The following is a 68,043-nucleotide window of genomic DNA, read 5'->3' on the forward strand; positions in this document are numbered from 1 at the left end:
AGTAGTAAGTGACAACACATCAACAGATCATCTTTTTTCATACACAAGGAAAAATATATTTACTCTAAATAGCAATGACTATATCACAGCGTAACCTATTTAGAAACATTAAATATGTGATCAAGTGTTCATAAGAAATTAAAAATATAAAGACTTCAAGGTTAAATATTCCAGCGGTGAAGTCGAACATATTTAGACTTTCCATTCCATTATAATATAGTGAGCTGATAAAAGAGGAATAACCAAATTATTCTCTCTTGAATTATAAATTATGTAATTTACATATTCATCACTACATTATAGACAGAAACATATTAAGGACTTGAATAGTTGTGTGCAGGGTCAATTTAGTTTTTTTTATTGTTGCAACAATTAAGTACAAATTTGCTTAACCATACATAAAAATCAAATCAAAATGTTTTGTCACATTATCACACAGTTAAAAAGAGTGGGTGAACTTCTTTGTGAGGGCTATATCAACATTGCAGGGAAGAGAAAATAGAGGAGAAAATAGAGGAGAAACATATAATAACACAGTGTCATCATGTCACATGACTTGTACATGGTTAAAGGTTATGGATACAGAGAGCCGTTACCTGTTACCTATCCTTGTGGCACATACAGTAAGGCCTTCACAGAGTGCTTCCACTTTTCACGGTCAGCTGCTGCAATCCTCACTTCAGTTCAGACCATGATTTCCATCCTGCTTCTTGTCTTTCTTTCTCAACGGTACGCCTCCAGGTGGTCTTTGGTCTTCCTTTTTTTCGTTTCCCTTCTGATGCCTGCCATGTCAATGCCATGTTGCAGTCATTGTTGTGGTCCTGTCGTAGCATGTGTCCAATCATCTTCCATCTATGCAGCTTCACTCAGCTCTTTCTAGCAGCTCTTTAGTGCTGACGTGATCTTGCCAGTGTATACGGAGTATTCTTCGTATAGGCATCTGTTGTGAAACACGTCAACTGCCTTGTTGTCTCCTTTGTTCATTTTCCATGTTTCACATCCGTATAGTAGTACTGGCATCACTAGTGTCCTGTACAGTGCTAGCATCACTAGTGTCCTGTACAGTTTACAGTACTGGTTACAGTACTGGCATCACTAGTGTCCTGTACAGTACTGGCATCACTAGTGTCCTGTACAGTTTACAGTACTGGTTACAGTACTGGCATCACTAGTGTCCTGTACAGTTTACATCACTAGTGTCCTGTACAGTTTACAGTACTGGTTACAGTACTGGCATCACTAGTGTCCTGTACAGTTTACAGTACTGGTTACAGTACTGGCATCACTAGTGTCCTGTACAGTTTACAGTACTGGTTACAGTACTGGCATCACTAGTGTCCTGTACTAACTTCGCCTCACCAGGCTTTCCACCACCTCGGAGGAAAGCCTGGTCTCTGTTTCAAAAGTCCGTATGATCCGGGCTTGAGCGGATGATATGGTTACGTCATGTTGTAGTATTGTAGTCGCCAGACAGGAACAACAGGCGGCGACAACTTCCTTTTCCCTCTCAATAAAAGCTCTCGTAGCCTGTAGCTTTTATTGAGAGATTTGAGAGAGTTCCAATACTTTCACTTCTACTTCACTCCATTTTTGATCAAAATATTGTACTTTTACTCCACTAACTTTAGTTACTAGTTACTTTTAATTAGTAATTAATTAATTTTTATTAGAAAACATCCATTAACCACTCCAGCCCTATATACATTTTGGCCATTTGAAAATAGCCGATCTACAAGCTCACAATGCGTCCAATTTTGAACTTGTGAAATGGGACATTCTGCTTACTTGAGTACTTTAAGTACATATTTATGCCAATACTTTTGGACTTTTACTTTAGTACATTTTGAATACAGGACTTTTACTTGTAACGGAGTACATCTACATTGCAGTATTTGTACTTTTACTTAAGTAAAACATTTGAGTACTTTTTCCACCACTGATAAAATCACAGTCTTCCTCTCTAGGTCGTCCTACATCGTTGCCTCCCCCCACCCCCCCTCTCCATACATCTGGCTAGCTCGTCTGTACTTAGCGCATCTTTCTTCCATGCATGTTAATGTGGGACGCCCTCGTGACCGGTGCCCATGTGTTGGTTCCCACAGCAACAACTTGCTGGTCGGCCAGCTCTTGGTGCCTTTGGCAGTGTCCTGCTAGTCTCATTCTCCTGGCTGCTATTTTCTCGCTCACCCTTACTGTTCCCTCATACAGATTCCTGTTGGTAACATAACATGTATACTCTTTTAAGTACCGCACACAACATTCTGGTGTAGCAGCACCCGCCTAGAGACTTTCAGGCTACTCAGGCCTTCATCAGCAAAATGCCTGTGCTCTCTCGTCAACCTCCTAAAGTCCTCGACCGGCATCTTGGTCTTGTTGCCACTGAGAGCGAGGTTGTTCTCCTGGCACCAGTGTCAGTGATTTCATTGACCTCTTCCCTTGTAGGCTGTCTCGTTGTCGTTGGACGTAATATTGTGATCAACATTATTCATGATGACTTGTGGTGCAAAACACGTTTTGTATCATACTCTGTCTTTATTGCTCATATCTTCATGCAATATGAAATGGCCTTCTGTGATCTTCAAGCTCTCAAGAGAGCTTGTAGATCAGCTATTTTTGTCCAAAAGTGCCCTCTTTATTTGGGGTTTCAGCCCCTGCCCCTCTAACACTCTCTGCACGCCCCTGATGCATGGCAATAAATACATACCCTTCTCTTCTTCTCAGTCTCCGTTTCAGTCTCCGTTTTCTTCCTGTCACTCGGATGGCTCCAGCTGCAGCTATACAGACCCCTGTATAGACCCCCGCAGCAGTCCATGCGACAGCTGCTGTCCGTTGACATCGCCTCCTCTCTCCTCGTTCACTGTTAAGAAAGAGCAGGTCCTGCACAGTGGATCCTCAGTGTTAATTCAACTCTGATAGTGGACACAAAAAAAGCCTCCGTTTGTACACACTCAGAGCAGGATTTCCACAGTGTGTGTCTTGTGTAGCCTGGAGATACCTGAGAGGCTCAGGTTGCCGCCAGTGGATGAGGTGAAAATACCTATGTGAGAGTTGAGAAAGCACTGTCTCTGAATACTTTGTGCGAGGAAAGAGGTCCCTGCTCTCCTGTGCTCTGATGTTCAATTAGAGGTCATTCTATATGTCTCTCTCTCTCTCTCTCTCTCTCTCTCTCTCTCTCTCAAACATTTCATAGTCTCGAGACAGACTGTTGACAAAAGCTGTTTTTCCTTTGTTTTGCAGACGGGTACCCAGATTGAAGATTTATCAATATAGTAACAGTACCCTAAAAGACATCTGATTTTCTTATCTACATGTATGTTTCATTCTAGGCAGTTATACCCTGCCATTTGTGTGTATGGGGGGGGGGGGGGGATTTGTTTGTTTGAATATTTTTTGTCAAATAATAAAATTAATTTAAAAAAAGTGTATTAGCATGTTGAATTGTGTATGAACTGTGCTATACAAATAACCTTGTCTTGCCTTGCCTGAGCGGATACCGGAGAACTCGCCAGTTTACCAAGTCGCTGTGGCGAAAATGTCTTCATCGTTATGCTAACATGCTGTCTTCATTGCGAACGCAATGAGCCACTTACTATGACAGCAAGGGCTGAATGTCTGTGTGTCCCGCTGTTACACCACCCGCCCGCCACCAGAGGGCGCAGCTGTAGCACACACACACACACACACACACACACACACACACACAGGGCGCAGCTGTAGCACACACACACACACACACACACACACACACACACACACACACACACACACACACACACACACACAACCACACACACACGAGCTGCGTTCGCTTCCCGCGTTTGCGCGTCTTACTTGTCAGTATAGTATGTCAAACTCACAGATGTTATAGTTCATTTCCAAAGTGATCAAATTATTTTGTGCAATTAAATGGTCAGCTAGATGATGATAAAAAGGTGAGTATGTGAATACCAATGATAAGTAGGCCTACCATTTCAGGATATTGTTTTCTAATGAATTATATTGTTTCTTCAGTGTTAACTCTAAAAAACTATCCATTCTCTCATTTCAATGCAATTTAAATGAAGGTGAAGTAAAACTAAAATGCACTAAATTTGTTGGTTAAACTGGCGAGTTCTCCGGATTCCGCCTGAGCAGGGCAGTCCGTGCTCAATACAAGTCCATCTGTAGTCTCTGTGCTGGGGTGACGTTTAGCCACTGGCACACGTTACAATGGCTGTCACTGACCAAAGGGTCTTTGAGAGGAAAGTGTTGACAGGCCAGAGTGTTAAGTCACACCACTGGTGTAAAGTAACTACAAACATTTACTTAAGTACTGTATTTAAGTAAAAATGTTGAGGTCTTATTTTGTAGTTTACTTGAGTATTTTCAATTTTCAATACTTTTACTTCTAGACTACTCCACTGCATCTTGGATCCAAATATTGTACTTTTACTCCACTACATTTATTTGAAAACTTTAGTTACTAGTTACTTTGTAGATTTTGATTATTATTACATAACATACATTAACCACTTCAGCCCGATGCTTGTATATCTGCTATTTTCTAAAGATGAAAACTTGAACATTTTGCATAATGAGTACTTTCTACTTTTGGCACTTTAAGTACATTTTAATGCCAAACCTTTTGTACTTTTACTCAAGTACATTTTGGATTCCGGAATTTTACTTGTAACAGAGCATTTCTACATTGCAGTAATGCCGGCGAGTACTTTTTCTACAACACGACGAAAGCAAGAGGTTTTGTTTCCGTATTGTATGATTATTTATTAGAATCTAGTTATGGGACCTTGCCTGTCGATACTGTATGGAGGAATGACATACCAAATCTAGATCCAGATTGGAGCTGGGATACAGTGTGGTCTAATGTTGTCCTGTCTTCTAGGAATCCTGATCATCAACAAATTCATCTAAATTTTGTTCATTGGACATACTTAACCCCCCGCAGATTGTGTGCTTTGCGGATTTTAAATAATCACAACTGCACTTTCTGCACTTCGAACACCATAGGTACATTCTTTCATATGGTGTGGGAGTGTCCGAGTGTCCTCACATTTTGGAATCTGGTTGCTGCTAATCTTTCGATTATTCTACAAATTAAAATCACACCATCCCCATCTCTATTCTTATTAAATTATGTATCCCAGTTACCATTAAATAATACCCGTATTCGTGTCTTCTTTGCTGGCGTAACGGCCGCAAAGAAGATGGTTGCTTCGCACTGGAAACCACCTCATACATTGTCATTTCGCCAATGGGCTTTGACCTTTCTAGATATCATTTATTTAGAAATGTCTACAGCAAGATTGCATGGTGCAAAAGAGGAAAACATTGAGATTTGGTCTGGTATTGCAGATTTGGTTAAGGGCATGATTTAGTCATTATTATTATTATCATTATTTATTTTTTGTTCCCATTGCACAGTAGTAGGAGTACTGACATTGTGTGGCATCTTTGGTCTCGGGTGGAGGGGTGGGTGGGATTGTTTGTTTTTGTGTTCCTTGCTTTTGCTGTTATGTGTTGTTTTTATATGTGTTTTGTTTTCTTTAGTCATTCATGATGTTAAGTTGTTAACGTGTGATTTTTTGTCTTTAATAAAAAACATTTGATAAAAACAACACGACGAAAGCAAGGGCTTGCTACTCATTTTGTAATGCTCCAGGATGAATTGTATTCACGAACACAGCAGGCAGGAACATTAACATACAACGTTTCGACCAAGTTTTTCTACTTTTTTTTCCTACTTTTCCTACCACACCAACAGAGCCTTGTCATCACAGCAGGATGGTCACAGACAGTGACAGGCACGAGAAGCGAGTGGGGGTAATGGGGAGGGGTACCTCGTCGGGGGGTGTGGGTATGGGGCGTGTTGTCATTACACATACACAATAACATCTCTCAGTGGAACTACATTGATGCACAGGGTCCAATTTTGGTTCCATTTGTACACTCTCAGAGTTACAAAGGGACAGTTATCGTGTTACTATAGCTGCAGAAAGATAATGACAAATAATCTATTGACAGTGAAACGCAGTGATAGGCTAGCATGAAGGCTTGACAATGAGGCTGAGGCTTACAATTTTCCAGTAGCATAGTTTATATTACTCAATTTACAGGAACTACATTTATGTTGCAATGATGAACACACCAAGAAAGTACAATATACTAGTGTCTCATTGAATATCTTCAATGAGACACTCTAACGTCTTGAAGAAGAAAGCAAAAGCAAGCGGTTGAGTAATTCCATGTCATAATGTAACAGTTGCACAGTTCTGGAAGATACAGACTGTAGAAATGAATACTCACGTTGTACAGTATATCCTATAGGACTCTTGTTTTATTTTGTTCCCCCCCAGCAGCAAACAACAACAGTGTGGACGTTTGGGCCCAAGGGCCTTCACACTCTACACTCCAACGTCTAACATATTTTGTTAGAGTGTAAACACCCTCATTAAAGACTGATGTTGAAACTGCAACTCCTTGTTTAACTTGTGGCCTTCAGCCAACATTATATTTCGACACACCTAAGCCTAAGGATAAGTGAGTTTGTTTAAGACTCAACCAAGCCTGCAGGTATACAAAGTTATCTTCAAAGCCATGAGTAGTTGTAGTTGTTTGATTAGATTGAGAAAGTAACTTATATGTCAAATAGTTTTGTCTAGCATTACTGAATGTGTTCTATTGTCATGATTTATGACCTTTATCCGATTGACTTTTTGAGTGATTGGTGAATCACAAATCTACATATATAGGCATATTTATATCCGCGTTACGATGACCCTTAACTATCAGAGACTGATGTCTGTGCACAATGATATGAGATGCATGTTCTAGGCTATTCCTATCCATTCTGTTCTTGCCCTTGTTTCATTTTCATTTATTCTGTCCAATACTGTATATTTCTCTAGTTAGATGGAGAGACTCTTAAGGGACCACTCGGGTGGTTAACCGAGATCATAACATCATCATCATCTACCCTGTAGGCCTACAGCAATTTGGACAATCTTGTTAAACAAAGTTTAATTTGATTTGATCTGTACAAGTGTATGTCTGTCTGAGTGTGCGTGTGATGGTGTGTGTAATAATCTATGGGGATTCTGAAAATAATTACATTAAGATTAGGTGACTATAGCGACTAGTGACCAAAATCAGTGCATTTTTGAACAGGACTTAACATGTCATGTAGTCTGTAGGAGTGGAAGAACGTGGATATTACTGATTGACGCTTGGCTCACTGCAGGAGTTTAGTTGCCAGCAGGACATTTTAAATCCAAGAACACATTGACTCATCATTACTGTATTACATGTCATTACAAACATTAAGCCTGAATCTGTGTGAAAATGTCCCCATCTCTTGGAAATGGTTTTTGCACAGATACAGTAGCTTCACTAAAAATCTCCCATGTAAGCTTAAGGATGTAACTTATAGGATTCAACGTAGGGCTAGAAACCTATTTCCTTTTAACCTTGCACTGATTTTGTACTTGTTTTGCCTTTTTTTCTTTTCTTGAATGTTTTTATGTGAAGCGCTTTGGGTACTTAAAAAGGCGCTATATAAATTTGAGCTATTGTAAATATTATTATTTGGAAAGGCTTTGCGGCTTTGCGGTGGACAACAAAAAAAACAGTGGGTATAAGTGACCAGTGACCACAATATAATTTTCTGCACCCGTAAAACCCATAAATCTGTAGTCCAAGGCCATACCACAGTCAAAAACAGATCAATGAAACAGTATTCCAATGAAGCCCTCACAACACCACTTGATAAAACGGACTGGTCCAACATTTTAAATAGCACCTCTGTCGAAGAAAACTGGACTCGGTTGAACCTGTGTTCCACGTCAAAGATCATTGAGAGACTAATCTACGAACAGATCAGCAATTACCTAGACAAACACAATCTACTGTTCGACTTCCAATCTGGTTTCAGAACATCCCATTCCACAATTTCCACTGACACAGCTGTACCTGAACGACTACATCAAACGTGAGGTAGACTCGGGCAAATACTGCGGCAGGGTCATGCTGGACCTTCAAAAAGCGTTTGATACCGTAAATCATTCAATACTACTAGACAAACTGGAGGTGATAGGTTTCGGTAAGTTGGATGAAATCCTATACCTGGAGGAAAGAGAACAAATAGTAGACTGTGGGGTTCCCCAAGGAAGCATACTCGAGCCATTACTATTCTTACGATGTTTTGCTTACTGATAACAAATCTTTTGCTTACTGATAACAAACTCTCATTGCATCTTGGTAAAACAGAATCCATTCTTTTTGGGTCTAAACACTCCCTTAGTAGAGTAAATTATTTCAATGTCAGAATTGACGACATTGTAATCGCTAGCAAAGTAGAGATTACATATCTGGGCTGTATCCTGGACAACAAGCTGACAGGTGAAGGCATGGCAACAAGGGCGATCAAAAAAGTAAATCAAAGGACAAGATTCTTGGGGAGAATCTCCTCCTTTGTTAACAAGAGGGCTCTCGGCCCAGGCCGTAGCGTAACGGTCTGGGCACCGGACTGGTAATCCAGTCGCAGTGTGCCGCGGGTTCGACTCCCGGACCCGACACGGCCTTTACTGCATGTCATCCCCCCATCTCTCTCCCGTTTCCTGTCAGCCTACTGTCTGTCCCTTCAAAAATCAATAAAAAAGGCGTAAGCCGCAAAAAAAATATCTTAAAAAAAAAAAAAAAAACAAGAGGGCTCTCAGGACATTAGCTGGAGCTCTTATTCAGCCCATATTTGACTACGCCTGTACCTCCTGGTTCTCTAACATCTCAATGTCACAAAAAACTAAGCTTCAAACCTCCCAGAACAAACTAATCCGAATCCTTCTAGTCCTAGACCCACCTTTATGCAACTCATTTTGATGGCATAGGATGGCTCCGGGTAGAAGACAGAGTCAAGCAGTTGAAAATGGGGCTGTCATTCAAAATTGTAAATTCAGCCCTGCCCTCTGTGCCCTCAGTCCCCATTACCTCACAAAGGTGAGCAATTCTCACAGCCACAACAGAGGGAGTATAAATAATGATCTGGTGCCACCCACATATAGAACAAATTCACTTTCCACAGCACTGCCACTCAGGTGTGGAATGCCCTGTGCCCCCCCCCCCCCCCCCCCCAGTACACAGACTAAGATGTACTGTACATGGACTAATTATAACAGTAAGTAACAATGATATTCAGGGGTGCCAGGATATTTATGACAGCTTTAGTTGCTGCTAGTTACTTTGAAGATATAGAGTTATTAATACAAATTATAAATCAACTGATAAAGTAGACCTAAAATATTTGTATAGGTTATAGGCTATTCATTAAATTGAGTTCCAACTACAGCTTCAACATTAAAGTCATGAACAACATAATGATATTAATATCAATAATATATTCTGAAATGCATAATTAATACTTTACCATAAGTATATTTTGATTTTCACATTGACTTAATAAGACTTCTCAAGCCAAATTGACTTCCAGGAAAACACAAGTATAAGTCTAAATCTTCCACCACTGCACAACAGAAAGAAATGCAGACATTCTGCATTCTGAATCATTGGCAAATGTAGCCGTTTGACTTAAGGCACAATGACATGTAGAAACAGGCGGTTATAATAGCCATTTTACTCCCAAAATCCATATTTTGGTCAAAATGTTTCCTACATTATGAATGTCCAAGGCTGCAAGCAGATAGGCTTGCAAATATTTCACAAATGAATATTTTGTTGCTGCCTAGAGGAAGTTCGTTGCAAAGTGGTCTGTATACAATGTTTGACAGCCATGTCCAAAGCTTTAAGAAATTATCATTGTTCCTTTGAATGAATGTGTATCTTTTACTTTGACCCAGGATTTGTGTGTTATCCATTCCTTGTAGCCTATGTCTTACTGCATCACGTGCTGTTTACATTTATTCTGACTAAATAAAGTAGTCAATCAATCAATCAATCAATCAATCAATCAATCAAAGGTGTTCTTTCATTTTATGACAGCATTGTGATCCTATGCAGCACTGCTCTGAGTGCTCTCATCCATGATGACTTTTCCCTCAATGGCAAAAATAATAAAAAACAACAATCATATTTTTTCCCCTGAATGGAAAGCAACATGCATGCTTTTTTATTTTAAATTAAATTACAGTGCAACAGTCAGATTATCTTCAGTTGAATTGCTTTGCTCCCCCCCCCCCCACCCCCCTCTGTCTGTCTGTCTGGTGACTCTCCATCTGACAATATGTTAATATAATGCCTGGTAGAAACGGCTTATCAATTTACCTGAAAACGCCGCGTCGCTTTGGTGGTCTTCAGCTGCAGCTCTATCCAACCACAGATATGTCTTCTCTTCGCCTTGAGTCTGATCTGGTGTGTAAGTGGAATGGGTCCGGAACGGTCTTTTGCCTTCACTCTCTATTCATTCCACTCTTAGTAGCCTAAGTAATTAAGTAAAGTAAGTAAAACCGTGCATGGCATGTGAATGGCTCTAATGAATGGGTGTGTGCGTTCGCGAGGTGCATGCAGTCCACGGGGGAGGGGCGGAGGCAAAAATCTGCTTTAGCAAGAAAGGGGAAGTGATTTAATCAAACGGATTAAATTGCTGAAATGTTGCGATTGAATCTTGATCGATTGCTTGCTTGATTGAACACTTTGTTAACAAGTCAACAAGATCAAGATTGCTATAACAGCCTATATACTTAAACTAAACACACAGGACAGGACAATTCTGTTGTTCTGACTTTCTTTTATTCAATTGAACTGTCACATCTTTGTCAGCAGTGTGCAACGAACTGTGCCAGTCTGTGTAATAATCCACTGTTTGGATTGGAACTAAATAGCTTAAAAAGCCCCATGGGCCTGAATTCCGTTGTGTCCAGTGGTCCACAAATCATCTGACCTTATGACATACAAATAGCCCCTAGGGAGAAGTTAGAACGGGGTAAAATGAGCCACTTTTCAACTAACAACATCTATCAAAAATCACACCTGTGTGAACTGAGCGGTGCAACTATACATGTATTGGTATAGTTAACTGTATACTGTACTGTACTGTACTGTACTGTACTGTACTGTACTGTACTGTACTGTACTGTACTGTACTGTACTGTACTGTACTGTACTGTACTGTACTGTACTGTACTGTACTGTATTGTAGTGTACAAGGTTCAAGGTCAAGGTTAGCTTTATTGTCCCTTGCGGGAAATTTGTTTGCAGCCAGATAGTAGAAAAGAATACACACAACAAACATTCAATACAAGACAAGATCTAAGAACAGGGCACTATAGAGACAGAGAATTCATGACATTCAATAGTAGCAAAGTCAGCAAAAGTGCATTAGTGGGCAGTATGTGCAAAGAGGCAAGAATACTCTGCTCTGTACTGTACTTTGATTATTATTATTTTTTTAATCTTCGAGAAATTACAGTTACCGTGTGAGGGGGTCCTCGGAACATCCAGACCCTGCGTAATGGAGCGGAGGCGCCGCTCAAAAATGTGTTTCTAATAATGATATGAAACCGTTCTCATTAAGAAATGGGTCATTTGGGGTAGCACTAGTAGGGAGGGATAGCCTATACTGAACTAGAAAAAGTGCTCTTCTGGGCACAGGTCTCCACCATAGGAGTGTGTGTGATGTTTGTTATAAACATGTTTTCGTGTGTGTGTGTGAGTGATATTTCTTCCTCGGCCTAGTGGGAATGTGCGTGCAACATTTAATGGAAATCACACGACATGTGTTCATGATTTGCTGCATTTTGTTTGAAACTGAGCACTCTTGGAAGCCAATATTAGCCAATCAGGATGGAGTCTGAAAAATCTGAAAGAGCCGTTTCGTTGAATGGCTCTAGAGAGACTGTGTTCCAATTTGCGTGATGTTTGGACAAAATCTGTAGGTGTACTGTCCAAAATCTTTTTTGCACAAAGCGGCCTCCTGGTGGCGCTATAAGAGGCCAATGTGAAAACCTTGGGACAGAGATTCAGTTGTGGCATTCAGGGAGTGTGTGTGCAGAGTATGTCTGCGATCAAGCCAACGGTGCCAGAGATTAGCTGTCCACAGACGGACGGACGGACGGACAGACAGACGGACACATGGACACACGGACACACGGACAGAAACACATACACACACACACACACACACACACACACACACACACACACACACACACACACACACACACACACACACACACACACACACACACACACACACACACGGACGTACGGACAGAGTGCAAAACATACTCTTTCCCCATGCCTTCGGCCTGATGGAGACAATAACATGACATGCAAATATGGCTTATAGTTATGAAGTTTGTTGAATCAGTTAAATCAGATTTATAAGCCATCATCTCAGTGGTGGAAATGGTACTTAATGGATAAAATTACTAATTAAGGTAATTAATAATGCTAATAAGAAAGGACTGTATAATACTTCGATATCAGAGCAAGAAACTCCTGAAAAGTACAAATAAATACTCAGTACCAAAAACCTAGGCAGAGAGCCGGTAACAAAAATTGTTATAAACCTTTATATTATTAAGTTAAGAATTAGCTTTAACAGGAATATTTTAGTGAGAATGATCAATAATACTTTAAGTAAAATACTTTTAGAAAAATACCTTTAAATACCAAAAGAATAGATGAGTCCACTCCACATGAAAGAAAGGATTGTCCAGTCAGGACTCAGGAGCATATGTTTCAACCAGTTCACTTTAGTTCGGAGAGCACAAAGAATGAATCCACATTCAGCCAATTACAAAATGTCTCTCCCTTTGTCACCAAATGGACAAGGTTAAAATAGCAATTTAATCAAGATGGGGAAAGCCATGAAGTCTGCCTTGCTACAGGGTCAAACAACGGTTTTCACAGATATACATGTAATCTGTGGCAAATGGGAGAAAAACAATTTTATCTACACGCTGGCTAAAATCAGTGGGACAGCGTGACATGAAGATACAAAGGCACCTGATTAAGTCATAGGGCATATGATTACGACATCCACAAACAATTAATGTCTTAATAATTCAAAATGATCCATCAGTACTCAAATGCTTTACTTAAGTAAAAGTAAAGTATCAATACTGCAATGTAGAAATACTCTGTTACAAGTAAAAGTACAGAATTAAACATTCATTTTTGAGAGTGAATTAAAAAGAAAATTAAAAAAATAAAAGCCTGCAGGGGTACCGAGGCTATTGAGTATACAAAAGTATTGGTATCAAAATGTACTTAAAGTACCAAAAGTAGCAAGTATGCACATTGTGCAGAATGTCCTGTTTCACAAAGTTTTCAAATGTATAATAATTATTTTTTGAAAATAGCAGATCTACAAGCTCGCACTGCGGCGCATTGTGAGCTTGTGGTTCGGCTATTTTCAAATGGCCGATATGGCTGAACTGGGTAATGTATATGCTTTGTAATAATATCAAAATAACTAACAAAAGTTGTGAAATAATTTTAGTGGAGTAGAAGCAAAAAGTACTGACATTTGGAAATACTCCAGTACTTGCATGAGTAAATGCAGTACTGTACTGCATTTACTGCTGTGTCTTCAATAGAACTACAATTGATTGATTTAGGGCCCACACGTCGTGCAGGAACTCAAGACTCAGACAAACGCAGGAAACAAAGTAGGACATTAAACAATCGTTTAACGTCCTACCTTTTGATGTAGGTGGGTTCATGAAAGTCGCTATACAAATTCATGCTATTATTATTATTATTATTATTAGGCTACTTGGTTTCCATTCTTGTGTTGAAAGTCTTTAAAGACTTGAAACACATGACAAAACACAACAAACACAACAAAGGACTGTGGGGATACATAAACCCAAACATCACTCTGAATTTACGCAAGAAATCCGGCAAACATGACAGGCAACAAATGACAATGAACCGGGCCTGGCTAGGAATCACGAATCAGTGTTGATTTTGACAGCAAATTTTGATTTAGTTTCAGTCATAGTCTTTTGACTAAAATGGAATTTTAGTCATCTGAAATGTTTTAGTGTTAGTCTAGTTTTAGTAGAGTACAGTTTCAGTCGACTGAATCTACAGTTGATTTGCCTGATTTTACACTTGGTTGCATGCTGAAAATAGCACAACGTGTCGCAGTGTGAGATTGTAGATCTGAAATTCTCTGATCGCAACACTCGAGCGCAACTAAAATGACTATGTTGGTGTACAGCATTTAAGCTGCCATGAGAGCAGCATTCAAAAGCTGCCTCAGAGCAGAAATGTATGTGGAGCATTTAAGCTGGTGTATCGTATGTTAGGGGTGCCCAAAAGGTAGATGCATGATCTACCTGTAGCCTAGATCACATGTCCCTAGAAATATGTATCATTTAAATATAAAACTATTTTTGGGCATCTGCCACTTGAATTAAGGTGACTTGATTGATTGACAAAAAAAGTCATCTCAAACCCACAGTGTAATACTTTGTTTTCAAGAGTGTGAGTGTAGTATTACAAAGTTATATAGAAAAACAAAAAAATAACTATCTATTTCCCCAATACTTGCTTAGTTATGTAACGCCAGTGCCGCTATACCAAAACCCCTCAGGTACATTTTTAAACTGTTGTCAGCAATGGGATATTCATTCTTTCGGTGGGTAGATCTTGTTTAGCTGGTCATTTAGAAAGCTCTCAAGTCAAAAAAGTGTGGGCACCCCTGTAGTTGGCTAATTGCAACATGAAGAAACCACTTGAGTAGTATGGCAAACCATGAGTAGCCTATTTCAGCACCATGGCCAGCAGCCTTAAGGATGGGGGGGGGGGGGGTGGTTGGCCGTTTGAGAAAGGTCCTCTCAGATGTTTCTGCTGCTAGGCTTATGGGCATACTGCGGCAGTATGCAGAGGAGTCAGGAAATGTGACAGGGAAGTGTAAAAAAAAAACAGAGAGAGAGAGAGGAGTGAACCAACCCATTCCCTGCCCATTATGAGATGCCACTAAAAGGGACAAGACATATGTGGTATAATTTTGTTCGTCTGACATCCAAGAGTGATAAAATGTGTGATAGCAGTTTCAGAAGGGCAGCTGAATACGATTTTAGGGGTATAATCTTGATTATGAAAAACCATATAATTGTTGTCTAAACTCCAAAATTGCAGGTGAAAACATGATCAAAATAAGTCCAAGACGGTTTAGTGTAGTATTATAGGACATTTTGGATCGAAAATGACCTTGAGATTGACCTTTGACACATGACACTGCACTTGAATTGCTTCATTCAGCTCATAAATCAACTCAACAGAAAACCTATACTTTGATGGCAGAATCATCCAAACAGCCCATTATTTGCTTAGTTATTATGTCATTCACTACAATTTTATATCAGATAAAAGGGCCATTTTGACATTGCTATCACATCATTTTATAAACTACAGACATGTAGCAATACAAAAATCACATTGTCCCTTTGTCCCTTTTTACGGCAACAATATCCGATAATGAGGCATCTGGCCTATATGGACTATTACTGAGGATCAGCACAGTGTCCGAAAAGAAAGAGGGAAGAACGTGTGAATCGGGTTAGAGTAGAAAACGGTATACCTACTACGTGGAGGCAGTAAAGAGAATGGCTGAAAAATGTGAAATTGAGGAAAAAAACGAGAGAGAAAACGAAGAGAGAGGACTCGAGAGCAAACCATTTGCATGGACAAGAGCCAGTTTGGCGTTTATCGCCATGGTGGTAAACTGTGCTGTCGAGATGAAGGGGAAATCAGAAAGGATAATGGTGATTTTGGATGCAGCCAGGAGATTCCTGAAGATAGAGGACATTGATAAACTCTTGAGGGAAGGATTTGCGCCAACTCGAACTCTGGCTGCTGGGCCTGGCTGGGTCATCATAGAGAGAGGGACTGTACTGAATTGAGAACGGGTCAGGATCACTGGGTGGGCATAGCCCAAATTTTTATTCATCGATTCTGACATAAATGGATAAATACTAAGAGAGTTAAAGATTTGGACTAGGGTGGGCACTTTAAATTGCACCAAACTGAGAAACTGAGACTGAGTTATACTCCAAACCTGTGGAGGGCAGCAATGTGCCGATAAGGCATCGAGTCTGCTGGAAATTTACAAGAAGAAGAAGACGTTGTCATTGGTCCTTATTTACGCATGCGCAGGTCGTGGCGTATTTTGCGCTATGAGCGTACCATAGAGTAGGGGAGCGTACGTCTGAGCTGAAGCATTTCATAACATTGGTGAAGTTGTTGTTCTATCCTTTGGCTTTACATCACTATATGATCGCAGTGGAGAAATGATCAAATCCGCTGTTCTGTTGCCAAAAATAAAAAATAGGCTTCAAGCTGATAATAGCGACCGGCATATACTAGAAATAACATTCTAGTATATCCTACTACTACGGCATCCATCCACTGCTACAGCAGAGCTAGCAAGCTAACAGCACCTAGCTCGCAGCCAGCTTTCTTCCAGGTGTTTCTGTAGTGAGACATAACCAACGACGTAGAGTTGGTTATTAACATTTGAATGAATTGTCTGTGCATGATTTGTTCTTTGTATGGAGTTGTCACTGGTTTATTTTAGCTAGCAATCGAGAGAGAGAGACCATCTCGCAGTCATAAGGCAACTTTTGGCGTTGTTGTAAATGTCACTGTGCTAAATGCCATTGTGTTTGTTTTGTTGAATAATTTAGAGAGCCTGGCCTCGGCATGGACCAGAAGATTCCATATGATGATTACCAGCTCCCGGTGGTGTTCCTGCCTTCGTACGAGAGCCCACCAGCATGGATATCCCCGCAGGAGGTCTGCATTTCAATCTTATTTAATTTGTCACTACTGCAATTCAGTGGTGAAAAAGCACTTGCATGTTTTACTAAATGTACATGAAAGTATCAATACTGAAATGTACTACAAATTTAATAAGCGGTACGTCTTTCTTTATAACCAACCTTGTGTTGAAATCATATGTTGTCTCCAATCATATCACAGCACATAATGATCCAAAGTAATCACACAAATTGACATAATTAATTTAAAGTGCACAATGCATGTAATTAAGACTAAAGTACAATTGTCTAAAAATGATGATTGGGCAAACCTTAAAAACAATTAGTTTAAAATAAGGCAAAATAATGCATCTCAACTGAAAAAACAAAGCAAACACTGAACTGGACTCTCATTGATATCTTCAAGTTTTTATTCCTGTGATCATTCATATACTATCGTAAATTCTGACATAGATCAGTTGCACCCGCTCCTGGTTGCAATGAAACATGCGTGGCATTAATGTGATCGGCACTCCGTTTGTACTCGCCCAATAAATAATTTCAAAGAATTAAGAGGACACGTGAGATAGTGTTCTAGTTTCACATCCATGTAAAAGTTCTGGCAGAAAACGTTTGTTTAGTCAAATATCTCCACTTTTTAACGAGCTGCACACTTCCTCCGATCATCACAAACGTCATCAGGGAAACACAAATGTTTGGGGCACACAATTGGCAGGTGTGTGGCAGGTGCACACAATTGATGTTGGGTAATTAATCACACCACCTGCCAATTGTGGGCCCCAAACCTTTGTGTTTCCCTGATGAAGTTTGTGATGATCAGAGGAAGTGTTTATAAATTCAGTCCAGCTGCCATTCCGGGCCCCTTTGACCGGAGAGAAAGCTGTCCAGGTGCAGCTCGTGAAAAAGTGGAGATATTTGACTAAACGGCGAGTACACAGTGCCGACCACATTTATGCCGCCGTTCTGCCGCCGTAACCGTAAGTCTATGGAAGTGTTCTATGGCTCTGGTATGTGAAATACTTGCAATGTATGTAACAACGGAGACATTCTAGGGCTAGTTTAGTATGAGCTAGATTCAAGATTCATCCAATCTAGTGCCTGTAAAGGTATAACCAAGCTATTCACCTGACAAGAACGAGATTTGATTTATATTCTTTTTTTTAAACTATACAGAAAAATAAAAAATAAATCATGACAATTCCAAGCCATTTAATTTGTCATTCAACTTATCAGCAATGTTTTCTGTGTGCAGCGAGTGCAGCACCCTGACTACAACAATGAGCTCACCCAGTTCCTGCCACGTACCGTCGTACTGAAGAAACCTCCGGGGGCTCAGCTAGGCTTCAACATCCGTGGAGGCAAGGCCTCCCAGCTGGGAATCTTCATATCTAAGGTGTGTATGTAGGACTGTCAACGATCATGACATTTTAGGATGAGGGGGCACGGTAAAGCAGTCTGTAGCACTGTTGCCTCACAGCTTGAAGGTCCTGGATTTGATTCCCGCTGGACACTGGGCGCTGGGGGAGTGTTCTCTCCTCCACGTCATCAGTGCCCATATAGGCAAAAGAGTTTGCGTGTTCTCCCCGTGTCCCCTAGGGTAGGTACTGACACAAAAAACATGAAGTAATCATGGTCTGTATACTGCCTCCCCCTGGCCAGTCGGGGTGCCTGATGGAGGGGAAAGGAACTGGTTGGTTCCTTTCCCTGTCAGGTGAAAAGAAGCAGCTTGGACTCCTCATGCAGTGAAAGAAGCATGAGGTCAGTCCGTTGCTCTCCTCAGGTTGGCATTACATTAGATAATTGACACTGGGTGAAAAACTGGGTTACAAAAATCGTGTGATAAAATAAATGAACAAACAATCTATTAATTGTGACAGGCTAGGTCAGGTGTCTGTTAACGTGGAATCAACGTTTGGTTTGAACTTTGTAGATTGAGTAAGTATTCTGTTGTCTTGTTTTGTTTTGAGTGTGTTGGTATAGTAGGTAGATTCAGTATGTGTTGTTTTGTGTGTGTTGGTAGGTGGTTCCAGACTCGGACGCTCACAGGGCAGGGCTGCAAGAGGGAGACCAGGTGCTTTCTGTCAATGAGGTGGACTTCCAGGACATAGAACACTCGAGGGTAAGGAAAAAGTGTTATTACCGGTACATATAATAGGAATAGGATGTGTTAAGATGCCACTTGGTGAATTTAAAACTGACACAGAACTCTTTGACAGAACAGTGTTGTTTTCTGCAGATTGGGTCCCCATTGAAATTGATGTCTTGCCTTCCTCAAGCATGTTATCGCAAGCATGCAAACATGTCACATTTCATCAAAGTGATCCATTATGAATCATAATGTTTTTCTTTCGTTTGGTTGGACTCAAACAAAAGACTTGTGTGCCAACTCAAAGCAAAAGATTTCTGCATTAGACCTACTCTAACTGAAAGAATGATGCGTGTCTGTCTGATGTATGCCTAGGAGGATATGGGCCATATATCCTCTGGGTAGAGCATTTACCATTCATTTTCCCAAAGACGTTTCAGAAAGTATTTAAAGACCTTTAAGCCTCGGACAAAGCCAACTCGAATGATGACAAATCATGACAATAAACCCTTTTTTTTGGGCGGAACAAATAATTAGAAGGGAAAAAAGGGCAGTGTACACTTTTTTTTGGTTTGTCATGATTTCTCATCATCCGAGTTTGGCTTTGTCCGAGGGTTTAAGGTCTTTAAATTAATACTTTTTGAAAAGTCTATGGAAGAATTGATGGGATATTCTCTTCTGGTGGTCAGCCATTATAAAATACAAGGTAAATTATGACCCCTAGTGGCTTATTGCTTTATTAGGGCTGGCCAATCCCATAAATATTACCATTCAGCAGGTGGGTGTTCAAATTTCAATATGCTTACATTTTATATACATATACATTCATATCTTTTTATGCCTTGGCACGGAATTTTTATTCCATGGCACGCCATTTGTGAGTTAAGTCGAGATGAAAGATGAGGTGTATATGCTTTCATTATCTACCAATGTCAATCTGTTGCTGGCCACTTGGTCAGGTGTTACTGTTTAGGCTAGTGTTGTGTGGAGGAGTGTCTTATCTGGGGTTATTGTATTGGTAACTGGAATGCTCGCCCCCATTCCACCCAGGGATGGGTGTGACCGAGACCTAGATATGGCCGTGTCTGGTCGGGGATAATGCCGAGGAGATGGAGACAGAAATCTCTCTCCTTGAGCGCAAGTGTAGAACCGGCGGTCGGTAGCAGATCTTGATATAGTATCCGAGGTCTGCTACGTGATCTGGGTCCGTCTTAGCTTAAACCGTCGTAACTTGCGTAGGCATTGATATTTATGGTGTTGGGATGTCAGGGGTGATGTCGCTCTGACGCCCCGGTTATGATGTCAGAGAGGCACTCCGTTCCTTCGTAACAATGGGTATCGTTAGGATTTTTTCGAGTCCGGTACCGGTTCCGTTTCTGCTTATCGATTCCGGTTCTTAACGGTTCCCTATTTCGGTTCCAAAATGATATAAAAGAGGTCAAATGTTTAACAAAAAAGCTCAATGTCAATTTAAGACATGTAATGAATAAATAGTGTAACATCCTCTTCCTCCTCATTCAGTTGAGCCATTTGTGGATAATATAGTAAAAAAATAAATGGTATAAACTTAAAGGGACACTTCACCCTTTTTGCTAAAAAATATATGTTAATAACATTTAGGAGCGTTAGAACATTTTCCTGGGGGTCTTTATGTGTGTAATATGTGGTTTTAGGCAGTGAATGGAGCCGGCTGGACCAGCTCATAACAAACATTATACATGAACAACTGCGAGCTTTGTCATATAATTGGTTCAGGAATATGAAAGAAGACATAAGTGATATCACACGTTTTTTCCGAGTGGTTGTTTTTCGACTTAATAACTATTTATTTTTATTGAGGTATTTATAGAAGAGCACATAGTAAGTTTTCTGCCTGGGCTGCTCTCTGCTCTTTGAAAAAATAAATCACATTAAGTAGTATGCACATCAAAAAATAAGACAGCCTAAAATAACGTGTTATATATATTATTTTATTTTCCAGAAGCTATCACTTTACAAAAGGTCTCAGTCATTCATAAATAATGTTTCTTCATGAGCTGGTCACTGAGCTCTCATTGACTCCAATGCATTCTGCCGAACTTCCGGGTGTAGTTTGGAAGTGTCCATGAAAGTGTCATGGTGCAGCCCAGTCACGTGACCACTTCACTTCCTTCTAAGAGCTTCCTTGGACTACATCAAGGAAACTCTGAGAAGGAAGTGAAGTGGTCACGTGACTGGGCTGCGCCATGACACTTTCATGGACACTTTCATGGGAGCCAAAATCACACAGGAAGTGCAATGAATACATGGCAGTGAATGGAGCCGGCTGGACCAGCTCATAACAAACATTATTCATGAACAATTGTGACCTTTTGAAAAGTAATCACTTCTGGAAAATAACAGAAGACATATCACAGGTTGTTTTCTAATCACTTACTTTTCGATGTGCACAGAGTGCAGAGTATATAATTTTATCTGAGGATCTAAACAGCAGCAGGTATCGTTTCTGGCTCCGAAGTATCGCGATATTTGGCTGCCAGACAGGAAACGGTGGGAAGTCTCACGATACTTGGTGCGTTCAGAAGTGTACTTTGTACTTTATGGTATCTCTATTTTTATAGAGATACCATACCTCATTAAAAATTACACAGTGTACACATCGAATAACAACACAGCAGACAATAATGTGTTACATGTCTTCTGTTATTTTCCAGAAGTGATTTACTTTACAAAAGGTTTCAATTGTTCATAAATACTGTTTGTTCATGAGCTGGTCACTGAGCTCTCATTGACTCCAATGCATTCTGCCAAACTTCTGGGAAGTTTGGCTCCCATGAAAGTGTCCATGAAAGTGTCATGGCGCAGCCCAGTCACGTGACCACTTCACTTCCTTCTCAGAGTTTCCTTGGACTACATGTGGTCTCAGTAAGACGGACCTCCCCTATCCACAAGGAGGAGCAGTGCACCAAAGTATTTTGGGAATTGTAGTCCAGGAAGGAAGTGAGACCAGTGTCCATGACATCAGAGACACTGGGCTCACTGCTACAATCTAAAATATCTAAAACCACATATTACACACATAAAGACCCCTGGGAAAGTGTTCTAAAGCTTCTAAACGTCATTAACATATATATTTTTGCAAAAAGGGTGAAGTGTCCCTTTAAGGTCAATTGTTTTTCACAAAGCTTTTATTTTTAAGACTTTGATTTAAGACAGATTAATAGAGTATAGACCAACATCCTTTCCTTTAACAGTTGAGCCATTTGTGGATACTACAGTTACCTCTTACTACTACTGACAATGACAACAAATATGTGAAATTCTAGAGTCTTCTTCTGCTATTGGAAATAAGAAGCCATGTTCCTTTGTTGTGATGACCAGTGCCCCTAGCTAAAACATTAGCATGAATTAGCTTTAGGAGGACCGAAAATAAACACACTTTTTACAAAATACGACTGTTAATACTTCTTTCTTTCTCTGTTAGCCAGTTAGTAAAAGACTAGTATTATCTTCAAAAGCGATTGTGTACAAAAGGCGATTTTTTGCGGAATTTGCATACTCTATTATGCTCTATTTTCTGGTTAGCATTTGTTAGCATTGGTTAATCCAATCGTTAAAACATTACACATAGTGACATGTTTAAGCAATTACAACGACTTAATGACACTAAAACGACTTTCTGATGGAATAAAAACATTCTTTAACATTCCAACTGTGTTGCTGGCTCTCCGAGTAGCATGATCTGATTATAATCAGCTGTTTTATGTGCGTGCGTGCGTGCGTGCAGGGTGTCACCGAAATTGAATTATTTTAATGGGTACCCGGTACTCGAGCATGTTCGGTTCGGTACCGGATTGGTCCCGAGGTTCGGGACCCACCCCTAAAATTTCCACCCAGTGGTTCTTGTGTTCGTTTGACTGAGGATAAGGTTGGCAATAATTTTAGGTTTTGGCATAGTTTTACTGAGGTTATGATCTGGAATAACTCTGAGGTTAGATTTTTGTTTTGGCATAGTTTTTATGAGGTTAAGTTTACGAATAAGGTTGCTGGAATTGACCCTGTGTGTGTGTGTGTGTGTGTGTGTGTGTGTGTGTGTGTGTGTGTGTGTGTTGGGGCGAGCGTTCTTGTATTCATTGTATCCTTTGGCCATCTTTATAGATACAAAACGGCAAAAAAAGAACAATGTAAATGACATGTAAAGTTTTTTCATAAACAAGATGGATGGTTCTGCACACCAATACCAATGAATTTCCAAACCTTTTCCAGAATAATTAACCCAATATCCAGGCCTATACTAGTATATAACAATCATTCAGCGCAATAATGAGTCTCTTACTCCTGTGCAATGCACAAAGACGGGCAGTGTAGCAAAATGAAGCAGAGAATATAGAATGGTATGAATCCATTCCAAATTCCGTGCAACAATGTTTTTGCTACACCTCCTATCCCAGGGCATAGGATCACGCTGCAATAAGAAAAAAACATGCATAACCAATGCATATCCAAAAAAAAAATCCGGGATCTTTTGATAAATTCCAGAACCCTTTTCCAGGACTGGAAAAAGTGTTTTCCACATTTGTTTCAAAATATTTCCAGAAATGTAATGCCCTGTCAACACACACAAACTATTCATGTAATTATGTCTGTAACAACAATATGCATCTAAATTTCTGCTGGACTGTTTTTTTTTTTTAGGCTGTAGAGATTTTGAAGACTGCTCGAGAAATTCTGATGAGAGTTCGCTTCTTTCCTTATAGTAAGTAATTGCTCTCACCTGCTCCACTTGAACAGAATTAATTCAGAGATAATAATTATAATAGAAGCTAGCTACTACTGTACCTATACAGCCCGGCTTGCTGATCCATGTCATATGTATGTACTCCTGTTATTATTTCTATGGGTTCTAATACACATTTGGCAATGTGTTCCCATCAGACTACCAGAGACAGAAAGAGAGGACGGTGCACTAGATGGCAGCAGAGGGGAAGAGAGAAGCGTGTGGAAGGGAATTGAGATCCTGCCTTGTGTCTGATGTTCTGTTCTTCAGCGGGTCATGTTCCCTTTCACAGACTTTATATCTCATTCTGTTTCGACTTAAGGATGACTGATCTACGACTAAACGGTTCCATTCACAGCTTACATACTTGGGACCGCCACGCTGACGGAGATGCTATTAAAGCATGCTCTCCACCACTTTGATATGGATGACTCACAAGAGGAGCCATAGAGATTTCACAAGCTCTTTTTGGACCACAACAACCAATGATTATTTTCATAACCAAAACTTTGATTAGTCTATGTGACACATTTAGACCACACAATGATAATGTAATTAAGAACAATTATCGCAATTCATCTGAACACACATCTTGACATTACTTAATGTTTACTCTGCAGTCGAAAACATGACTTCACTTTACAATATGGAACAAAGTGTTCATGTGTTGGTGATGTTTCAAATGGCACATATTTTAAATATTCACACATCACTAAATCTATCAATTAAACACTAATGTATTTTAACCAAAGACAAGGGCGTTCAGTAGCATCAAAACACCCTTGTCAAGCTGGAAGATAGAATTATTCACTGTTTATACCCAACAACGTACTTTATCGTCCATTGTGCATAAAATATGAATATGCCTGTGTAAATATGAAGCTATGAACTGATATAAGGGATTTTTAAATGGCGTGCTGTAAGCCCTAGTATTGCCTTAATACTGAATAGTAAATATTTAGAAAATGTTTTATACTACGACTACTGATACACTATTTGTTGTATGAACTGAAAATGTTTTGATGTGCCAAACGGTTAGCGTAATAACTTAAACTCGCAATGGTCAACAGGAAGATTCTAATGCAAATTGAGACTACACTTTGCTGTGTATCATACAGTATGTTTTCATTTGAAGTGTTTGAACAGTATCTTTAATGTGTAATTAATTGTAAAGTTTTTGAATCCATGGTTAAATGCATGCATACTATAGTAGTGCATCGAAACACTATCGTCTTATGCATCTACAGTACTTGGATGGCACTAAAGACTGCATGAGAAAAAACCTTTTGACTTGTCATTTATGGTGTACGTAAGATATGATAACTGTCATTGACGTTTCTCGCTGCATACAATGAGTCCTAAAGAAATCAGTTTGTGTGACAGCTTGCCTTAAGACCTGCATTAATGACAGTTCAACTTGTTGTTCCACTTTAAACCTGGGTTTCTGTTTAGTGTTGGTCACACTTTCAATTACAAAAGTACAGTGACTACTGAAGCACATTTCAGTGAGGTTTATTAAAAAATAAAATAAAAAACGACTTCAGAAAACATTTAAACTCCACTTGATGCCAGGGTCACCATTTACTCTCTGGCTTGACACACTCAAAATGAATAAACCAATGGATATCTTCAATCTGTTTAATGAAAAATGTTCTAAACTTTTGATATGTTCCTTCATTGAGTTCAACAGATCATGTTGCGGCTTACTACACTGAAGTTAAATAATTTTCCATACACTACTAAAGGCAGCACACCTTAATAAATACAAACATTGTTGTAAGAACCTTCAGTGACAATCCTGTGTCAAAGACCAAACTAAGAGTTGGTTATTAAACATGAAATTAACAAGTTGACATTATCTTGTATATAAATATGTTGATAGTAAGATACAACAGTATACGGTCAGTGGCAAAACATTGTTTTTGTGACTTACAATGTTGGTAAGTAATGATAATTTACCGTGTTCAACTAAAATTCAAGAAGCTAGCAAAAGCAGCTCATACTTCGTCTTAAACACGCAAATAAATTGAAATAACCCTATGTTGAATTGAGTATAATTTGAGTATAGAAATACAAATGGCAAAACAAAAGTTATTTCAATTCACTCTCCCCATACTAAATGATTGACTGACCGATGTTCTTGCGTGATAGACATGCTTACTTTCCCTTCCCTGCGAGCCTTATGTATTCACATAGCTACTACAAATACAAAACACATTTCGTGAGTCTGCCACAATTGAGTCTTCTATACTTGCACAGTGTATAAAGAAAGCGTAGTTATATGGCTAAACACTGGAGAGTTTTAGCTTTGTTCTAGGTTGATTGACCAGAATGGCAACTTGCACTGTGCTCAGTTCCATCTGTAACAGAACCTGCTGTAAACACTTTATTCCCTTGAGCATCCAAAATAATGAAATGCCACATAATGGAGGGGGGGGAAAAAAACAAAATTATATATATACATACATACATAATATATATATGGGGGTAGGTTAGATACAGCTGATCACCAGTAAATTCTATAGGTATAGGATAGATTTTGCTTTCTGGTGTGAGTCAGTGCACTGCACATATACGAGTTCGCTCTCTCACACAGGTGCCCACAGCACCTGAACAATTGCATTCTTTTTTTTAAGTGCTATTTTTTACTTCCATTGTCATTGCTGCAATGTTGACCCAACAATCTTTGTCTCTACGTATCAATAATGGAATTTAACAAAGAATTATGAATCCTAAATATTGAGTAATAGTGCATCCACTAGCCTTCATCCCCCTTATTGAGCTGCTCAGTTACTGTCCTCGTTCTCCTCCTGATCGTCCATCTTTGTAGTCTCGTCCACATTTTCGAGTGAATCTGCTCTCTGCAATGATAATTCCCCCGGGTCCATCATGGGCAAGGTGTTCTGTTCTGGGAACAGCCAGGGTTTTTGGTCGGGAAAGTTCTGTTCCTTCCACGCAGTGTATTCCTTGCCCGCTGTGTGCACACACCTCATCACCTGGAAAGAGAAGGCCCAAGACAGAAAGGGCGGGTCAGAGAGGTCATAGGTTAACAAGTAGAATCTCACCACGCCTTCATGTTCAGTCAACAAAAGCCAAAGATAAAGATAAAACTGCACAGTGCCGTGTTATCAAATTATGTGTCTTAACTGATTAAATCAAGTGACTGATTAACACAAACCGAGTTTAAAACCAGTACATATAATGTCTTTAGTATTGTTTTTTTTTAATGTCCATGGTTTGTTGGGGGGAGGGGATGGAAGCAGTTAATTTATAAATAGGTCACTATTCCTGCTCAAAGGAGGAATGGGAGTCACACAATCTCGGTTTCGCACATGTCGATACAATTGCATCTATTCTAAATAGTTGCAAGCAATGGAATGGTATGAAACCAGAAGAACAGGTTCTACCAGGGCAGAGAGCGACAGCTCTGTGACACTCCTTTGTAAGGAACCTACCCAGAAGGACAGGCCCCCACGCTGGGTTCCTATGGTAACCATTGTTATTTAAGACACTTGAAACCATTGCTTATGCACACAAACACACACACACACACACACACACACACACACACATTAATAGCCACTTAACACACAAGCAGGCCCACACACACACACAAGCAGGCACACACAAATGTCCAACTCTTCGATGAAGCACCAGGAAATCGATCATGCTTGTTGAAGAAGAGAGTGGAACAATACTATCAGTGATTAGTAAATGTTACTTACCTTTGGCGCTAAAACTTGAGATGCTTTGTTCACCACCCAGGTGGGGAGAGAACCTGAAGTCAGACGGTGGGATAAAATTAAAATGCTGCTCTACTTTACTTCCCAAAATGCTCTTTATATATACTTTGGTGAAGTGAATGAATGAGGTCAGTGCATATTTATTACTGGTTTTGGCCTCACCTTTGGGGTCGGCCTGCGAAAGGTATGAGAAGGAACAGCTGTTAGGTCCTATAGGTTTGATCAAGTAGCCTGTTAGAATGGAGATGGCTCTCACGAGGTTCGTACGAGGAGCGTATTTCTGGAATTTGAGACAAAGCAGCTTGTTGGTTACTTTTCTTTTATACACAATACACAAACAGTAGTTGTTTTACACCCATTAAGACCTGAGGCCGATTCTACACATTTGTCCGTAATCAGTACTAGTTCTCACACTTTCAAGATGTTCAAAAATAGCACGTCTGCTGCTATAACTATACACAAGCTAGATTAAATATGCCACATATTTCAGGCATGCAACATGAAGATAAAAATGAACCGTTTGTACTTTGTTAGACAATATAAAACACCGTCCTAAGATGCAGGGCATGCAGAACAGAGCATGAGGATGATAATAGGTTCCGTGACGTGAACCATAGGAATGGTATGTTGTTTGAGATAGAGAGAGAGGTTGCTGTGTGCTAGTTATGTGGACAGGGTGTGACCGACTTACCGGGTGTTTGACAGAGTAGTTAACAATAATGTACTCATCATCCGTCACCTGCCACGAACGCAGCGTAACCACATCTCTGTTCTTCAGAGGCTTTGGACAAATCCCTATAAAGAAATACAATACAAACAGGTTTAGCACTTTGCTGATGAGGACAAAAATACACAGTCCTGCATACAGGTGCATTTTGTTCCAGAATGTACAAATATATACTTTAAACTTAAAGGTATATTCAGTGATTTCACTTAATTCAAATATCACTTCTTTTTTTGTTTTGTTGTGATAATCCTCCCTACTATAGTGTGCTGACCATATAAGGAGTTCCTCCCTGTCCCCAGTTAACCAACAACAACATAGGTTTCGTTTTTAGCTAGGTGGCCCAGCCGTCATCCAATCAGGATAGAGATGGGCCTTCCGCCAATCATGATTGAGGCCTGTAGTGAGTGCATGTCTTGTTACCGGGGCGGACCGGGTTTTTTTCCCCCCAAATCACTGAATGCTCCTTTAACGCATGTGTTATAAGTATAACACATGTGTGTGTTACAGTACAGTAGCCTACATCTGTACAGTTTATTTTTTTATGAGTTTTACATTTTTATAAATATCATACATTATATTTAGTGCATATGCAGTTATTGGGTCATTATTAGCTTTGTCTCAAGTCGGTCATCACTCCTCGTCAGTCATAATGTCATATAATATTAGTCTGGCTAATAGAGGGTAGGCCTATGCGTGTGACATCATCATCAAACCATGCAGGAACGCCAACTGAGTGGCAAAAAACTACTTCCTGGCCTCGACAGCCCATACATCCAAACAGAAAAGTCCTATCTGATTTAATTAAACAACGTTAAATGATAAACTCACTTTGCATGTTGCTTTGTCATTCACTTTAAGCATGCACATACCCTAGTGCCTAGTCTATAAACCAGATTAGTCTGGCTTATTAGCCAGGCTAATATAATATAGGCCTATGACAGTCTTGTATCAAGGCTATATGTATTAGCCAGTATTCCTACATCAGGAGAAACAACAGTGGAATGTGCAGTGACAAGAGAGGTTGCATCAAATAAGGGCATGCTCACATGAGTAGTAGCCCACATCAGTGTTGGCAGAGACACGGGCGATATCAAAACTCTCCAACATGGTAGGATCCCATTTCTTACGGTACTGGCCATCGTGAAGGACGTCGTACATGGTGGCAGCTGACACGTCCTTTATTGTCATCTTGCACTGAAAAAGGAGAAGAAAAAAATATATATTATAATAAAATAAAAAACACAACACACTGTCTCTCTCTCACACACACACACACACACACACACACACACACACACACACACACACACACACACACCCCTTTAATTAATTTACTTATTCGTCCACATGAGTGTACAAGGAGTGTACAAGTGTACAAACAAAAGGACAGACATATGTAGGTTCTGTAAAAATGTAGGCCTAGTCAGCAAATCTTTTTGCTGACATCCCCCCCCTCCCAAACACAAACACACACCCACGCGCGCGCACTGTGAAACTTCAATGAGTGTTTCAAAGGTTATAGGACAAAGACAACGTGTTCTTTAAAAAACGAAGTGTACAACAAAGTACCCCGGTAGACGTTTACCTTGATCTTGTGAATTTTAGACGCTCCTTTGATCACTTGTTGTTTGGGTAGGCCCACTTCGACCCACACTTGCATGTCGTTCTTGTCATACTTCTTGTGCCAGTTTTCCGTGGCGAGGCACTGTCTCCTGAAGTCAGAGAACAGACCATCATCAGGCAGAACACTCTCGCGTCGCTTGGTCGACATCCTTTTTTCCAAAGTGGGTCAGTGAGTGAGTGCCCGTCCTGTCCCCGTGAAATAAAATGTCCCCTGTGAAATAAAATAGCTTAACTTAACTCCCAATATGCAACCACAGACCCTTGAATCAGTCCTGCTGTCAGTCTGTGTGGTTATATAGGTCTACTACTGGGTTGAATAAATTCTCAAGACTAACTTATATAGCAACAAATCACCACCAATCGAGTTGAGCAGGATTTTTGTGCTGGATTCCTGACCTGTTGCCTCCCTCCCTACTCTCCCTGTTCGGCATGTATCCTCTATGATCCCATCCTCTGGCAGCACGCACCTGTAACGTGTTCCGGAAGTGTGTGTGCGCGCAGGTGCTTGTTTCCCATAGCCCGCAACTGTCGGTCGCAGTCGCACTGTGATTGGGTGGGTCGGGTCGTTGACTTGTTGTCACCCACGGCAACCGCACTAGTCTGCGAATGTCTTGGTGCCTACTGCCTGTCATTATTATAAAGGTGGTGTTGTCACTGTTGTGTATTTATTTTGCTGTTTATCCTACTTAAACCTCCCTCCCTCCCCCTTTCTCTCTCTCTCTCTGAGAGACTCATTTAATAGTTTCTTTTCTGACTTTCTGACTTTTGATGAATTGAACAATGTGGACCCTGTTGTAAACAAGTGTAATGCTTAATTGGGTCGTCCACTCACAGTTGACAGTCTTTGTATTGAGTTTGTGCTTAAAATGTACTGTAAATTCTACAAACTGTTAATAAATATTTCAATCAATCAATCAAAACTTGACTGCTGTTCAAGTTCACCCTTCAGCAACAAAGTGCGTGATATGAAGCCCAAGGTCAGGTACAACTCGCCTTTAATTTATTCATTGTAGGGGGTTCAATTGACTTGTGGTGATTTTACTTGTAATCATTTCTATTTATATTTCACAAGGTTCAAGGTTGTACTTGTTACATCCTGGCAGTGGTGGAAAAAGTATTCAATTGTTTTACTTAAGTAAAAGTACCAATACTTCAATATAGAACTACTTCGTTGAATCGTTACAAGTAAAAGTGCGGAATTTAAAATGTACTTGAGTAAAAGTACAAAGGTATCGGCATCAAAATGTACTTAAAGTATTAAAAGTAAAAGTAGTCATTGTGCAGAATGTGCCATTTCACAAGATGTGTACAAAATCTATTGAAAATAGATTTTGTACAGATCAACAAGCTCACAATGCATCGCGTTGTAATACTCAAGTATAGTAGTATACTCAAGTAAAGTACAAATACCTCAAAATTACATAAGAGTAACAATTAAAAGAGTTGTCTTGTTCAGTCAGGAGACTTCTGCTGCAAGACTAGAGCAGCACTGAATAGAGAAAGTACTGTAACAATCATAGGCATGAATAATTCCTGATCACTACAAGAATACATCATGCATGCACAGCATGCATACACTTTTGTGCCAGAAGTTTACATGTAAACATCGTCACACCTTCCATTGAAATTCTATAGTTATAGGAAGTTGCTTAACTTTAACTGTCACACCCCCATTAGATTGCGCCACCATCACCTTCAACTGACATGCTTATTGCTTAATGACATACAAGTATTTAGTCTTTAGTGTGTTAATAGTATAGGTAATCAAACAAGGTAGCCTAATTCAACATTCTCATGCACTATAGTGGTTCTAAGGTAAAGGGAATGCAAAAACAAAACTAAAGTATTGGTGAAATATGTTTATTTTATTCCATGTGATAGGCTACACTTCTGTGTTTCTTTAACTCTCCTTTTTATACAGCAGATAGTAATAGTACATTATTCACATAAACGTTGCTAAACACGAGTAGACAGCATTTTTTTCTCAAATGGACAGACACAATTCAGAATAGCACAGAGCTGAGTATTCAGTCAGTGACAAGTATTAGAAGAGCTGCTAAGGTTAAGACGGTTGTTCGGTGTACTTTTTTTTTAATTATTTTTAAAATGTTTACATTTCAAAACAAGCTACAGCAAATGCACAATTGTATTGTGGTGTGATATGGCTAGTTAGTTGGCTTGTGTGTGAGACTGCGTTATGTGCGTTAAGAGTAACTGGGGTGCAGGCAGGGTCTTCTCTCCCCACTGTGGCTGTAAACTGATAAAGCGACTAAACACTGCACAACGGCGTCTCCAGCAGTGTGACGAGAAAAAACACTTTGCCATTAAATGTTGCTTTTAGTTACAGTGTCCAAATGGACATGCAAACAATAAATAAAATAACTGAATGTCCTGTATACATGTGTGCCGGCCCGGTATCTGCAATTTTGTTCAAGTGTAGAATGTTAATCACTTGTGTCGAGTTACAAAATAAATAAAAACATATTAAACCAAACAGTCCTACACAGGCGATATAGCAATATAGGCTACTGTAACTTATCTGCACTTTTTACAGCAAGGGTGTTAGTAAGCGGCAGCTGTATCCGAGGACAAACTTCTATCTACCAGCTTTACAAAACAACGAGTGAAGCCGTGAGCCAGTCTGCAGGCTTCTCTACTCTTTACAATTTTGTGGCTTGATTCAGTGCACAACGTTGGTGAACAAACAAGCAAGGCATCTGTGTTCTTAACCTTGTAGAAATCCTGCATGATGAGCATGCTGCATGTTCCTGCAATACTGTGATCAACACAACACAAAACATTGATGGGTAGGGATGGAAAAGAAGATGTCCTATGCTATGGACCCAAGTGACATGTTACGATTAGTGTGGATAAAAGTGTCAGAACTGGCTTACGCCTCTTACACTTTCAAACACAACACCACCTCTCCTCAGACGTGTTAGTTTGCGTGCAGATAAATTGAGCAAATTTGCAAAGACAGTTGCTATAGTTTTAAAGTGGGCATAAATAGTTTCGGGTTAGACGCTGTTAAAATTTTGGGATGGGTTCCCTTTGATGAACATGTATATCCATCTCATTACATCCCTTTGCAGCACCCTCCAGGGTACACCTGCTTTAGGAAAATAAAAAATAATGTTGCAAGTTATGTATATTGGTCTAACTCACTACAGTAGTCTTTGGCTGTTTGTGCCTTGAGATGTCTTTGAAATAATGTCTAACTTGTGGTCCCATAAACCATCATCAACAACAAGCTTAGATTTGAGCCTAATGTTCTTGCAACATAGCAAATTCTCTAATATGAACCCTTTACCTGATCTAGGCATATCAAAAAAGGGAAATATTCAGTAACCGTTTATCCTGAAGGTACATAATTTGAATCATCACAGTCCAAACTCTCCATTGGAAGTAAAAAGCAAAACATCAAGGAACTTAGACCTCAACCTTGCAGTCATTTAAATATTCCCAAGCAGTATTACTTTACAACAATAACATGTGTGACAGCACAAGGCTCCAAAACGGTGCAATAACTCAAGAGCAGTTAGCTATGTCAGTCTGCAATCCTATATACTGTAATGCCATGCAGTTGGATGAAAATCTGAACATATCTTTTAACCTATTTCCTTTTTTTTTTTTTTACTTTTAAACCGTCTAATTATTTATGTTATCCATTCCAGATAACCGGGTTTCCATACAGAATAGCACATCCACACGGTTATACTCCGAAAAGTCACTGAGTCGAAAAGGGAAAAAAAGACAGGTCCTCCGTTCCAGTGGCAGTGTGCCATGGGTGGAGAGTGGCCACTGAGAGACAAGCTGTTGGTGCGGTAGGAGGCAGGTCAGGTGGTCGGGTGTGTGGAATACTAGCATGAGCAGCTGCTCTCGGTCACGGTCATCTCTGGCTGCTTCTCCAGCTTGATGTCTATCACTGGTAGAAAGTTAAGAGAAATCCCCACAAATGGTCACATTTATAGATGGTTTCAATGGTCTAGTGATTCTCAACCTATGGTACGCATACCAGGTCCGGTACTTAATGTCCCCTCTGGTGGGAGGGTGCAAGTTTTGCTTTGCGTTGTCAACTTGTCAATGAGTGCCGTGTTTACGTTAGCTTTGCGAGCACTGCCGACGATGCGTTCATGCCACGGATCACAACAAACTAAAAGGTGGTAACAAATATACTAATAAACACGCCTAAAATGGTGCAATCGTGGTCAATTGAACTACAAAAGACAATAATACTTTGACCAGCAGCAGCTGCATGTACACTGAAGTGGATGTCTCTGTGTCAGAGCGACCTACTGTATACAGCACTATTGCTCCAGGAGCACCAGTGAATTGAATGACACACAGACTGGTGTTGTGGTCCCAGCAAAAATTGGTGACGTTCAAATGGAAAAGTGGGTGGGTGGGCAGGGCAGAGTGGGTGGGCAGGGCAGACTGCAGAGGAGTGAAAATTAGACGCGTGCGGACAGACAGTGTGCTACACTGCTATTGTAATGAATGAAACCCATTTCAAATGGCACATCTTACAACACGTAGTGTAGCCTGAAAATAGTTGATTACTTGATTCAATAACAGCCGTAACTAATTAAAAGAAGCACGGTAAAAGTGAAACTTCTCAGTGTGTGTCTGTCGTGTGAGAACTGAGTCCCAGTTTTATTGTTATCATTTTGTTTGTTGGCTGTGTTACTGTGGAAAAATATATTATTCTTATATATTTGTATATTAATTAGAATTAATTAGCCTCCTCTGTGAATAGGTTAGGTGTAGGCTACTGTATTTTAACCAAAGTCATAATGGTGGTACAGTACGTGTAGAGCCAAATATTTTCTGAGGTGGTACTCTATTGTTAGATATGTTTACTTATGAATAGTTTGCCTTTTAGGCTTTGTAAACAAAAGTCAGGGCATATATTATCACAAATAACTAAAATATATAAAGAAATGACTGACATTTAATAATTTTGTATACTTTCAAAATATAAAATAATTGCCGATAACCCCGCTATTAAAATGTTTGAATACATTTTCTGACGATAATTATGATGGAAAATAAATTAAAATAAATCTATTGTTGCTAGGTAGTATACATCCAAGGCAGACGTTTACGTCACTGGGAAGAGGTGGACCCAGAGCAGGTAATGCATCATCATACATTTGTGTTCTCTATACAACACAGAACCATCTATAGTCTATACGGAAATGGAACTTCAGTTGTGGGGCCAATTGATTGCCACCTTATCTTCAATAGAAACAATTACATTTGTGCCACAAGTAACAAGTTCACCTGGCCTAACTAAATAAATCCATATGATAATAAGGCCACTGGAATAATCACAGATCAATAGTATACCCAGCCATAATAGCATTGAAAAAGGATACTGTCCTCTTTGCTTTTCTCTGGTGTGCTATCCATTCCAGGCAAGGCAGCGGCTACACGACGGAACAGCTAGCAAACAAAAAGCAAAAATCAGACAAACTAGCTAGTTCAACATGCTTACAAGTCTCAGTGGAACATTATTGTCAAACAGATTAAAAGCTAAAACGACGCAGCTATACAGCATTCTATTACTATTCATTTGTTTAACATTAGCAAAAAACAAACATTAAAAACAGTTCAGGCAGTGAAATCATAATTCAAATCTAATACCAGATTAATGCCAGGATCAGTCCACACAATATTTTGTCTTTCATGATAGTCACCATGTCAATTATGCAATCATAGTGTCATCTTCTTGCCTGGGCAACATGACGCTGTCCATTGATTGTTCGCAAGTTTGGGGAAGCAGGTCAATCGTGGCTACATAAGCACCGTCTGATGCCAGAGCCAACTAAATAAATTGTTTAATTTTATTTTAGCGTTCTCTACTTCGTCACTGAAATTAAGTGGGCCGCAAAATAAACACAGTGTGTGTGCTGTACCCAAGGAGCACAGGAGAGATAGGTAGAAGACGTCACTTTGGTTCAGCAACTTCAGCTAATCAGCTTTCTTGCATTTCGTGGTTGTAAATAGGGGGTCCGCTCATAATTCCGGCATCCCGTTATTCCGACCATTAGGTTAGTGTGAGGACAGGGTTAGTTATAATGGGATCAGTCAGACCATTAGGTTAATGTGAGGATAGTGTTAGTTATAATGGGACCAGTCAGACCAACCGAATAATGGGATGTCGCAATAATGCTAAATAGAACTTAGTCGACAATCGACATGCACGCACATATTGTCCAATCAATGTCAAACTCAAGTCTGCACGTCTCCAAACAACACTTTTTAGTCAATCCAAACAAAATCCACATGGGCTGAATTTGTGTAGTCTGATCCCAGCATAATTTCATTATGAAACTGAAGGCTGCACTGTAAATCTTCAAGATTGCATACATCCAAAATAGCATGCAGAAGAGATTGACAAACACAATAGCAGTTAATCTTTGCCTAACATGTGAACCTGATGCTGAAACATCTAAAAGAAAAGGAGTTGTGTCAATCGGTATGAAGTGTGAGTTCCAGCACAAAGACAAAGTGTGAGAGAAAGAGAGGCAAAAGAAAACGGACAAGCGTGGACTTGGGTGGGTGGGCAGACTTGACTAAACTACCCTGAGAGAGAGCAGAATCTCTACCTGTTTGACATTGTAGCCAGTCTTTGCGCTGGTTTCAATGAACATGACATTCAGTTCCTTAGCTCTCTGCTCGCCCTCCTCCGTGGTGATCTGTCTGCTCAGGTCAAAGCAGGAAGGTGGGAGGGAGGGATGGACGAACAGACAGGTATGGGAAGAAACATCGCAGAGGAGTGGCCAAAAATAAAAACCAAAAAACCAATGGAAGAGGAGATGGGAGGGGGGACAGAAACAAAGAGATAGCTCAACACAGATTTCACTGGTATTGGTAAGATCGAGAAAGAGAGGTTAGTTTAATTATACCACGGACAGGAAGACAGACGAGGGGACAGGGGGGGACGGGGGTGGGGGTGTCCACTGCACCGAGAAAAGATGAAACGGCAGGAAAACAGCTGGGGAGAGTTCCCAGTTGCACTTGCACACCACAGCCACACTCTGATCCACAGAAATGGAAAAACTAAAAAAGAAACGAAGGACACAACAGTCCAGATATCACAGGTTTTGCCTTTGCTAACCTAGCTGACATGACCTATAGCTGACATGAGCTTTGGTGAAAGCTTTAGGGGGGACCCAGTAATAAGCCCATGGACATCTGCCAATCGCTGTACACCAACCTGTTTGACGTTATAACCAGCCTTGGCGCTGGTCTCTATGTACATCACATTCAGTTCACGAGCTTTCCTCTCTGCAGCTTCAACAGAAACTTGCCTGCCATGGTCCCAGGTGGGAAGGGGTAGGGTGGTGGCATGGGGTTGGGGGAGAACACACAAAAATAATAATAATAATTTAAAAGTGACATGGATAGACAGGACCAGGAAAGAAAACATAAAAAACAAACAAAATCTAAAACATGGCATGCAGAAAATAAATCTGGTTAAATCATCCCAATGGAAAACTCTGAATTAAACAAAAGAAAAATAATATGCTATATAAGCATAATATTATATCAAGAGGTGATGAGTCAAAACCAGATGAAATACCAAAAAACACAGAGGGAAGAAACGGGGAACCAGGCATTGGCAGAGCTCATACAGATAATACAATGTTTTTGTGTAATTCCCAATATATCTTCGAAAAGCTAAATCATTCACGGTGGCAATAATCATCAATACCATTCACACATTGAACACACAAGCAGGTTACTGTGTACCTTTTGTCAGCCAAGTCCGTTTTGTTTCCGACAAGCATGATGATGACGTCACTTCCTCTCTCTGTTCTGACATCATCAATCCACTTTGAAGTTTGCTGGAACGAATTAAGATCTGAGGGAAGGCAGGAAACAAGAGAAATCGATGTATGCATCAACAACCTGTTGTCCTCAAGACACAGATATCCATTATTATTCTGTCTACAAATAAAGCTGCCACAAGACACTATTAGTCTGTTAAGATGTACTCAGAAGAGTACATAATGAGCCCTGTGTTAGTAAGCAAAAACACTGTGTCGCAGAGGCTTGAAGGAGGAAAAAAAGAAGCATCGCAAAGTATTTCAACATCCCTACTAGTATATGATGTTTGTGACAAATGGCAATGAGTGCCACACTATGCTAACAGAGTCCTAGATCTCAAAAGATCAGTTAAGAGGATGGCCCTGACTCACTGGTGATGTCATAAACCACCACAGCGATGGTAGAGTCGCGGATGTAGCTGGGAATAAGGCTACGGAAACGCTCCTGTCCGGCAGTGTCCCAAAGCTGGAGCCGGACCTGAGGATTGGAGACGGAGAAGAGAGAGACAAGGAGGTGGAGAAAAAGAAAGGAAAGGCAGAACGAGAAGACAGAGAACAGGATAGACATGAAGGAATTGCAAGCCAGGCAGCAGCAGAGAAAATTCACTTTCAGGGAGGAAAGGGGAAAGTTGCTCGAATGCAAACAGGGCCAGAGGAGATCAGTTTGAGTTTGATGATAAGACATGCAAAAAGACTGTGCTGAAAGGTTATGAAGATGATTAGGAATAATTATTTTCCCGTAAGGTGACACCTTTTCCTATATTGCCTACACCAGCCCCACTCTTAACAGCATTTCTGAAACCCTGCATGTGACATCTTAGAAAGGAACAAACTGATTCAATATAAAAAAAAAATATATAGAATATAGATATATACAAAAAGCCCGAAACACTGTGTTCATTGTACTGTCCAGCAGGGTTGTCAATGCCAGGTTAGTAAAATGCTGTTTGTTTGCCCTTCCACACACCAAAAGGAAGAAGGGCAAGGAGGCAAAGCAAGGCCATGATACCTACTAGCTATGTCATAAACCACCACAGCAGCAGCAGAATCCCGGATGTAACTGGGGATGAGGCTGCGGAATCGTTCCTGCCCTGCTGTGTCCCAGAGCTGCAGCCGAATCTGTAGCCCCGACCAAGCAATGAACGTAGGAACGGGTAGATGTCATGACCCAGCAAAATGGATGGAAGGAAAAACCAAACTTAAAATGAGGATGAAATGGAACCAAAAGATCACAGGTCTAATGCAATCAATGGTAAAATAAAGAGCAACAACACAACATGGAATGGAGAAATGAAAGCAATTGGAGGCCCCCACGTAGAAGGCATACTAAAAGCATGCTCTAAGTTCTAGACTACTCTAATGAATCAGCACAGAGGCAATGGAAATATGAAATGACCAAATTGCACAGTAAAATAAAAGACAAAGCTTACCGTACGATCTTCTAGGTACATGGTTTTCGACAAAAAGTCAATGCCAATTGTTGCCTGCAAGACAATCATTGTTTTTAAGCATTGTTTGCTTTATTATAACCACATGACTTTAAAAAATATATATATATATTTGGAAGACCTGCGATAAGTGTATGTGTCAGTGCCATTGGGGTACACACACACACACACACACACACACACACACACACACACACACACACACACACACTTTTTTTGTACCTGATACGTGTTGTCAAAACTGTCATACATAAACCTGGTGATGAGAGATGTCTTCCCAACTGTGTACACAAGAAAGAATACAAATATAAACCTTATTTCTTTTGACCTTTGGCCATGCACCCATTATGACTTTGACAATAGTTAAAGATAATTAAAATGGCACATTGTTTTTACATAGAGCAGTGATTCTCAAACTTTTCAGGATGTGACCCCCCAAAATAATCATATTTGAACTCCCATGCACTTGGAATTGTAGGAGTTGAGACATTGCATTTAGTTTGACTCTGACGTTCCACAGATAAATATTGTGAAAATAGCATATTCACTGTCATCTAGATCCCCCCCCCAAAATAATAAATAAAGTGGAGACCCTCCTAGGTTGAGAACCACTGACATTTCCAGAAAACCTGAAGGTTTTTTTTCTACTGATACTTATCTGACATTAATCCTTCACTAAAAATATATGTTAAAACAGAGAACCATTGACATTGTAAGCCAACGAGTTTAGTATTCACATCACATCATTGATGCAATGTGGAGCTGGACTGCTGAACCCTAGCTAGCCACACGCTGAGCTGGCAGATATAGGGTGGAGCCAAAACCTTGGTGGTTGATGATGGAAGTGGTTTGGCTTTTAAATGTCGTTACACACACACAAAACAACTGTATTTCGCTGCTAAATTAACCAAGCCAGCTACACATAACAACACGTCCATGGAGGTTGTTGTTGTATAAGTGCTTTGGCTGAAAACACAAATGGCACTGGATCGTTCATCATAGGGGCCTGATGATCCGAACTGGGCGACGTGGCTTTTTTTTTGCAGCCAGGATGCAGCTGAAAGGCTGTGGCCATGAAACAAGCTAACTAACTAGCTAGTAAATGCCAATGAAATCTGCTACTTCTGCATGTGCAGTGTAGCCTCTATCTATGGTGCTTTAGTTTTAGGAAACACCACATGGAGCACACTGGAGGGCTTTTAATACTGCAGGCTCAACATTGTCGTAACATTAGTTAAATGTTGGGTGTGTGTGTATATCAGAGCTGATGATGCTGATGCATGGTACAGACAGCATCAAGGCAGGCCAGGGCACTCCATATAGGAGAAGAAACCAGTCAGCTTATGAAACATTATTATTGAGTGGCCTTTGATGGGAAAGAGTAAATAGAGGGGACAGACTTGATGCAAATGTCAGCGTTTTATTTTTATTTTTTTTAAATAACGGCGAGGTGTTCCTTTCTCTGTAGCTTCTTTAGCAACAATACGACATTAGCCTACTGGGGCTGGCTAGCTCAATGACATCATCACGAGAGACACATTTGTATTGTAATTAAGGCTTTTTAGTTGTTTTAACACGTCCCGTAGCCATTTTATTCCCACTGAAACAAACAACGACGTGTTGTTTTCCTCTGGAATCTATAAAAGTGTGTGTCAATTGTTCGATTTCACTAGAACACAGACGTCATTCATGTCGAGGATCGAGACAGGGATCGTGGTGGGTTGAGGTTTTATCAAGGAAGCCTCTTCTTAATTCAGAATCAGAACATACAAGCTCTATAATAGGTCGGCATGCTCACCATAATATACATGAATACATAATATGTACATAATATGAACTACAGCCAACAACACCATCCCAAACCATGCGAGCTAACAATAAAAGCTAACCCCAAAATGCAAAAAAGAGCCCCAGAACAAAACAACATCGTACCACTCTGCTCGCCCAAGAAGACGAGTTTGAATTTCCGTAGAGGGTTTCCAAACTCTCCGCCGCCGGTCGTAGTTGACATTTTTTCTGTCTAGGAATATAAACAAACAGCCCAGCTAAGCTAATGGTGTCTAGACTAGACTGTAGTGTAGAGCAGCGAATAACACTGGACGTTATTCACCCCACTGTACTAGTAGCTATAGCGCTGTTGTTGGGGTGTTGCTGCGCATGGAAGTGAAACAGCGCCGCAAAGTGGACAGTACCGTGTACCGCAGCAGAAGAGAAACTTCCCTTGAATCCTGTCTATCTCTGCCAAACGAGGATGTTGTTGTTATACACGATGCAGGGTACGTATGATTGCAAACATGACTTGACTTGCAGATAAGCACACTAATATAATACCAAGGTCAGTACATGGTCAGTTTATGATGAATTGAAAACGGTGGACCCTCTTGTAAACAAGTGTAATGCTTTATGGTGTCGTCCACTCAGTTTTTGTATTTTGTGTTTGTGAGTTGAGTTGTGCTTGAAATGTACTGTAATTCTTTAAACTGCTCGTCAATCAATTCAATCAATCAAAAACACCAATTAGCCTACTGGTCGTTTTGGCACTGTGGGCAGACCTGTGCGCCAAATCGAGCATACTGAAGCAACATACTGAAGCACAAAGACACAAAGTGCTCTAAAATATCCTGGTAGATGGTTGTGTTGACTCCAGTGTGAAGTTTTCACTGTCAGTGGACCAACACCATTCACATAACATGGTCCCAAATCATCACTGTGTTTTATCAATTCCAGAGTCAACACAACTATCTATCACAAGTTCACAACCATCTATTAGGATATTTTACAGGACTGTGTGCTTCCGTATGTTGACGACAAGCTTTATGAATTGGTGTACTGACCATGTTATCACTGTGCTTAACTGACCAGCCAACTCAACGTTGGCAGAACATAGATTCTCTGAACCTCACAGAGAATCGTTTGAGTGTCAAGAGGAAGGTGTGAGACACTAGATTCTACAATACAAATGAGTTTAAAAGCTGCTGTCAAAGCAGATTTGGGCTTCCATAACACCACCAACAACAACAACAGTGCCACAGGCTTATCACCTCTATACCATGCCACGTTGATGAAATAATTTGTTTAAAAGTAGCCCAGATCACGCATTGAGTGCATAAATTAACATACTTTTCAGATGGTCGACATTTCTGTATATATAAACATGTCATGTCTCATGAGAGAGAGAGATAGAGAGAGAGATCAAAATAATCAGAGATAAAGGAGTAGATTGGGTGAAACAAAGTGTTTATTTTGTTGTGTTGTGTTCAGATTGCTCTGCATTTGGTCATCATTTTCCAAGTCCTAATGATGCAGCAGTATAGAGATGGTGAATAAATGCATCTCTTCACTTTCTGTATAACGTGTAAAAAGAAGAAGAAGAAAAAAAAAAAAAACTACATTGTAAACTATGACACATTTCCACAACTGTAGAACATTTTAGAGCACACATTTATCTGTATGTTAATCTATGGAGGCCGGCAGAAGGATATAGAGCTGCTTCATCAGTGACATATAGCTCTGACAATAATATTTGAGAATTCTTGAGTATCCACTTCTGTCTTCATATGAGGTAGCTGTCTCCACCAGTCGTTTTCCATCCGGTGGTGCGTCTACTGAAGATTAATGTCTGATCTGTGAGAATATGAAACAAACCAAGAGCACTTACAGCTTATAGCCTTTGAGTTCAACGTCAACCCGTTATTTTATACAGAAGGATGGTCTTCCTGCTTTCTTTGTCGCACCTCCACCGGTGCCATGGCGGACTATGCATGGCAGGGGTGTCCTCTATTACACTCTGCACTGTAATAGTATTGATTAGCAGTGATTGCCAAAGTCCAGGAGTTTCTCAAATGCAAATGGCGGCTTCTACCATTTGTTTTTCACTTTTGTTTTTCAGTAGCCTATACAAGATGCATATACATCTCTAGAACAAACTCAGCATGCACCCAGTTACGTAACCTATAGGACTATATACCGGCATGACAACAATTTCTGTTTACCAAAACATTCCAAAGACATGTTTGTGCAGATGCTACTGGTGGGGTAAAGTAGACCCTTCAAGCAGTTACCATTACTTCAGAGTGTGCCTCTGAGCTGCGTGCAGCCAAGGTCACGGAGTGACAGAGAGATTTTCTATATATTGTCAGGGCAGAGAGTGACACGTCAGAATTCTCCAGGATAGACTAGCTCTCTGTCCTGCGCTTCGCGGGGCCCCCAAATCTGTGGACTGATATGATCGAATCCGAATTCGTGACGTAACAGGTCGTATTTGCTTTCATATATGTCTTTGCTGTTCATATGTATATCACATGACCATTCAATTTGGGATAATTGTGGGCAATCAATAAATGCCAGATCTTGTGAATCCATAATTTTAAGTGTACAGCCTGTTTATTGGACTATTAGATAACCCTCTCACAGGATGGCGCATCACTACCCTTAAATAAGGCAAACATTACTTTGCTAATGAAGTGCATTGCTATATCAGACAGAAGAGGCAATTGGCCTGAAACACATGCCACTTTTATACAAGGGAGCTCACCTGATCTACGGAGCCTTTAGTCCAATTGGCTGCAGTTTATAAAATAAAAAACACAGGGAGGCATCAACTGTGTGTCACATACATACGTAATGAAGTAGCTAGAATAAATCAGGCTTCAGTTCACAGTTCAGAATGTTATGTTTGTCACATTATAGTGTTTTACTTACACTTCTGCTCCGTGGAGGCATTGGACAAAACAAAGAGGAGAATTAAGGGACAAATCTTAGGTTTTGCTTAAATTAGTTTTTGTAACGCTCTCTTTCCTTATATGTCTGACTACTACTGTGTAGGTTCCTGCTAAACATTGCACGCACCTGCAGGCTTGGGTGACATCAGAATCAGGGGGACCTCAGCGGTGACATCACTGTAAGTGAAAATAATAATTAATAAACATTATTCTTTAACCACTATTATTATTATTATTATCATCATTATTATTATTATTATTATTATTATTATTATCATCATTTATTTTTAAATAGATTATCTACAAGCTCACATCACATCTCAATCAGCTATTTTTGTTTTGAAACTTCAAGGGGTTAAACCGAAGTACTACGTTTGTTGCATAAAGATAGCTTATGGCTAAATGGTGGTGTGAATGCTTGCATGGAATAAATACATAAATTATCTCTCACCTTGCTGTTAGGCCACCCAGAAGGCTGTGTTTAGATGAAACAAAGAAAACAAAATCAAAACATGCTAGAATAGAGATTGAAGATCCAGAATCGATATCATAGGATGTATTGTTTATTGATATAGGTCCAGGACTTACCCTCCACCTCCGACCATCAAGTTGACCTTTACTTTGTAGGCGATGAGGATTCCCTGCATTTCTTTATTCCCTTGGCTCCTGTGAAAGTACAGGAATAGTTTAACTTTGGCGCTCTCAACCAGGTGGTCCCCAGCTAAGTTAAAATATGCATTACTTAATTTACATTAGAGAATATAGAATAATTGTTATTTTGATCAACGTTTGCCTGTTATCTCTCCTATATGGTACCACATCAATACAGCATGGAATTGTGGACAAAATCGTATCCAACAATGACAAAAATATTAAGTTTTGGCTCTGAGAGGCTAATAAAATGGTGGTCCGTGGCTCAAATGCAGAATAAATAATTGGCCTTGATATGAAATGACTGACTTATAGACTTATATCACAGACTGTCAGTGAGAAGACAGCCCAATTTATGCTATAACTCACTGAGAATAATAGATTTTCCAGCCATAAATGTGACCCGTTGCGACACGCATAAATTGAGCTTAATGAAAGAGTGTCCTTGGCTTATGACCCGGCTTCAGTGTTGCCAGATTTCGCAAGAGAAATAAGCGACCAGGTCTATGAAAACAAGCATGAGCACTTTAAACCTAGATATTTAAACCTAAAATAGCCGATTTTCATGACGCGTTGTGAGCTTGTAGATATGCTTTTTTATCTTAATATTATTTATTTTCAGATGGGGGTCAGCAGACAAATGCATATTAATTTGCAACCCGCAACTACGGATATTTACAACAAGCGACCTTATAGATTTGAACACAGCTTCTCAAAGTGGGTGCCGTGGCTATTTTTTATTGAATTCTCCCCGGCCCCAGAATGCTGTGGTTTAAGTGCAGGTTAAAGTCTGATTGGGGGGGAGAATGTACTATTTACGTACCGCTAATATGACGAAAAGGTGCTATAAAGTAACAATGTAATTCAGGGGTGCCGTGGATGGAAAAGGTTATTTACAGGGGTGACCATCATGAGCCAATTTGTTTTGAGAACCACTGTTGTTGAAAAAGCAGCCAGTCATGGCCACCCTGCTTGGCTTACACTTACAGGGTGGTGGACGCCAGGTTGGTGTCAGCATTCTTTAACTGTCCGTCCACGGCGAGACCGCGCTTCTCTTTGTTGTTGGCCAGCACGGGAACAAATTTGTAGTCCTTCTCGAATGTTCCACTGGCACTTATTGTCTCCCTGCATGTGACAATGATGAGAGGGTTATTATTATGACTGGCAATTAAAATCACATTGCTAATAATTTAAATAATATGTGGTTAATAATAATAGTTAAAAGTTCTGGAGTCGTCTCACTTCATGCATTGATTTCATTTCACGTTCACTGGATATATTCTTAATTTTTTATCTTAAATGCAATTCATATAATACTACTAATAAACAGCGTCTTTATTCTCAAATGTTTCTCTCTATAGTTATAAATCAACTCCTATTCATAAATAACATGAATTAGGAGACTTACGCATACTCCTCAGTGTGGACAGGTTTGCAGTAAGTGTCAGATGAGTAAAGGCATACGGAGGTTTGCTGCTCCACTAAATGTAAAGAAAAAAAAATCAGTTGAAATCATGAGCTGCTTGAAAACACACACACACACACACACACACACACACACACACACACACACACACACACACACACACACACACACACACACACACACACACACACACACACACACACGTTTTCCGTTTTCTTCTTACTACTCACCCCAGACTTTGATTTTACTTATAACTTTGGTGGTCTCATTGGTGACTTTTACTTTCACACCGATTGGATCTCCGTGGTAGTATAGCTAAGAGTGATGACAAGACGTTGAATGTCATTAAATCTAGTATGTACAATAACATGTAACGTTCATAATATGGGGATACATTTATTTTACAGCACAATTTATGGACAATGCGGTGGTTCCTCAAAGTGAGTGCACCCTAGGGTGCCATGATGCAAGTCCAGGGGTGCCGCAGAAATAAATAATAATATTTGCAATTTGTCAATATCACTTCAGTTTTAACCACTTAGACCTCATATACTTATTACTTGCACTGTACTTGATCTTCTTTTTCAATCTACACCAAATCACTAGTTCTACAAGCCCACAACATGTCTCAACGGAGCAGGTTGTGAGCTTGTAGATTTGCTATTTCTTTGTATGTTCCCACCAGAATAGGGATATACCTGGCCTGGGTTCATGTGGTTAAACTTATCTGTCATAATGTAAACAGATATTCTCTATAGTTTTCATGCTGTGTTTTAGAGGCAAATATTTGCATATTTACGTACTGTAATATGACATAAATGTAAGGTAATGGTGCTGTAAAGTATAACAATGTAATTCAGGGTTTGCCACGGATGAAAACATAAGTTACAGGGGTGCCCTGAGCCAAACACATTTGAGAACCACTGTTCTTCTAATCTAGGACATGGTATACCTCCTTTTCCAGGGCGATCTCCAGGTGAACTGGTTTGTCAGTCATCATAAATTGTTTTGTAATCTCAGCCTTGGGTCCAGCTTTGGTGTTTGCCGGCGCAAACTGGACTTTACGGATCATCAGGCGGGCATGGTCCCTGACAGCATGCAGGAAGAAAGACGGGTAGAGTAGAGAGAATCAGACAGCTACTCATTTAATCAAAGAGCACAGGGACGATTGTCGATGTTTGCGAGGTCATACAGAATATTAGTTTGACAGTGAGTGAGCATACATACTTCTTCGAAATCTGCTCATCTGGGTTGTCTCTTTCGTTGGCGATGTAGGCTTTCACCTCAAAGTCAACACCGCAAGCCTATACAAAGAAAAAAGAAAAAAACTTTTTTGTGTATTGGAAAAAGTTTAAAAGTAGTTAGTATGTAAATAAGCGGAAATATAATTGCAGTCTACCTTGCCTTTATCACCTGGCCCAGGCTGCAAGGACACCGAGCACGGAAGATCTGTTGGCATCTGGAACGGACAGGAAAAACATACGTAAGCTCACGAAGGGATGTACAGTACACAGTATATGAGCACAGTAAGGGTGCAGACAGTGTTGTTTTTTACAGCAAATTTTGATTTTAGTTTTAGTCATAGTCTCGAATAGTTTTAATTTAGTTTTAGTCACATTTTAGTCACCTGTAATGTTTTGGTGTTAGTCTAGTTTTAGTTGACTAAATATCATAAGATTTTAGTGGACTAAATCTACAGTTGATTTAGTCGACTAAAATGTATTTCGGCGGGCCTTGATGCCGTCGTAATTACCTAATTTTACACTTGCTGAAAATAGCAGATCTACAAGCTCACAGCGTCGCAGCGCAACGTGTTGTGAGCTTGTAGATCGGCTATTTTCAGCATGCAAACCAAGGGTAATACTTGTATACTCGATCTCTTGTCCACTAGTCCCTTCCTAACATTTTAGTCTAGTTTTTATTTGTTGACGAAATTGTCGATAAATTAGACTTAGTTTTATTCATCATGGCTTAGTTTTCATTTAGTTTAGATTTAGTTTTCGTCAGTGAAAAAAGGTAGTTGACGAACATTATTCGTCATCGTTTTAGTGGACGAAATCAACGCCGTAAGGGTGTCAGTGGTCAGTTTAACACAGTCGTTCTCAACCATTTCAGGCTGTGACTCCCCACTTGGAATTGTAGAAGTTTAGGCATTACATTTTGTTTGACACAAATAATATTGTGAAAACTAGCATATCTACAAGCTCACAATGACAATGGTGGTGTGAGCTTACTTGGTTACTAGCTTGTAGAGCAGCTATTTGCATAACCTTTCCGTCTTATTTTATTTGAAAAGTTTGCCAATGTTTGAGCAGTTTTTGTGGTATATAGTTTGTTGACCTTTGATGTATTTTTTTATTTTATTGATATTTTGGGATGTTCCTGGACGTTTTTAAGCTTAATCTGACTAAGTTATGACAAAGCTAATGTTAGTTTAGCAATCCGGACGGACAAGCTATAAACTAGGGGTCAAATTAGCTTCCTTTGTTTACCTCGTTTGACAGGAAGTGATTTAGCCAGATTTAACACTTTTGTCAAAATCAGAATAATGGAACGTTCCTGCCATCAAGTGGAACTTCTGGGTATTACTTTGAAATCGAAAGTAAAAGTTGATGTATTGTATTTAGATCGCTGATCCCTCTTATTGCATTAAAATGACGAATTAAGAAATGGGGCATTGGCCAGCATTGGCCAGATTTGGCGACTTTTTGAATGGCAATCGAAAAATGTGAGATATGACCACAATGTCACGAAATGTCTCATTTTATAGCTCCAAGTCACTACTTTACAATGAAAAAATAATTATGATTATAGCTTGTTCCATCGTTTACTTATAAGCTTTTTAGTAGACCTTGGTTTCAGTGATAAGTCAAACCAAGGTGTACTAAAGTGCTTATAAGTAAACGAAGGAACATGCTAGGAACATATTTTGTTTTTCGGTGTAAACTAGAGATGTGCAGCTTTAAAATGAGATATTTCGTGACATTGTGGTCATATCGCACATTATTCTATTGTCATTCAAAAAGTCAGCCAAAGCTGGCCTAAGGCACAATAAGATGTTATTAAGGTTGGCAACTTGGCCATTAGTGGGTAAGGGTCTTAAAAATCCCCCTGGTTTAACTAATTCTGAACGGGAACCCCTTTTGGTGTTTATTATGTTAGCATTATGTTACCCTTTAGCTATTGAAAAATAGCAGATCTACAAGCTTGTAGGTCTGCTGGTCCCTGGAACAACATATTTTCAGATGGGGGTCGGCGGCCAATTACATATAATTCTGGGGGTCCTTGACATGAAATAGTTTGAGAACAACTGAACGTTTCTCTGAAAACTATCATGATTTAGAAGACATTTGTAGGATCTGGTATCAGGTCGAAATGGTTTAACATGTCAGTACAGTCTAGAATATCGTCAAACACCTGGAATGTAAAGGGTATCCCTTGCTCCCCGACTTTCTTCATCAGGGAATCTATCATTGCAGATTTGGGTGGCGTTCCCTCGATTGGATACAGCTGCTGGCGCAGTATCCAGATGTCCCTTCTGAAGGACATTCCGATCACGTCCAAGTCGTCACTGCCGTAGCGGAAGGCACATGCCAGGTACACCCATACTGTAGAGGCAGAAGATGGACACGTGTGTGTGTGTGTGTGTGTGTGTGTGTGTGTGTGTGTGTGTGTGTGTGTGTGTGTGTGAGTATGCATACTCCAACTATTATACTTCAGTACAACTTTTTACGGTATTGTTACTTTACTTAGAGACAATTATTGTAATTATTGTTTTTACAATTATTTGAAAACTTGTAGCATCCATTTATGTTGTGAGCTTGTAGATCTGCTATTTTCAGAAGATTTAATTATGCATTTTGAAAACTTAAATGGGACATTCTGCAGTACTTTTCTGTTGGTACTTTAAACAGTGGCACTATGTTTGTAAACCTTAAAAATCTGGGGTAGAAGAGGGAAGTTACATAGTGTAGCTTTGAGTATATTTTGATGCCAATATACTGAATATACTACAGGACCTATACTTGTAACAGAGCATTTCTAGAGTGTGATAATGATACCTTTTACTTAAGTGAAAAATGTGAGAATGTCACATCACTGGACATAATTACCTTTTCTGCCTTTGAGATTAGTAGGATCAACTTTAACAACCCCATCTGCCAAAAAAGAAAAGAGAATGAAACTGTAACACACGCACACACGCACACACACACACACACACACACACACACACACACACACACACACACACACACACACACACACACACACACACACACACACACACACTCAAGAGCTTATAGGGCTACAGTACATACCGACTTTTTCAACACTGTCCACATTGTCACAGAAATCTCTCTTCCCCAAGTACAAGGTAATCTAAAAGAAAACAAAGACATAGATAGGAAAAGATGACGCCTTCATCAACATTTCAGGCTGCTGCCCAGAGCTATAAATTGCACCCCGTCCTTCCCCAAGGCAGAGAAACTCCCTCAAGTGATCACGTTAGAATGCCACTTACGTCGCCATTGCCACTGGTCTTCTTGAAAACCCTGAGCGGAGAGGTATAAAAGTATAAATGTACAGTCAAGGAATTAATACATCATCTCAGGGACACCTGTTGCTCTGCTGCAGTGTTGTTTTTGCCAGCAAATTTTGATTTTTAGTTTTAGTCATAGTCTCTTGAATAGTTTTCATTTAGTTTCAGTCACATTTTAGTCACCTGGAATGTTTTAGTGTTTTAGTCGACTAAATATCATAAATTATTTTGTTGACTAAATCTACAGTTGATTTTGTCGAACAAAATGTATTTTGGATGGCCTTGATGCCGTCGTAATGACTGTTTGTTTTCACTTGCTGAAAATAGCCGATCTACCAGCCCACAACGCGTCAGCATGCAACCAAGTGTAAAATGACTTATACTACTGGATCTCTGGTCCACTAGTCCCTTTCTAACATTTAGTCTAGTTTTTATTTGTTGACGAAATTGTCATTATATTTAGTCTCAGTTTTAGTCATAGATTAGGTGTTATTTAGTTTCCATTTAGTTTTCGTCAGTAGAAAAAGGTAGACGACGAACATTTTCCGTCGTAGTTTTAGTCGACGGAATCAACACTGATCTCAGGGACACCTGTTACTCTGCTGCCTAGTCTTCAATTCCAATTAGGACTATAGGTCAGGATGACACTGACCCCTCACTCCAATCCATTTCTGTGATCATGGATTAGTGGCTGTAAGGCCTGCAAGCCAGGCACCTGCTCTTTGTCTAATCTAATACAGCATTTACGGCATGTAACATTTCAAGGAGAAGTGTCCCCCGTGTTTTGATCAGCATGATGTCAAGCCTGATGAATATAAACTACTCTTCCATGCTCGATTCCATGCTGCTGGTATCGGAAGTTTGGTTGGTTCAACAGTGAATTATATTAGCTGATTGTGTTGCCATTCGTAATCTGCTTCAGCTTTGTGTATTGTAATCCGTTTATTTTGCGGATGATCTGACAAAACGAAGCTTGTAATCCCTTGTAGAGGTTGTTGCTTCCTGCACTTTGACCCTCTGCACCTATGCTTCATTCTTTAGAGTGACAGTGAGAGAATGATGTTTTCTAGAGCTGAAGGGCAAATGTTACATCATTATTGAATAGTATCCAGTGCTAGAGCTAATGTCCATTAGCAAGGTTCTAGATAACTGAATATTATGGACACCTCAACAATGACACAGAGGCTTCTGAATATGCTTGAGGAGTTGAACGAATAATTAGTTCAATACTCACTTCGACATGGCTGTGAATAATTTGATGAGGGTGGCTGTGAATGAAAGACAAAAAACAACATGCTATTATCGCATTATCAAAACTTAATTGAGACATTGCTGAACATCATGGGAATTGTCAACAAACAACAGCATTACGACTGCACTGGTCAGGTGCATAATTTGTATTGAAATCTGAATTTGTTTGTTAGCCATTTTTCAAGGGAGACCTCGCAACGAAAAGTGCACATTAAGAACACAATTGGATACATTAAGCTACAAATTGGTTATACATGTTATTGAAATCAGTTCACGTCAGCTTTGGTTAGACAGGATTTTATGTTTTTCCATTAGCTGACTGTCCAGTTGATGATCTGATATCTATCCTAAATGTATTGGTACTGTAACCATCAGAGTGTTGGACCCTCCTCAGGCAGAACCATTATCTCAGTAGTGAAATAATAATCACCATGACTATAGTACCGGTAGTACACTTAATTAGTAATCATTGTACCATTCATAAAGTATCACACCTGTGCCACAGCTTATGATCATAATTATGATTATTAAATATTGACCCTGTAGGAGACTTTTTCCAGGTCGAAACGTTGGTATTTCTTGAAATTAATTATCCTGCATCGTGGCTAGGAGTGTGCAACCTTTTCTTCACTTTTAGACTTATTTATTTAACGACACTGGTGTGCGCCCTTAACGCCCGTTTGTTTGCCATGAATATGAAATATGCAGTAACACGATTTATACATTTTTCAAAATAAAGGTTAATTTGAGATACCCATGTTGTGAGAGTCAGCATAAGGTTCAGCCCTATACTCACGGTTTTCCTCAGTTCCTTTGCTGTGTAATCCGTCAAGTGTCACTCCGGTGTGGCAGTACAGTGAAGTAATGTGTGACAGTGTGGCAGTACAGTGAAGTAATGTGTGAGCGCTAGTGGTCACTGCTGCCCTCTGTGAATTAATATACAGTGACCTTTCAACCTTGTATAAGCCCCTAGCTGCCTTCAGCTTACACAGCCTGTCAGAGGGGGCGTCTTTTAGAGACAATCTCATTAATCTCATTAGCCCACTGCTCTTTTGGGTCCACAACAAGTTTAAAAATAATCAACAGCATGGGGACTCGAAGGGATTAAAGGCCAAAGAAGAAGAAGGATTGCTTTTGTTTGGGTTACATCAGAGGTTCCCACACCTTTTTGACCTGAGAGCTACTTTCAAAATGACCAGCTCAACAAGATCTATTGACCAAAATAATTATTATCCCTTTGCTGGAAATAGTTACATAAGACATGCACTTGGAACAGAAAATAGAGAGGAGAAATGGAATCGGTAGGTTTTCTTGTATATAACTTGACGTTTGTGTGCAACACTCTTGTGGGTTTGAGCTCAGGCTCAGGTTTGACAGGCCCTTTTTGTCAATCAATAATATCAATCAATCAAGTCACTTTAATTCAAGTGATTGCATTTTTTTAGGGAGATGTCATGTGGTCTACCTGCACAACCTTTGTGATCTACTGGTAGATCACGATCTACCTTTTGGGCACCCCTGGGTTACATGGACGTGTGAAATGAACATGAAATGTACTGTATTTATCTGTTTATAATATAATACAGTGTGTTTCAGCAAAGTATATCTATCAATGACCATTGACCAGTGGTTGACCTGGTCTACATAGATTATTATTATGATTATTATGAAAATGTTATTACAAATCATTAAAGGTATATTCAGTGATTTCACTTAATTCAAATATCACTTATTTTTTTATTTTGTTGTGATAATCATCCCTACCATAGAGTGTGCTGGCCATATAAGGAGTTCCTCCCTGTCCCCAGTTAACCCCTGGGGGTCAAAAAACCTTAGGTTTCGTTTTTGACTCTCTATCCTGATTGGACGAAAGGCTGGGTCCCACAGCCAAAAACAAAACCTAAGGTTTTTTGAGTGAAATCACTGAATATACCTTTAAAGGATGCACAGTGGATGACACAAATTAAACTTTTACCCTCTAGAGTCTAGACAAATAAGTTTCAGCCTTATCTTTTGGTTGAAATGACAGATCTAGTAGCCTAATTGAATAATTGTGGAATGTGGATGAAATTGACTGGCCCCTGTGGTTATTGTAACATATTATCTTGTTCTCCGTAAAGATGGGAGGTTCATGCCTGTATAAACCATTAAAACTGGGAAAGCATCTGTGTCATTTTAGATTTTAACCACTTGAACCATTATTGTATACATTGGTTATTAAAAAATAACAGATATACAAGATAATATACAGTATATCGCGTCACTTGTACAGTACGTACGTGTCGTGTGTACGTCTGTAATCCACGCAAGAACCGTTCGCCCCACTGGCTTCAAGGCTTCAAATTCGACATGAGCGTTCCACACCACCACAGTGAGTGCTGTGCCCGGTATCAAGTCAGTCGATACACCATTGTCCAGAATCAGCACAAAAGCCTCCAATCTCCATATATGTTATCAGTGGTATATATGAAGTTATTAATGTGTAACAAGGTAGTACGTTAACGCGTGTATCACTATCAATTCATATGCCAGATTAAAGCATTAGTCTGTTTTCCCAGAGCGCAGCATACTCGGTGGCTAGGCTAGCTAGTTTCTTGGGACATTTGTGGTCATAGTGGCTACATCTATCATTAAAAAAAAAAAACTTTCAGTGATTCTCTTAGTTTTAAGGGTAACTGTTTGTTGCAAGGTAACTTCTGCGTTGCTTTCGGAACTCACCCTGTGGGCGAGTTCCTGCAGTATCGCAGGCGCGCATTAATGACGTTAAACCACCCCCTCTCGTGTAATATTGCTTAAGTATGCTGTGAGCTGGGGTGCTTTCATTGAAACATTGTTCCCATGGCTTGAATTAGGATATTGCGGACTAGCTAGGTACCCTCAGTGACTGAGTGTGTTCCTGAGATGTACTGTATTTAAATCTGACTAGACCTGTGCCCGTCAGCCACTGGCCTACTTGGGAACAATGCAAGTTGGGAACCTACTATGCAATACCTGTTGTCATAGCACCCATTTTAACAGTCTGTCTGTCTGTGCCCCTTTTATTCCCATATAATGGAGATCTCTGTATCTGTCTGTCTGCCTGTGTCTGAAAAGTGCAAACTTACTGGGAAAAGTGGATTGGTTAAGTAATCAAATTGCAGGTGTGGGGTTGCCTTAGCAATCAATTGGCTAAGGCAGAGGCTGGGAATTCTATGGCCACATACACACGTACAGAACGATGTTCTGTGGTCTGTCTGTGTTTGATAGCCGCCTCAATGCTTTTCCAATGGAAGTCACTGCATGGTTTGACCAAACATTTGTGTTTGATGGCTGTGTTCTGCCCATCAAACACAAATGTTTGGTCAAACCATGTGACTTGAACTTCCATTGGAAAAGCATTGAGGCGGTTATCAAACACAGACAGAACACAGGACATGCATTTGATATGTGTGTATGAGGCCTACAGGTGAGGGGACTTGGGCTCATTAGGTCCACTGGCAGCTGAGCTTGTGGCGGTTCTGGACAGTGTATCTGACCGACTCAAGGCACTGCAATCCGCGTGGTGGTGTGGAATGAGTGTCAAATTTGAAGTCGGTGGGGCGAACGGTTCTCGAGTTACGTACGTGGATTACAGACGTAAGTACACACACACACACACACACACACACACACACACACACACACACACACACAGAGAAAGGTGGTGCGTTAATTGTAAGATGTTTGGAGAACCTCGTCACATCTGGAGTGTTAAGATGTAACAGACTACTTAAATGGGTGACTTGACTGCCCTCCGCCTGTCAGAGGCTTGCGGAAGGTCTCGACACCTCTGCAGCCACCTATAATGAATGGTTAGACTGGTGGAGACCCAGGGTCTGAGACTGTTGATTAGATGGCCTGCTCGTCGGCTGGGGGGATGACCCAACGTTCATAGGAAAGTACCTGCAAGGTTATCCTGTGTAATACCCTTAACTATAGCACTTCTTTCTTGGAAACTGGCTGCTATACATTAAGCTACAAATTAGATATACACGTTTTTTAAATCAGTTCACGGCTGCTTAGGTTCGTTTTTTGACAGGAATCTTTTTCCTTTAACTGAATTATAACGTTTCATTACACCTCATGGTTCTCCTCTTAGAGTGGAAAACAATGCACCAGTTGGTGATCTGATAACTATCCTAAATGTACTGGTACTGATACTGTATCCACCATTATCTCAGTAGTGATATATGTCATATCACTGTACAGTGTACACATAATTAGTAATCATTGTACCATTCAAAACGTAGCACACCTGTGCCACAGCTCATGATCATATGATTATTAAATATTGACCCTGCAAAACGGCCTTTTCAGGTCCAAACATTGGTATTCCTTGAATAAATTATCCTGCAACGTGGCTATGAGTGTGCCAACTTTTTCATCACTTTTAGACTCAGCAAATCTGTGCCCTCCTGTTTGTTGACTATGACTATGTTGACAATGACTATAAAATATGCATTTTACTATTTAATATTAATATTACACTTTTAATTCACGATTTTAAATTAAAAATAAAAGGTTATTTGAGATACCCATGTTGTGAGAGCCAGCATATAAGGTTCAGCCCTACTCACCTTTTTCCTCAGTTCCTTTGCTGTGTAATCCTTTAAATGTCACTCCGGTGTGGCAGTACAGTAATGTGTGAGAGCTACTACTGCTGCCCTCTGTGAATTTATACAGTTAACCTTGTTGTATAAGCTTAAGCAGGGGACATACCTATAGTTTTCACGTGGGTTTGGGGTGAGGAGCCCTACACAGAACATCATGCACAGCCTGTCAGAGGACGCTTATTTTAGAGACAATCTGATTCATTCATTAGCCCACTGCTTTTTTGGGTCCACAGCAAGTTTAAAAATAATCAACAGTATGGGGACTCGAAGGGATTAAAGCCAAAAGAAGAGTGCTTAAAATACAGGAATTTGCAGCACGCGCACAGCCTAGTGTCAGAGGACGCTTATTTTAGAGACAATCTCATTAATTCATTAGCCCACTGCTTTTTTCGGTCCACAACAAGTTTAAAAATAATCAACAGTATGGGGACTCGAAGGGATTAAAGCCAAAAGAAGAGTGCTTAAAATACAGGAATAGCTTTTGTTTGGGTTACTAGACCTGTACGTACCCGTCGGCCAACGGCCTACTTGAGAACAATGCAACTTGGGAACCTAATAATACCTGTCAATAGATTGTCATAACACCCATTTTCTGTCTGTGTCCCACATGGAGATCTCTGTATCTTCCTGTCTGCCTGTGTGTGACTGTGAAGAGGGCAAACTGACTGTGAAAAGTGGACTGGTTAAGTAATCAATTGTCATGTGTGGGGTTGCCATGGCAATCAATTGGCTGAGGCAGCTGGAAATTGCACAGGTGAGGGGATTTAGGCTGATTAGGCCCACTGGCAGAGCCTGACCAGAGCCTTTTGTGGTGGTTCTGGAGAACCGTGGGCCCGACCGACTCGATACCGGGCACTGTACTCCCTGTGGGGTGTGGAACGCGTGTGTTGTATGTGAAGTCGGTGGGGCAAACGGTTCTCAAGTTACGTTGCATTACAACCGTACACACACACACACACTGTAAGGGTTGGTAGAGGTTCTTCGTCACAAGTGCGGAAAGTGCTGACCTTGCCGGTGTAATGGGGAGATACCTAGTCGTGACGTCACCCCACCCTCCTTATAAAGAGGGTGGGGTGACGTCACGACTAGGTAGGCGTGACGTCAACCCTGACACACACACACACACACACACACACACACACACACACACACACACACACACACACACACACAGACAGACAGACAGAGGTGTGGCACATTTATAGTAGGATATCATTGGGATGCAAAAACAACTTTCTTATCCCTGGTTACATGGCAGCCATTTTGTCTGTGTCCATGTCATAGACTGTAAAAAATATGGACAAAGCGTTCGCCGGGTCTAACATGGACGTAAAATGAAGCCTGTTATTCCTGCACTGTAAATCGCCATCTTTCTAGATCCGTTTGGTACCAGCTGGCCATTGGCTGGCTCCGTTTTGGACCAGCTGGCCATTGGCTGCCCAGACAACGAGGCGGGACTTCCCCCCTTCTTCTCCGTTGGTTTTTATTTTGACTCGAGTGGGAGGGGAATCCCGATCATAGACTGTAACGGTAGCCACGCCCCTCAGAACATACGCGTTTTTTTTTCTTTATGGTCATTTTTTTAATTAATGGGACCATAATTTTCCAAAAACAATATTATGACATTAGAAATGAGACTTTAAACTAGTGACTGGAAGAAGAAAGTATTCATGACCATGTTTATTAAGGTAATACAGTCTAGGTGAAGTTGGGCCAAAATACATGGGCCTCTATGGAGCTATGGGGCTTTTTGGGTCCAGTCCAGCGCCACAACAGGCCATTATATGAACTACCGATTTCAAATGAGGCTTCACGAAATATCTGGCTGACTGCCCCCCTGGTCCATGTTCGGTCAGTGGAGCTTAGGCCATTGGATAACATAAGGCACTAGTTACGTAGATCAGTCTCTAGTGGTACATGTTAGTGTTTACCCTATGTATAGACACCGGTTATGTGCACATATACACAGCACCGTTTATCTCTAAAAGTAAAGAAATGGACAATGAGTCCATGAAACCAGTGGTTGACCTGGTTTACATAGGATACTATTATGTAAATAATATTATGCATTCTGACACATGGATTCTTTTTTATTATGATTATTATGGAAATAGCCCAAAAGCCCAAAACATTTATTACAGGATGAACAACGTGGATAATGCAAATGACCACTTTTACCATCTAGAAAATCTTTCCTTTCAGCTATCGCTCCGGTTCATATCTATCCTTTTAATACTCTATGGAACTATCCCATTGAGATAGAATGAGCACTTCCGCATTCAATTGTTACAATGGGAGTCAACACTAGTGTCACCACTCTCTTACTAGATTACTCTGAGACAACCCATATAGCATCTGCGCACAATGTGGCAGCTTTAGGGAAATAAGTTATTAGTGGTATCATCATGAATCTGTTCAATTGATGAAGTGAATAATAGCAGCAGGTGTCTTGATAAATCTCATTGTCACTTCATCACACTAGAGAAACAGACCAAAATATTTAGTAAAACACAAGAAAAACAATTGTATTCATACTTTACTAAGAAGTATGCCGTGAGCTGAGGGCGCTTTCAATGAAATATTGTCACCATTATGGCTTGAATTAGGATATTCCTGTATCTACTTTAATATCACAGTACCCTCAGTCGACTGAGTGTGTTCCTGAGATGTGTTGTTTGGCGAACCTCGTCAGCTCTGGAGTGTTCATGTAATACCTCTGCAGCCACCTATAATAGACTCGTTAGACTGATGGAGACCAGCTGGGATCTCCTTAAAGCTGCCCAGGACTGCTGATTAGATGGCCTGCTCACCGGCTGATGACCCAAAGTTCACAGGGAAATACCTGCAGGGTCATCTTGTGTAATACCTTTAACTAGCACTTCTTCTTGGAAAGCGGCTGATGGTACCAGGGACATGCAGTGTTAGAGGGGCAGGGGCTGAAAAGAGGGCACTTTTGGACAAAAATAGCAGATACAAGCTCACAACGGGTCGCGCTGTCGGAAATGCTTTGGCCATGTCTCGCAACCTAACCACCCCCCCCCCCCCCCCCCTCCCCCCCGCCAAATGATTTGGCGACCACCCGAGAAGTCTTGACCCCCAGGTTGAGAACCCCTGCTGTAGGCTATAGTAATAATAATTCTAGCTACCCTGCAGCCCACTGAGCAATAGTCGGCTTTTAGACGGCTAAATGGCCGTCTAATAAATTGGGTAAAAATTGTCTAAAAATGAAAGTTTTTTAGAAGTCTAGTTTTAGATTAGATGTTGAAACAACGTTGTTTCAACGTCTATTTATAGACGGTCTAAAAATAGACTAATCAAGATCTAAATATAGAGCGTCTATAAATAGACGTTGAAACGATGTTGAACGTCTAATCTAAGCCTAGACCACTAGTAAAAAACATTCATTTCAGACGTCTAACTAAAAGAATGCTTAATGCTTTAAGTTTGGTTAACGCCTTTTCACTTGACTTATATTACTGTACATTCGTAGGAGGAGGCTGTTTATCATAAATGTATACGGTCATTCTTGTGATGAAGTAATTCATTGGCTTGTGGCATTGCAGGGAGAATGTCATTTGTTTGTTTATTCATTCACTGACCTCTGTCCTTAAGGGTTAGGTAAGGGTCATTATAGTAACTTGAGTGTTTATGTTTGGCCTCCACTGCGTCTTACGAATAAGCCTCTTAAGGTCTTTGCTCTTCTTGAATTGTCAACTCTGACGGTCTGAGCTTCTGTAAGATCAACTCAAATGACCTTCCCTTTACACAGACACACATACATATCTGCTGTCGGGAGGAAACCTCATAACATGAAAAATACACATTTTTCAGGAAATTAAGAAAACCTTGTATTTTTAAAACAAAGCAATATACAGCCTCATCAAAGTTGGTGTTGTAACTAAGTATTGTACAGAACCATATTTAGGCAAATGTCTGCTTTGATGTGTTGTTCATCTAAAGAATAATTCATACATTAACAATACATTTGAAGAATGACCTCGTTTGCATAATTTATCTTCTAATCTCACCTTAAAACCTAATTTCACATAATTATATTTGATAAAATATGAATATTTTGTGCCCTAAAGATATTACTATGTCAACATATTGCCATATTATACATTCATGTATTTAATATATCTTTATTTCAGCTAATGTGTCTAATATGCAAATTATCTCATTAACTATGCGCAATACAAAAATGCACAAGGCAGAATCAGATTATATGTGAAAAATCTTATTAGAAACAACTGAGAAAAGTTTGTCTCACCAGAGGTGACAGAGCCTTCTCCACACTGTGGAACCCCATGTGTCTCCTTCTCCACACTGTGGAACCTCATGTGTCTCCTTCTCCACACTGTGGAACCTCATTGTGTCACTAGAGGTGACCGAGAGTGTCTTTTAAATCTCTTCTAAAGTCAGACCCACTTTTTCTCCCTGGCTTTTAATGTTGTCTGATTTGGCATAATACCCTTCCTGGTGGGTTGCATACTTAGTTTAGACCAGTCATTGGTTAGACATGCAGGGTTAAGGTTAGGTTTAGGTGTGCTCCCCCGTGGGAGGTTAGGTTTAGGGTGAGGGTTTGAGATAGTTGTAGGACTAATGACTGGTCTAACCAATGACTAGTCTAAACCAAAAACTGTCTAAACTAAGTACTGCACCCGTATATACTTCTGCTTTAACTTTTTTTTTTTTTTACTTTTTTTTCTTCACTTATTGTTTTTTACATGTTCTTGTTCAGCACTTTGGTTTGTCTTCGGTCAATGTAAATGTGCTATATAAATAAACTTTGATTTGATTTGAAGTGTAAAATCAGTCATTACGACGGCATCAAGGCCCGCCAAAATACATTTTAGTCGACTAAATCAACTGTAGATTTAGTCGACTAAAATCATATGATATTTAGTCGACTAAAACTAGGCTAACACAGCACAACATAACAATATGCTAGTTATTATGATTTCTCTTTTTCTAATCCGCCTTTTGTCGGGTAAAGGGGGTATTTTGATCCAGAAATCAGGAAAAGGGGTATACTGAAGCCAAAAACTTTGATAGCCAGTGCTCTCTAGTCTACTCCATTACCTCACTTAACCCCTGTCCAATTCAGTATGTTAAAAAGGCGATGCAAACAACGTGGTTTTGTGAGAGCGTTTACGTGCTTGTGTGTGAGTTTTGTGACAGAGGAGTGGTGGGGTAAAGTAGACCCTTCAAGCAGTTACCATTACTTTCAGAGTGTGCCGCCTGAGCTGTGTGTATGCAAGGTCACTTCAGTGAGATTGCTACTGTACTGTATATATTGTCAGGGCAGAGAGGGACACGTCAGAATTCTCCAGGATAGACAAGCTCTCTGTCCTGTGCTTCGCGGGGCCCCCAAATCTGTGGACTGATAATGATCGAATCCGAATTCGTGACGTAACAGGTCGTATTTGCTTTCATATGTGTCTTTGCTGTTCACATGTATATATCACATGACCATTCAATTTGGGATAATTGTGGGCAATCAATAAATGCCAGATCTTGTGAATCCATAATTTTAAGTGTACAGCCTGTTTATTGGACTATTAGATAACCCTCTCAACAGGATGGCGCATCAGCGTGACGACCCCGACGTGATTGAAAGCGGTTATCTTGTCCAGCAGGTTGGGTCATTTTGACCAGTATTGTAGTCTAGACATGGCCCCATAGCTGGCTAGAAAGGGCCTTTAAAAAATGCATTTGGATGCAGATTTCTACCAGCTTGGGGCTGTGTGTAGGTCGGCTTATTAGTTTTATCTAAATGGGGATAAATCAATAAATTTTAAGTGATAAATGTTGGGATTGGGATCACATGTGAACACGCTATGCTCTGTTTGTTCCCAACTGTGTTGTGTTTGCATAAGTAAAATAAGGCTTATCCCGCTGGTGTAGCTCTGTTGATTTTGATGTTTCGCTGAAAAAAGAATGGAGAATGGAGGCTGCTTGGAGCTCGCTGTAAAAGTTGTTGTCATCATACGTGTGTGCGTGCGCGCACGGCGGGGCGGCTGCGAGAGTGTGTGTGTGTGCGGGCGTGTGCGTGCGTGTATGTGTGTGCGGGGGGAATGATGGAAGCCTGTGTGCGTGCAGCGGGTGTGTGTAAGAGCTGTGTGGGGGAAGCCATGGAAAGTTTTGGTTGTTTTTTGTTTAGTTTTGGTCGTGTTTGTTTTTGACTCAGTCTAGCTAGGGAGCGTTGTAGGAATGGTTTCAAATTTGATAAGAATACGCTATCAAAATAGGCGCCCAGAGGAGATCACTCTAAAAGTAAGGGTGTTAAGATCTGAGGTGAAATGTTTGCCTGGCTAGCCTTTCCACTTCCCGTGTGTGTCTGTGGCTGCGCTAGCGTTCAGTTGCAAAATGCGCATACATGACTGTGCTATTCTCTCTGTGTGTGTGCGTGTGCGTGAGTGTGAGGGAGATTCTCTCAGCCTGGCTCATACGAGGTTTTCTTCCCTCGTGAGTGTGTGTGCATGCATATTTGTGTGTGTGTGTGTGTGTGCGTCGGTGCCGGAATGAGATGGGAAATGTGTTTATTGTGTCTTCGCCTGGCGCCAGTTTAAAAAATATTGATAAATTGAAAAGTACACCAAGTCCTGCCACTCAGAGGAGGGATTTGCGACATTGAGTGGGTCAAAAAAAATGCCAACCTGGGACATGCACAGTGGTGGAATAGGTACTCAGTTATTTTGCTTAAGTGGAGGTACCAATACTGCAATTTAGAACTACTCCTTCACAAGTAAAAGTACGGAATTGAAAAAGTACTTGAGTAAAAGTGCAAAAGTATCGGCATCAAAGTTGTACTTAGGTACAGTACTTAAGTAGAGGTACTTGGTTACTTTCCACCACTGGACATGCACAAGTTGTCCCGTTATGTCAAATCATAAAATACAACCTCCCGGCGTGTGGGGGAACACGAATTACCCAGAGAGAGAGCAAATGGAGTCAGATAAGTGTCAGTGAGGTGGGTAATGGTGTGTAAACAAAGGTTGTGTGAAAAAAGCCCTAAAAACCCGGCTGGGAAAAAATTGTAGATTTCACCATTTAACACATTGACAGCTCCAGACGAGACCGTTTTCAAAGGGGAGCAAACATTTTTCCTTGGGAAACTGTAAGCGCCATGGTTACAAAAATATAATAGGAGTGTCATAATAATTATGAAAATTAATTGGAAAATAAGTACACAAGTTGGCCACATGGTGGCACTATAAAAGCCCATAATTTTGGTTTGATTTGATTTAATATTTATTGGTTTTATTTTGACTGACAAACATAGACCATGTTCCTCTTCTGACGACCAGTAGACAGATATGATGACCAACTATTCCCTCTGCATTGGACAGTAGGAAACTGATAGTTACCTGACATGGACTGATTGCTCGCTTATCTTGACGTATAGACAGGTGACATTTGACTTAATTGACTTTTATTTTTACTTTTAATAAAAAGGTTATAACCATTCCATTTCATCATAACATTGGAGAGGAGAAAAATAATAATTCCGAAAAGTTAATTGAAAAATTGCACAAGGTGGCCACACGGTGGCCTGGTAACAGCCTATTTCATGTGTTTGTTTAATAATTATTGAACCGGGAGGCATAAATCATAATTTCCTTTTCTCAAGTGTTCCCTGGGCGCTTCCCCAGATAAGCCACGCCCACATGCATATTATATACTTTTTGCTGCTTGGAATTTTCTTTAAAAAAGACGCCTTTGTGCACTGTTGTGCGCTTCTAAAAAGGGGTTATAGGTGATTTAATAAATATATAAATATAAAAAAACCAATCAATCAATCAAGTGGTGCTGTGAAAATAATAATAATATCCACAATATTTTCAGTTTCTCACCTGGCCAGTGGGAAACTAGATAGAAAATAATAGTCATGATAATAGAATAAATAATAATAATATTATTAATAATTGCCGACCACCTATATAAGGGGTCTGGTGAATAGAGTTACTAGGTGGAGTTCACTGGGGAAACTGTGGTTCAAGGATGGAAACTTAGGGCTCCATGGTTGAACCTCAAGGTCCTGAGTGTCTAATGAAGGGAGATATCCGGATTGATGTATATTATGTAAATAAGTTTTAATCTGTTGCTGCAGACACAGATATGCCAGGGAAGGCAAAGCCAGGGGGCTAAAATAATCTGTTGCAAGGAGACAGAGATGCCAGGGAAGGCAAAAGCCAGGGGGCTAAGAGATCTGTTGCTTTATAAGCACAGAAGGGGTGAATTCAATAGGTCCTGATCAGACATTATTGTAGCACCGAGATGCCAGGGAAGGCAAAAGCCAGGGGGCTAAGAGATCTGTTGCTTTATAAGCACAGAGATGGTGAATTCAATATGTCCTAATCAGACATTATTGTAGCACGAGGCTTGGGTGATATTGATTTTTTGATATCGGTATTATCAATTACCTTTTTTAGGTTGGCTGGAAATTCGGCGTCGGTGCCAGTCAATGCATGGGCACTGAGTTATTAGGCAAATTATAGTTGTTTATAGATATTGATTTCAAATATCGCGGTAAATGGTAATATCGATACATCAACCAAGCCTAAGGGAAGGAAAAAGCCAGGGGGCTAAGAGATCTGTTGCTTAGGGCACAGATATGCCAGGGAGGGCAAAAGCCAGGGAAGGCTAGTCATGACAAAAGAGAAAATTAAGGATCCAGAAAAAGACAAAAAAATAATAAAATAACTGTACATTTTTGATTATGTTCTTCTGTAAACTTATTTGTATGTATATTAAAATGGTTGCAGGTGAATGAAGTGTAAAATATTCGCCACGCATATGCACGTGTGTGCACGCTCGTGCATGTGTGATGGTTTGTGTGATAGATAATGTGTGAAGTTGAATGGAAATGTCACGTGGTACCCAGTAGCGCTCGCAAGATACTAAAATTTGTAATTAAGTAAAAAATACTCCGGGGAGTAGAAATTCACTCTTCACAAAACAAAGATAGCCTTTCTGTCAATACTTTTTGCCATCTGGACTGTGCGCGTTTGTGCGCTTCTAAAAGAAGGGGGGAATAATGTTCTAATATTTGAGCGGTAGACAGGCCTTAAGCTTGATATCTGGGAAGAAATCAATTTACAAAACCATAAGCCCCAATAATATTCAATTTCACATGCAGTGGGTGGGGGGGGAGAGAAAGGTATCATAATAATCGAATAAATAAAGTCAAGTATAAAACATAATAGTACGTGAACTATGGGAGGGTTGGGTAGGGTCTGATTAAAATAATAATGACTGAATAAATTGCAAAGTGTGAATTCAGTTCAGGGGAAAACCCCAGTGTATTCAATACATGTAAACCAGACTAAAATAAAATGAAACGGTAAGAGGGGTGGGGTTCACATTAAAGGGGATATTGTAAGTGTACACCATCTAGGAGGGATTTTTATATTGATTTTACCTCCCTCCATAAGAGAGAGATTAAAGGGGGGGGGGGGCAGAACGCAAGTGACAGAACGCTTGGGAAAATTTAAGTACAACTACTGGAGGGGTGGGAGGGGGCTGACTCGGACTAAATAGTGGGGTATTTGAATGGGGGGACAAAAAGTATGTTGTTTTCAAAGTGTAATTAGTGCAAGTGACCAGAGTGAGTAAATAATAAAGTCCAGAATTCAAAAATATACTTAATAAAAGTACACCAGTAAGCGAATCAAATGGCCCCATGTAGAAGGGCCTTGCCCTGTTCAGTAATCAAACATACTCAAAGTAAAAGTAAGACTCATTGTGTAGAATGCCGAAGTGCAAAGGGAGAGTGTACATTTAAAAATGAGTGTAGGGACAAATAGCCAATCCACAAGCTTGAACGCCCAGTATAGTATATATATAAGTCTAGGTATATTTGCAAAATAAGTAAAATAGTTCAAATTATGTAGTGGTGAAGTAATTGTGAAAAAAAGTGTGAAAAAAGTACTCAAACTATGTAAAAACATCCCAAGATTGTACTTAATTGAGCTAAGGAAGTACGTGTTTACTTTCCACAAGTGAAATATAGTTTAGGGTCAAATTAGGGGAAAGACAAATTGTGATTTTGTACAAACGCCGCATAGTAAAGTTGCAATCCAGCAACACCAGAACTTAGAAGGGGACCAGGAAGGAGGGGGCATAGTCTAAAAATCAACAACACAGGCGGGAGGATATTTGATTTCATATGCATCAGCCTACTGTCGTATCTCCAGAGACAGTTGTACACTCTGTTCCACCAAAGAGACATTGTCGACTGCAGCAACCAGCCAGCACAAGACCACCACCGCTGCTCCAGAGTTGGGGGGGGGGCACTTGCTGAGAGACATTGAATTGACCGTGCTGCACTGGGTTAAGCACATGGGCCAGACACACACAGCCACCAGACTGCTATGCCACCTGCTATGGAGAAAAAGAACTGTTCCGAGTGCTGGGGAGTCACTCACAGAGACACTGACCACACTGCTCAAGGTCATGGGCCAGGGGTGCGTTGCCTGCACCACTCTGCCCAAGTAGAGGCCCAAAGCCATTTAAAATCAAATATTGGACCTGCCACAGTTGTACACAGTAGAAGCATGAGTGTGGATTTACACACTCTCATGGCAAATTATAAATGCGAGATTGCGTAGGGTTCGGGCGCCGTTGGTACAAAAACACAATACTAAAGACAACTAAATTAGGGTGATTAAATGTAGTTACACGCAATTGAAGTACCACTATCAAACTATATATTTTTTCAAAAGTAAGGGAAGGCAATTGGGCAAAACCATAGTGTAAGGTAATTGATTGAACAGAGAATCATCCCCCTATCCCTCGCCCCTTTGAAGGCCTACACAGTATATAGGGTATATACACGTACTTCATGAAATACATTTATGGAACGGAGTGGGGGCACGTTCAGCAAAATAAATAGTACAAGTGTGATTAAAAATACACAAGTTGTGTCAATGTAGTGTTTCACATATCGCTTAATAAGTGTTAAAGCAGAAAACAATAAGTGAGATAACATAGAATAACAAATGTAGGTGTCATCAATGACTTCAACATAACTCCAAAGTGTCCAATACTTAAGTGATAGAAGAAACTGGAAAATCAAATAAGGCTAAATATTAAGAAAAAAACAAATGTTACGTGGGTCTACATTCACTTTGAGTAATCATTTCATATAATAGTCATTAATTGGAACAATTGGAAAGGACTATAGGCTTAGACGGTCATACACTCGCACCATAGGGGATAGTTTTCTCGTTTATGCTAATCTGACATAATAAGTAACTGCACAGGAAAGTCATATATATATATATACTAAATGGAGTGAATAAAATTGAAAATAATTAAAATCATTTGGAAAAACTAAAGCTTTGTCGGGCTTGTGCCTTCAAGGGGCCGACCATTTGTTTTGGATCAGATATGAGAGAGGTTCAGGAATTTTGGAACAGGGCCACAATTCGGGTAACATTATAGTGCACTCTGCAGCACGTAATAAACATATGTTTACCCCCACTTCGACTAGGTTTGAGCGTGGTCACGCTTCAATGATTGACCAGGGGGGGGGCAAGTATTTTTTCCTAAAGGGCCAAATGAGATATAGAACTCCAAAAAGGGGGCAGGGCCAAAAGGTTTAACTTAAATATAAATCTTAGTGGTCTTTGAAAAAATAGCTCAAATTGACCAAGTAAGTACAGTACTACAAATTTAAGTAAGTTTACCTTAATGTAAGTAAGATGTAAAGTAAAATGTGTCATTATTCAGTGTCTATGGGGAACTTTGTGGAGTTCCAGGCAAAATACAAACAGGGAGCAGATCTATAGAAGATGCACCAAATAACGATCCCAAAGCAGTGTCCCAAAAGTGTCCACGGACACCTTAAGCAGGGTCCCCA

At 40.1% G+C, this 68,043-nt stretch overlaps 5 protein-coding genes across 7 annotated transcripts in view; 1 reads left to right on the top strand and 4 right to left on the bottom strand.

Annotated features, from left to right (window-relative positions):
- gdpd2 (glycerophosphodiester phosphodiesterase domain containing 2) overlaps positions 1–10,412 on the bottom strand; it is a 23,561-nt gene extending 13,149 nt beyond the window's left edge. Inside the window, exons 1-2 of the mRNA XM_083786478.1 lie at positions 10,270–10,412; positions 2,705–2,877 (exon numbers count right to left, since the gene is read on the bottom strand). Of these exons, the coding sequence (XP_083642604.1) occupies positions 2,705–2,836 (132 nt within the window). The 5' untranslated portion in view covers positions 2,837–2,877; positions 10,270–10,412. The remainder of the gene's footprint in view (positions 1–2,704; positions 2,878–10,269) is intronic.
- A 5,718-nt stretch (positions 10,413–16,130) lies between these two features.
- On the top strand, positions 16,131–25,781 carry pdzd11 (PDZ domain containing 11). 2 transcript variants are annotated; one of them, XM_083785953.1, is made up of 6 exons: positions 16,131–16,194; positions 16,647–16,755; positions 17,992–18,132; positions 18,760–18,858; positions 23,500–23,560; positions 23,740–25,781. In XM_083785953.1, the coding sequence occupies exons 2-6, from the start codon at positions 16,663–16,665 to the stop codon at positions 23,772–23,774; spliced, it is 429 nt and encodes a 142-aa protein (XP_083642079.1). In that variant the 5' UTR covers positions 16,131–16,194; positions 16,647–16,662; the 3' UTR covers positions 23,775–25,781. The 2 variants fall into 2 exon arrangements, with proteins under 2 accessions (XP_083642079.1, XP_083642080.1); XM_083785954.1 differs by lacking the exon at positions 16,131–16,194 and adding an exon at positions 16,207–16,426.
- Positions 25,782–25,855: 74 nt separating this feature from the next.
- Positions 25,856–30,082, bottom strand: stard14 (START domain containing 14). The gene is made up of 6 exons (XM_083785952.1): positions 29,637–30,082; positions 29,098–29,245; positions 28,016–28,119; positions 27,487–27,604; positions 27,307–27,359; positions 25,856–26,577 (listed from the first exon to the last, which is right to left on the bottom strand). The coding sequence occupies exons 1-6, from the start codon at positions 29,820–29,822 to the stop codon at positions 26,368–26,370; spliced, it is 819 nt and encodes a 272-aa protein (XP_083642078.1). The 5' UTR covers positions 29,823–30,082; the 3' UTR covers positions 25,856–26,367.
- Positions 30,083–31,528: 1,446 nt separating this feature from the next.
- Positions 31,529–41,103, bottom strand: rab41 (RAB41, member RAS oncogene family). Of its 2 annotated transcripts, none has more exons than XM_083785610.1 (8): positions 40,890–41,103; positions 39,180–39,238; positions 38,940–38,993; positions 38,523–38,628; positions 37,433–37,544; positions 36,897–36,990; positions 35,053–35,119; positions 31,529–33,593 (listed from the first exon to the last, which is right to left on the bottom strand). In XM_083785610.1, the coding sequence occupies exons 1-8, from the start codon at positions 40,966–40,968 to the stop codon at positions 33,535–33,537; spliced, it is 630 nt and encodes a 209-aa protein (XP_083641736.1). In that variant the 5' UTR covers positions 40,969–41,103; the 3' UTR covers positions 31,529–33,534. The 2 variants fall into 2 exon arrangements, with proteins under 2 accessions (XP_083641736.1, XP_083641735.1); XM_083785609.1 differs by having other exon boundaries at positions 31,529–33,599.
- Positions 41,104–42,510: 1,407 nt separating this feature from the next.
- arr3b (arrestin 3b, retinal (X-arrestin)) lies at positions 42,511–60,548 on the bottom strand (the record flags this gene model as incomplete). The annotated part of the gene is made up of 15 exons (XM_083786216.1): positions 42,511–42,581; positions 43,806–43,855; positions 44,130–44,153; positions 44,267–44,344; positions 45,317–45,454; positions 45,738–45,810; positions 45,986–46,070; positions 46,708–46,843; positions 46,983–47,059; positions 47,155–47,214; positions 49,173–49,363; positions 49,868–49,912; positions 50,075–50,135; positions 50,278–50,308; positions 60,448–60,548. The coding sequence occupies 15 exons, from the start codon at positions 60,546–60,548 to the stop codon at positions 42,511–42,513; spliced, it is 1,221 nt and encodes a 406-aa protein (XP_083642342.1).
- Between the last annotated feature and the right edge of the window lie 7,495 nt (positions 60,549–68,043).

The sequence above is a fragment of the Protomyctophum parallelum genome (genome assembly GCF_964188405.1).
Source record: "Protomyctophum parallelum genome assembly, chromosome: 16".
In the NCBI taxonomy this organism is placed as follows: Eukaryota; Metazoa; Chordata; class Actinopteri; order Myctophiformes; family Myctophidae; genus Protomyctophum; species Protomyctophum parallelum.

Coding starts and splice junctions, on each gene's coding strand:
- pdzd11 (XM_083785953.1), top strand. CDS start 16,663: ATGGACCAGAAGATTCCATATGATGATTACCAGCTCCCGGTGGTGTTC. Junction 16,756..17,991: donor CATGGATATCCCCGCAGGAG/GTCTGCATTTCA, acceptor TTCTGTGTGCAG/CGAGTGCAGCACCCTGACTA. Junction 18,859..23,499: donor AGGACATAGAACACTCGAGG/GTAAGGAAAAAG, acceptor TTTTTTTTTTAG/GCTGTAGAGATTTTGAAGAC.
- rab41 (XM_083785609.1), bottom strand. CDS start 40,968: ATGTCAACTACGACCGGCGGCGGAGAGTTTGGAAACCCTCTACGGAAA. Junction 38,994..39,179: donor GTTTTGACAACACGTATCAG/GTACAAAAAAAG, acceptor ATTGTCTTGCAG/GCAACAATTGGCATTGACTT. Junction 33,600..35,052: donor AGAGAAAAGCAAAGAGGACA/GTATCCTTTTTC, acceptor ACTTTCTACCAG/TGATAGACATCAAGCTGGAG.
- stard14 (XM_083785952.1), bottom strand. CDS start 29,822: ATGTCGACCAAGCGACGCGAGAGTGTTCTGCCTGATGATGGTCTGTTC. Junction 27,360..27,486: donor TTCGCAGGCCGACCCCAAAG/GTGAGGCCAAAA, acceptor GTCTGACTTCAG/GTTCTCTCCCCACCTGGGTG. Junction 26,578..27,306: donor CTCAAGTTTTAGCGCCAAAG/GTAAGTAACATT, acceptor TTCTCTTTCCAG/GTGATGAGGTGTGTGCACAC.